Consider the following 72,089-nt stretch of genomic DNA (forward strand, 5'->3'; position numbering starts at 1 on the left):
GTTTTACATTTTCCAACACCATTCCAATATTTGTAGAAAATAGAAAAAAAAAGTACATGTTGAAAAGTGCTGGTAGGGGCAACAATATCAATGGCATCAAGGAAGAAATACAAAACCAACGTTATGTTGACATCCACTATTAATCACACACAACTCGGAAAACTGCAGAAGATGATATCCTCCCTTGTACCGAGCAAATCAGACAATGTTGCTCCTCCTTTTGCTTCAGACAGCAACTGCAGTTACAAAGATGGTGTATGTGCTGCTTACTGTATGTGTACTTCTTTGGTAGTTGTCCTTCTTAATTTTGCCTGCACGGTTGAAATCACAAAAGGGTGATAAAATTATGCAGGCATACACATTGGTAGACCAAGGTAGTAACCCTGCTTTCTGTGATGATAAATGGTTGAAGCAGTTGAACTTGACGGGAACCTGGAAGGGAATATCACTTCACACAATGGGCCAGACAAAATTGTGACTTGAAGTGCATTCAAAGGATTAGAACTCTGCATCTTGATGGTGATCAATTTATTCCACTCCCAGGAGTCAAACACAAAGGTCAATGCCTGTGTCTATGAGGACAATGCTCCTAAGCAGGAAACAATACAGATATGCACAAGTACTGTATACAGTTCAATCAGGAGAGACTCCATGAACAAAAGGTTTAAGAATGAACAATTAATGTATTTAAATTTGCTGAAGATATTAGAAGAGTCTTTGGCGATAAGACCCCATTGCAAAGTCATCTGAAGGGGGCAGCCAAATCCTGGGCTGAGCAGAATACCCCACTGATGGAGCCTAGACACTGGTGGCGGTGAAGAGCTGAAGTTCTGGATGATGCTGCGGATGATGTGATGAGGACTGGAGGTGAATGGGGTGGTGGAGGGTTGAATCATTCATTGAAATTGCATTGATCGCTGAAATGACAACTGACAACAAGTTGAGGATGGTTTTAAACATTTGATGGGAAGAAGGTGATTTTGCTCACTGATTTCACTAAGGTGAATGTGATATGTTTAAGCTAATAGAGAGAACCTCCCATAATCAGCTGATTTAGTTGAAGCAGCAACTAGGCGAGAGCGTTAATGAAACTAAAGGAGGAACCTGAAATAAAGAACACTGTGCAGATAGTCAGTCTTCCTATCTGAACTTTTCGCTAAGCTTCATTACTTGGACCAAAACCATATCATGTAAAGTGATCAGTTGCATTTCATGAATGGACATGGCTGTAGTGTTTGGAAGAGAGAACACATATTTAGTAATTAAATAACTATTTAAATGCCTTTTCTGTATTGTAGACAACAAGCTGATACGGTTGAGAGATAACTTTAATAAAACAAATAACCTAAAACAGGACAGCTATAACCTGGTGGCATTTGTTGGCCTTGCAGCAAAATCAGTTCCAATGTTCACCCAGGACTGTAAAGGTTAAGCCCACATGTTCTAACCTTGCAGCCAGAGTAATGCATTTAAGCCTTTTCATGGAGTGGAGAATTACTTTCTGAAAAAAAAGTCACTAATGTCACGGAAAACAAAATATAAAATCTCTTGCACATACATCTCCGCCCCTCCCGGGAGGGAACAAGTTGAGCACACTGAGTGCATTAATCGGATAAACCAATTAATCCGTCGACCTCTTTTAGGTACCAATGCTCCACATCTCATGGAACCTCAGGATGTTATGACGAGCCAAGACAATTGACAGTATGCAGTGCCAACCCAATTAGATGAGGCTGTTAATGGGCTTCTGAGAAGTGGAAATGACAAAACTGATATTGTCCCCAGCAAACAGAGTTTCTGTTGCCAAGATAGAAGAGCTCTTAGTGTCACAGTATAATCAAGACTTCAATGAAAAGGCTACAGAGGAAAAACTTGAAATGTCAGTAGATGACCTTAATTTCATGTGAAACTTTGGAAGGCCATCAAGATTTGGATCTACAATTCAGGAAAAAAAAATGTGTGTGATACCGTCCTTCATTATTTTTCCATTTTTAAAGATTGTTTGAAATCACTGCCATCAGCAGGACAGTCACAGTGAAAAATACAAGACCTGACTGCTATGCCTCAAAGAGGAGGATTTCATCTGTCAAAATGAATCACCAACAGTCAGACAGTAACAGTGTTGATCTATTCTGGATGAGAAAAGAGCTCAGACAACAACATACAGTATCTTGACTTATAGAGATGACCTACCCCTGTGGTCATGGCATATTCTCTGCGTTTAGCTATCTATGATCACTTAGGCCTTATATCTTCCTTTATTCTCCCAACTATTGCTGCAGGGGATGTGCAGAAGAAACATCAGCTAGGATGAAGAAGTACTTAAGAGTCTCTCTCATCAGTTACAAGAAGGGATTGCAGCTCCATGACAGAAATTAAAAGGTCATATTCAACGATGCATTCTGGGAAAACATCCTGGAAATACAGAAAATGCGGAATGGCAAAATTGTTTAGATGCAATTAAATATGGTTATGGTGCTGTATATCCCCCTTTGAATGACTTTAGAAAAAAGAGTATCTCCTTTGTGTTGGCAAACTTCAGAGTTGCCTCAAATGAAAAGAGTAGTATTCCCCGACTTGAACTCACAGCCTCTGACCTAGCAGTTCAAAGTTATTTAATTTTTTCATATAGAAAAACTCCTGCACACTCTCGTTTCTTGCTGATAATAATTCATTAGAAATGAAGCAACATTTGATCAGGCCTGATGAAGGTCTGTAAACAGAAAATACCTATAGTTTTGCTCCACTCAGGTGTGCACAGATCTTTTTGAACATCCTGAAGCAGTTGTTGGCAATGGAAGTAGGCTCTTCTCCAACAATGCTGTACTCAAGCACATCATAAAAGGAGCTATACAAGGTGTCACGCCTTTGTGGCAAACAAAGTAGCTTTCATAACGGAAGCAGCAGAGCTCTCACAGTGGAGATATTTAAATTCAAAGAACACACCTGCTGATGTTGCTTTCAGAGGATTGTGATCGGACTGCTTTAAAACTTGCTAAAAATTCAGGGTCAAGACTTTAATGTAAAGGCAGAAAAGAAAAAGGCTACAGACACAGACATTTTAATTAATTTGGAGTCATGTTTCTGGCCGTCTGATTATTGTAAATCCAATTTTCACTCACCTTTAGGCTCTTTTTTAGTTTTCTAAAACTCCTGATAGAAATGTGTCTCTTTATCTACTAAATGCTCCACTATGTTCACCAGCGTTTCACTATATTTGTGTGTCTGCATTTCGGTGCTGAGTTGGTAGTAAAGTTGGTGTATTTAAGCTTGTTCAGTGAAAGCAACTGCATTCTGAGAGTACCATTGATGAGAGTGATGAGACTGAACCAGGGCAGCACAGTTGCTGACTGTTGAAAGACGACAAAATGCTTTTCAAAGTTGTTGATTAATATCTGTGGGTTTGTCACCAGTGATCCCTTTAGTGTTACACACAGTCATTTTGAGTAACGATTTGTTCCCTTAAAGAAGGATGATTAGTGCAGTTGTAAAGCAGATAAAATGTATGGTTCCGTGCTCTTGCTTAAGTTTTGGAAATTATCCTTTGTTTAGTTAAATACTGGAAAAGGTCAATCATGACTTGTGTGTATGTATTGACTTTATTTGTAGTCAGATGTAGTGGGAATGCCTGTAAACACTTGTTAGCACCCATTAAATAATACACAGACCACGCATGGTGTAAGATAAATAAAGTGTGACAAAGTATGGAGGTTTTAACCTTTGAACACAATGGTCTAAGTTAAAGTGTCTCTAAGAAGGCTCACAATTGTTGCTTTCTGTGTGTATCCCAGAGTAGGTTAAACTTAATAGCAATGCACAACAACCAATGGGAAAAAGAATGAAGTGAAGGACAACTACTCTAGAGCTTAGATTGTGCCAAATAAATATGTTGCAGCCCGTTGAATTAACTGTATTTATGGGTCCAAGCCCCATTAAAACACAACATTTTTAAATAAGTTGGCTGTTATAATTAAAGTTTCAATAGATTTTGAGTTGGTTGATGACAGACATCTGTTCTAATGAATTATTAATTTGCTACACACAGAAGCATGTACTATAACAAAACAGCGTGCTTATTTAACAAAAAAAACAGACATTCTATCTGACCTCAAGACATACATGGCAGGGGCCTGAGGGGAGGACTGGTCTCAGGCCCGGGCAGAGAATCTTACAACATCAACATTGCCCTTTTAAAATGAAAAGTTGCATAAGCTGGTTTACAGATTTGGATAACAGTTTCCAAATAGCCATGAGCTATACTCATATTTGACTTAACTTCTTCTGAATCCCTTGAGGTACGTGAATAGATAAAAAGTGTGTTTCTTCCCTACAAACAACCCTGCATGGCCACAACAGAATCACAACACGGTATTATGATGACCTTCTGTGCAGTTTAAGGATGATACATCTGCTGGCTTGTAGAAATCATTGCAAGTGAATCTAATCCAGACATTAATTTTCCTCCTAAACTTATTTTGCAAAGCAAATTAGTAGCATATATTAACATGGTTGTTTTTCAAATTATAATTAAGATGGCAAATTAAGATGGAAAAATGTATACAAAAACAAGTAAGAGGGTCAAAATGGTTCATCAATGTGAATCGAACAAGTAATTCCGCTCAGGTCTATGCCACTGTCTTGTTGACCAGAGGAGCCCTTCCGCCTTGTGGAACAGGTTCTTATTAAACTTTAAGGATGGATTGTGGGCGTTTGTTTGAAAAAGAAGCAGAGGAGGGAGTTGAGGAGAGTGGGGTTATGCGCTTTGGATTAAAGCGAAGATGTAGAGAAAAAAGAGTGATGAAAAACAGAAAAGGGAATGGAGGAAGGAGGATCACAAGGAGGACAGGTATTATAATGAGACTGAGCCTGATGAAAGGCAAGGAATGACCACAGGGTGAAGTGTTTCTTTCCTGGCCAGGTGCCTACATTATATTGTGCTGAAACTCGACCAGAGGTCTATGACTGTTTAGGGTACCTTTTTAACTTGATTCATGAATTGATAATTGTATTTTTATGTAATGAATCAATTGGTTGATCATAATTAAACATAACAAAACAAACATTGTTTCCAGTAGCACGGTACTCCAGAATCCATATGATTTGAATTGGTAAATAAAGTTGAAATATGACACATAACTAAACGCCATCTAAAATAATCTCATAAAGCCATTTTCAGCCGACCACCTCAACTTTGATCTCAGCTCTAGCCAGGTGAGCCAGGGCTGATTCCGGAGCAAAAACAGAATGTTTTGATGGCGATTACTTCTGGCTGTTGGAGCTGATTACAGGCACATACCCTGACATACTGGAAATGCCACCAATGTGTCAGGAACATGCCACGGTAGAATACTTTTAGAACATGGAAGTAATGATGAAAATTGGCCCCAGGCTACCCTGTAGGCAGGAACATCAGAAAGCGCTTCTACAGTATTTCTCCCTTCTCGTTTATCTATTGAGATAGGTAAAAGGGCAGAATGGTGTCGGGAGAAGGGGTCAGAGGCTGTTATTGGATCTACAGTGATCGACAGACTCATGTGGCTGATTGCGATGGATGGTTTATTCATGAGTACATTGATTAATTGATTTCTAGAGTAATTGGTTCATACATTTATTAATCATTAGATTTTTTTCCCCCATAGAATCAAAGATGTTGGCAAAATTACTTGTCAAAATAATACAATGAAATACCAAAAACAAACAGCCTTTTAATCCGGTTTATTCCAAATGTGAAGGTCCTTATCGTTCTCATAGTTGAGAGTTGTATTGCTAAATGATTGTGAGGTTCACTCAGACATGGAGAAATAGTGTTGAAATAGCTCTACATTATGTGTGATTGTGGCTTATGACAAGATATGAAAGCAGGGCTTCTTGGCTGACAGGCGCATCACACCTCCACACTCAACACCTTTCAGAAATAGCTACCATCTGTAAACATTTTTTTTTCATCCTCCTCCCAACCCCTCTCCTCAATGTGTGATGAGCAATGCTAGATGATGACACATCACTTTGAAACCTCACAGAGTTTAAAGCCCGTACTTTTCACCAAGCGAGACTTTGCCACAATATGTAACCTGGCAGTGCGCCAGTTGTGCTGTGTATACAAATGTTCACAGTTTAGCTCCAGGCTGGTAATAAGCTAGTAAGCAGCGGAATCCTCAATGGAGAGCGAGACGGAGATGAATCCCCGGACTTCCAAGCGGCTGCTGGATAAAGCTGGCCTTGCTGAGACTGGGAACACCCACTCACATCTGCACCATCTGCTTTGTGGCTCTGTGGAAATCCCTCCACCATCACTGCTAGCCTTCACACACACACACACACACACACACACTCACACTCGCACGCCCTCTACCTACTCCCTACCCCCTCCTCGTCGTTCCTCGTGCACACACACACACACACACACAAATGCACGCGCGCGCGCGCACACACACACACACACACACACACACACACACACACACACACACACTCACTCACACACCACTGATAGTGTCAAACGCTTAAATGCCAGACCACCTTCAACCTACCCTGCTGCATGTACAGAGGGAGTGAGCGGGATACAGATATGACATCCCCCTTAACACACATACACACACAAACATGCACTTGTCCAGACAGACACGTATGGTATCCTGCTGTCATGGAGAAGGGTGTTGTTAATCTCTTTCTCCGTCTGCCTCAGACTATACTTCAGCTCGACTCCTTCCACTTCACAGAGGTCGAGGCAAGAGATGACCTTATAATCCCTATAACTTTCTGTTAGGTTACTCCTACATGCCACGGCTTAGGTATCCATTTTAGGACCGTTGTTAACATTTCACCGATGCTGGAATTCATTATTGCTTCTCAGGCATTGCTTTGGATTTTGCAAGGACGTCGGGTTTTAATTATTGAGCTATATCATTCATAGTTTAGGATTCGGTTTTGGGTTGTTAAAATCAATTTCAGTATGGCATAATATTTTATGGAAAAATAAGGTTTTCACTCCACTCGAACCATACATTGACATTCAAACCGAGCAGAACCCATTTACACTTAAGACCAACTATCTTGTGCCGGAGAGTTTTGAGTGCAAAAACACAAGCTTCACACATGATATGCACCACTTAAAAGAATGAACAATTATGCAATATACTGAATAAGACTCATATGAAAATAAAATGAGGACAAGTTTGTGACTTTACAGCATACTGTGTGTAGAATGTCTGTGCACTGTATAAGCATCAAGTCACACTTATGAACATAGCAACAAAAAAAAGCTCAAACTATTATGTGTGAGAGACTAGAATTGTCGAAGTAAGCAAACACTTTCTTGGGCATGTGTACTCAGTACTCAGTTTTCCTTCTTCAGGCTCTTTGCGTTGACGCCAACTTGGCGCCTTCTTCTGCACCAAATGTACCGACCACATGCCGTTTACTTCCCTCAAGAGGTACAGGTTGTCATAATAGAACGCTATGAAGAATGGAAAACATAAATTATAACGGCTACAAGCTACACTGCTGTCGCAAATAAGGCGAAAGAGAAAAGCTGGCAGAAAACTTCTAATGTTTATTAACTGAACCACTAACACTGCTGGAGGGCATTATACCGAACAACCGCATATAAGCTTTAAACTTGACACAGGATATTAAAACACTATAATCAGGAACTATTTCTTCAGGAAGTATATTTAGGTCTGCCACAGTCGCAATTAAATATATTGATGGAATAGGTTTGTGGCCAAATTTCATTGGTTGTATATTAACTTTGATGAATACCAATAGACTTTATGTGGATTTGGAGGACAATTGTGAAGTCTATACTGTGCATCAGTTCAGTGTATCTGTTTGCAATATGCATATCTGGCACCAATTAGGCTAATTATAAAAATGAGCACACCATAGTTTAAGTGAATGTCACTCTTTAAGTGAGTCTTTCACAGCATCAATTGCTGTGAAATACTTTCTATTTAGAACACCGCCCTCATGTTCCCCTGAGGCTCCAGTGATATGTGGGTGTAAAACATGTAATCTAATGCACCTATGGCCCTGGGGAATTCTACTGCATTTGAGATGCAAGTGAACGGCCTGCTGATAATAATTTTAAAAACTATAAATGTATGCTAGCTGTGATTTTATTGAAGGCTTATTTTTTTGCTAGTATGTGCAATTAGCCAGGGAATACTACACATATGCAGTAGTTCACTGAGAGCAACAACAACTTTCAAATAGCGCTGTATATGGTATTTCATATTTTCTGCATCAATAACTGAATAGGTCCCCATGGCAAAAAAAAAAAAACATTGCACAATGCTACAGTTCACACTGCTGTTATTTCAAGGCTACGCTAGGTTCCTTAACAAAGACTACGGCTAAACAAGTTTGAAGATACAACCCGCTTCCTCAGCCTGAGAATCTAAAATGTCGTCATGTCGAATGGATTCCCTAAGGAGTCGATTAGTAAAAGGGTGGCACAGGAAGACTTTTTGTAAATCAGTGAGAATATGTTTCAAATTTGACAGGCATTTTGATTTCATTTGGAAAAGTTAACTAGATATCCAAGTACAGCAGTTTCTTATGACAGGCCCCAGTTGTACAGGGCAGACAATAAAGCAGCTGTATTATATATAGGCTATAGACTGAAAACAGAGAGAGGCTAAATACATGTTCATTTATAATGGAGAATTGTATGTCTAATAGATTATGTTACATGTGGCAGCCAGTAATGCTAAGGAGGAACTCATTTCCGCTAGGTGTTAAGATTGATGAGATAAGTCTGGTGTGTGTGTATAAGTGTGTGTGACAGAAGGAGGGAGAGGGAGAGAAGGCATAAGAGGTGGACAGATTAGAGAACACATTGCATAGTTTTATACTGGACCGAGATACGATAGGGAAATTGAAAAGGTTAAGGAAGGCATGTGTGCATGAAAGAGAGAGAGAGAGATAGCGAGAGGGACCTTTGCCTAGAGAAACGGACAGGTTTATTTTATCTCCAAGAAACAACCTATTGGTTGGCTGAGACTGGAATCTGCATCAACCATTGACCAGCCAATATCTGCTTTCTCAATGTGTTTATTTGTTATTCCCCGTCTGTCAGCTCTTTGTCCCACAATCCTCTGCAGTGATTAAACAACAGAAAGGGAGTGTGAATTGGGATAACGGCACAGACAACAAGATAGGTTTATTTTGGAGTTTGCCTGTCAGTTCATTTCTTTTTTGGGCGGTGTGTGGAAAAAGAGACTGAGGTAGATCCACAGACAGAGACAATATGTGACCCTAATGGTGGTGAATGCCTCTGTTTACATTAAGAAATAGTCTCCAACACACTACATCGCTTCTGCAACTGGCACCAGCATGAAGAAAAAAATCCCAATAAAAGTGTATTTATTTTTTCTTTGAACTACAAAAAAACGGGGAAAATATATGCGCTTAGACACATTTTGGTTACTATTGTCTGTGTTTGCATTCTCAAATGAAATGAGATAATAACCATTGTTGCAGCATTGTATGTACCCTTTGGGTTCTTTTCCAGAACTTGTATCATACCATGCAGTAGAAAATCAGCATTCAAGGACCTAAGGAGACTTTTTTTTTTCCTTTTTGTTTTTCTGCTCTGAAAATGAGATGAGAGAAGCATCAGCTCCAAGGAATGATTCCCTGGAGCATGTGTTCCTATGCGTATGTTACTGAATGTGTGATTGAAGTTAATCCGTCAGATTTGGTGCCTTACAGCATAAGGATGTTTAAAAGTTGCATTGGCCATGCTATACAAAAACAGTATGTTTAACAGCTGGTATATTGAAAGTAAACGAAAAGCATTAGTAGTATACATATGTCTTGCTTGTGTGGGTTGGTGGATCTTATTATTCGCTGGGCTTGCAGCAAGATAATCATGACTTCAACTTTTTGAAATCTGATTTGTTGTCACTTATGAATAATAATAATATGGTTGTACTTTTAGAGGCTATATTTCACCTGCGAAAAGGGCTAGATGACAGCTTTCGGCTTTTCTAGATTACTTTTTGACAAATGGCGAAAAAAGTGGGGAAACAAGGTTTACTTTGTCGGTGTGACAACAGCTTTGCTTTGCTGCTGTGTGGCATATATTTCACAATTTCATAGTGCTTTACCGCTTCCATACTTCTGATTTGTAACGTTGTGTTGTACAAAACTGAGCCCACGTCTGCAGTGTGGTCCAAATAAAAATAGGAACCAGATCAAGACAGTGGCATTAGTCATACTGAAGATTGGAAGATGATATGTTTAATCTAGATCATGAACAGTATAGTCATGCTTTAATTCATTTGTGCGAAAATATCTTCATCTAAAATGTTGTCTTCAAACCTTTGAATCACTGTTGGGATGTTTCCACCACCACCTTGCAAGAAATATGGCAAAGCGAGAATAATTTTAGCTGAATTCACATCACCGTTTTTACAGTATACTGTACATGCGGTTCATCTAGCATATGCAGCATTTGCATCACAAAGCAATACATCTTCTCTGCAGTTTCCAACGGGGAACAATTCATTCCATGCAGAAAAGTGAGATCAAGGGGGTGAGCTGGCTGTAATGCCCATATGGGACTGACAAGACGGAGAACAATAGTTTTGAGGGAGGTCTGTGTGAAAGTGGAATCGCTTTCCAGAGACAGATTTGTAAACACTTGGAGCAGCTTTGTAAGCAGCTCCCACCAAAGCAATAGCGGTAATCGCCTGTTTTCAAGACGTGTGTTTTCACGGATGAATGTGTTTCACTTACGACTAATATTTTGTGTTGTCTCGCGTATTTCCTGATGGAAACAAAGCTCCCCCTGCTATAGCGAGCCTCATTTGGTGTACAGTATATGTGTCCTTGGCTGCTGGCTGCAGCCCACAGTGTCTCAGAGCAGTGTGGGCATTAGCAGTGAGTAACTGTTGGGAGGCAGAGGAGCCATGCGGGACAGGCAAGGCTGTAACGATGATCTTCACCATGAGTGATAATGAGTGCTATAGGTAATCCTCGCCTGGGAACACGCACAAACACACACTGTGCTCGCACACAATCCCTGAACAAAATGCCACCAAGAAGCACACATCCAGAAGTGCCCCCCTCACACACACACTTTGCCTGTGTCTTATCAGTGTGGGGACAGAGCGTGCAGGGAAATCAGAGGCGCACAATCTTGCCCCCAGGAGCCGAACTTGTGGTCGCCCTCAAGGCTGCTATGATGATACCTCCCCCTCCTTCTCCTTCTTTTCTTCCTCTCCTAACAGCTTTATTCTTTTTATCACACAGGCAATCAGACAGATAGCGCTGCTCTGAAACCCTTCCTACAGGCTCAGTGATGGGGACCATGGACCAAGGACCTCGCTAATGTAACCCCCGAGCCGCGGGCTTGTTAGCTGCAGCCATCTCTGAGAGGGGCAGAGAGGGAATATGAGTGTGGGAGGACTGTGTGTGTATGTGTGTGTGTGTGTGTGTGTGTGTGTGTGTGTGTGTGTGTGTGTGTGTGTGTGTGTGTGTGTGTGTGTGTGTGTGTGTGTGTGTGTGTGTGTGTGTGTGTGTGTGTCTGTGTCTGTGTCTGTGTCTGTGTCTGTGTGTGTGCATCTGTGTGTAGAGAGAGAGGGACAGCAAAGAGTGCGAGGGTGTTTTTACAACTCTGCGTGTGTATGTCTGGGTGGCGTGTGGTGCGTGTAGAAGAGACACTGTAGTATACTTCTATAGATAAAAGGAAGGAAAAAATTAATCTCTCTCCCATGTGTCATGAGTCTGTCCCTTTGAATAGGAGTTGAATCCATCAAGTCAAAGTGGAAGAGCTCTCTCTCCCTCTTCCCTCTGCCTATTCCCTCTCTCCCTCTCTCTTCCTCTCACTTTCTTTTCCTCTTTGATCTGATTGTTTCTCTCTCTCACTTCCGCTGGACCAAATCAATCTGCCACCCACAGATCATGTTGACACAGAAAGAAGGAACACCAAGACACGTGTGTTTTGAAGCGGCCTGGCATGGCATGACACGACACTCAGCGGTTATTTGGTCATGCCAGCATGTGCTTGTGTGTGTGTGAAGCTGGGATGTCCCTTCTCAAGCGCGACAGCAGTCTTCCTGCTATGCTTATGAATAAAGATGATATTAATCCTTGAAAAATGGAGGAGGGGATTACTGTGTTTACTTCGACGCATGCCTGCGGAAATGGAGTGCTCTCAGCCCAGCCATGGTGGCATGTTTGGACTTCCAAGGAGCTTTATGTAATGGTAGAAAAGAGTGTGGAAGAGAAGAAAGTCTTTCTTCGGGGGGGGGGGGGGGTGCACGCTGGACGTGTGTGTGTGGGGGTGCTCGGCAGCCATATGTTCTTTTTAGGAAATTTATGGAAAACGAGAATCTTATTTTGGATTATAGATCTATTTTTAGCACCAACGGTTTTTCAAAACTATTGCTGGGTGCTTTCATGTGTGAAAATCTGCCCCAGCAACTTGCCAATATTTCTTCTGTCTTCTCAAAATCCTCATCACGATAAAAGAGAAAGTAGTGTGTGGGTAGGGGGGTGTAAGAACATTTTAGAGAAGCCAAGCAACCAATCTCCTAAAATAGGTCAGAACGATGAATTTTCATACAGCCTTTTAAAAAGGCTTTTTAGGACAGAGGATTGTGGAGGGAGAAGATGCTGCCGAGGATCTCTTTCCCTCACACATAGACATGCACACAGCTGGCTGGGTCGAGGTTCATAGAAGGGCCTTGAAGAATACTACTGCCCCCTGGTGATTGCCACAGGGATTTTATTTTTTATTTTTTCACTCGAGGCTCTCGGGCCAAATACAGTTTTCTCAAATACACAATGCGAGCGCAGCTTCAATAAAGATGTGGGCGTCCAAAACGGAGAAAGAGAACAGATGAGAATTTCACTTTACCACCATCTGACGCCCTCTTACTGTAGCTCTCACAAGCCTACACAAGCACAAGGGAGAGGCAGGAATCAATGAAGATGTGCCAGACTTGGCTCTCTTATCCAGCACCATCAGTGTGCTCTCGTAGGCTGCTGCCGCCACACGTTCACCCTCGGGTTGTGTAAGAATAGGGGAAGTGTTCTCTGACTCATCATCCTGAAATAAAACAAGCAATTATTCATATCCTAAGTTTATACTGCTGACACGGCTCTCAGCTCACCTCCAATTGCTCTTCGTCCCAACTCTATTTTAGTGCATGTATCTTTTGTATACTCTCTATAGCATTCCCTCGTCCCAGAAACGGTTCACAATTGGGGAAACCAGACCTGTGATTAAAGTGTCCCTGTGTCCCATCAGTTCCCTTCATTCAACACAGCCAATTCATTCATTCATTCATGTATCGGGTTCTGAAAAGAACTACAATCTTATTGTATCGTTAAAAAAAAAGCTATTTTATTGAACAAGTCTTTCCAGTGAGGAATTTATATTTGTCCAGAGAAGGGGAATATGCAAGAAAATGTGGGTGAAGCAGTTCTGCAATTAGTGCTCATAAACTTTTTGATCATATTGTGTTATGATGTGATATTTATATATAAATATTACTGTTTTGTTTTGCATGGCCGGATATCTACCATTGGTAATATCGGTGAACCAACCCTTTAAAGACATTTAAAAGAATGGGAACTATCTAAAATAATTGCCAGTGAGAAAGAGAAAGGGGACTAATGATGTGATCCATGCTGGGTTAGTGGGTTAGAACAATAGGGTTCAGTTCCACATGCTTTACCCTTTAGCTCTGCCGCCTTCACAAAAGCCCCCCAGTAAAAATCTCCAACAAATCCAAGCAGCAATCCGGTCGATCGTTGTTTGTCTGCTCACCGCGGAGCAGCAAGGAAACCCGCCTGGTTGCTGCGCGCTCTCTGCTTTCATCTCAGCATCACTGGTTGGGTAAATGTTCCTCCTACTGTTCTGGCATGACAATTTGGAGCCCCAAACCACGAAGCAGCATGCTAGCAGGCTGCCTGCTAGCATATCTGCTTTCTCTAGGCTATACGCAAACATATCCAATAACACACACGCAAAGAAATGGACAGAAAACCACAGGAGCACGAGTAGACATAACCAGCGTGACAAATGCTTTCAATGTTTTCATGGTAGTGTTGGGGGGTGATAATGTGTGTATAGAAACAGTGGAACAAAAGGTTGATTGTACAGAGGCAAAGGTCATGACACATAAACTAGTGTTGAGTATTGCACTTTTTATTCTGCATTTGTTAGAAATATTTTCAGTAGTTTATAGATCAAAAACCAAGATTTTCATTTTACTCAAACATATACCTATTGTTAACGAAATTTAATCTGCCTTATGATTGTATAATATTTTAATGCTCAATACATGCTTTCTGCCTGTTGAACTTTGTCCCAGTAAACCTGACAACTCCAAAGGGTTTTTGCTACACTTGCATTTAGGACAAACTTGTTGTTTAGCCTTGAAGAAACTGCCTACTGGAGAGTCTGGCACATACAGAGGTATGACGCATATTCTGTTATAAGACATATGAAGAATAACACCAGCTGACTTTCTAGGAATATCTGCCTAATCTGCTTTCGCCAGCAAAACAAGGGCTGGACACACAAACTTGGTGTTTTCGCACACACCATTTCACTACATATAATCTCTGTACACTGTTCATTCGATGTATTCAATCATGTAAGCTACACTTGTGATACATGTTGTTTGACCCTTGCATTTGCTGTTTGCAAGTAAACTTCGCCTGCTTTTGAAAAAGCCTGACTCAGTTCTAATTATTACAAACACTTTGGGGTTTTAATAATTCTAATAACACCTATAAATAGTCAAACAAGAGACACTGAGCATTTGGAGTGGTCTCTTAGTTTTTTCCAGAGCTGTATATATCTACTGTGTGATCTTTGTCATCCAAAAAGATTTATGTTTCATTTGATCCAGCTCTATTGTGTATATCCAAAGACATAGAATATAGGCGGAACTGAATGCCCCTGTAGTAGGCAGGCACAAATAAACACTCAAGTGAGCTTGCACACAGACCAGCACGACTCTCCTCCCCAGGCATCAGCTAACCAATCCATCCTGTGATGGGGAACTGTTCTTTTTTTTCTTATTAAAAGAACAGGTGGCTATGAGATAGCGGCCTCATTTTTCACTGCTGCTGCACTCCATGAGTCCAAACTAATGATCAAAACATTGAGCCGCTCCAAATCATCTCTCACCCAAGACTGATATATATGAGAACTGATGGGAGGATGAGTGTGTGTGTGGGTGCGGGTGCGGGCAGGTTTGTGTGAGCTTACTGTCCAGTGTGAATGTGGGACTATGTAGCCTACGCACATGCGCTTTCACACCTACACGTTTTCTTGTGAGTTGTCATGTGTCATGGCGGGTGCCTTCATCTATTTGTGTAGGGGGGCAAAGGTTTCAAATCTAAGCCTTCAGGGTAAGTATTGAAACAGGGTTGGTTGGCCATTGCCTGTGACTGATAGCTTGCTCTACTTCTCTTCCACACTGGTGGCATTCTTTAAGCAGGTGCCTCTTCAAACCCCCACACGCAGGGAAACCTCCTGTCTTCTTTTTTCCCCCTATACATCCGTGCTCCATATAACGTTCAAAGGGAAAACAGCGTGCATCTCAAAGAGAACAGATCAAAGAGGTTTAATGATCCATAATACATGGCTGCCATGTATCGGCAGAGTACAAAAGGTTTAGGTGTTGGGGTGGGGGAGAAATGACCGACTTTGAGAGAAGAATGGTTTTCATCCATTTTTACTGGTGGCGACTTTGAGGATTGGGAGGCCGCTGTCATGGCCATTGTGTATTATTTTTCATTTTCCCTGGGCAGCTTTACTCGCCTCAAAACAAGATTACTCAAAACACAAACCAGTCCGTGATGATGACAGACTGGGCTGGGTGGAGGAAACAAATTCATTTCAGGGATGTGTGAGGCGTGTGAAATGATATTTGCATTTCTTCTTCAGCCCTCTCTCCCTGTCAAAAAAAAAAAAAACCTGCAAGAAGTGACAACGCTCTGCAAAACACACACCACATCCACTCAGGAGATTTGGCGGATGATGTCAGTGATTTGTGTTTGATGGCGCCACGGTGACTCCGACGGAAGTGGGAACAATGTGACGGCTTTGGTGCGTGAAATAAAAGTGTTTTCCTGTCATGCACACTTGACAGCGTGCGGGACGGAAACACACAAACTCTCCATCTCCCTCCCTCCCTCTCTCTCTCTCTCTCTCTCTCTTGCTGCTGCTGCTGCTATCCGTCAGCTTTTGATCGTATGCGCTCAGTTCTGCCACTCTATTCGGGCCGACGAGATTAGTCATCGCGTGTCCCATCTGTTGTGTTTACGACTCATTTGTTTACTCACTGGTTCTCATCAGGGGCTTACTGTGGCCAGGGGGATTCCTTCAGCGCAGGACTGCAGGGTGCAGGCGCTCTAGGTCAACTTAGCTCAATGATACATCACATTTCTCACTAAGTAGCTCTGATAAACATACACAGACTTCCCTTTCATAATGAAAGGCACATTTCTGGACAAATGCAATTGTGACGGAGCCAAAAGGACAATTGTAAGACGTAGGCCTATTGCAACTGTTTACGTTGTTGTTGGTTCAGGTCAACCAACTGTTTCCCCCTTGGTTTTCCATACATCGTTGACCTGGATTTACCATTGCTAATGTAGGCTATAGCAGGTACAGTTCAACAAGCCACGCCCTGTGCTTGTGGTTGGTTTCTAGCTGGGGACATCAACATGGCTTGACAGAATTTGGGGTGACATGAGCCAAGCCTGCAATAGTTGAAAAATGAAACCCAAAGTTGTCCATGATGACTAATGCTGTTTTCCCTGCATCCATTTCCTGCTGTAATACTGGATCACAGGAAACTTGTGGTAACCATTTATACTGTTATATGAGCTAAAGTATACGCAGTGATTGTTTTTACGAGTTGTTGGCCTATAGAGCCTGAAATATTACTAGCAAAGAGGTAATCCTATAGAGGTCAAACTTGTCATGTGCTAGGCAGTCAGAAGCTTTTTCAGCATTAGGCTAGAGTGCTGAATCTAATTTGGACAAAAACGCCCTAACAGACAAAAAAAGTGAAATCAACGTAACCCACAGCAAACAATGTTCACAACTTGTCTTTGTCTAGGTTCCTGCTTTGACTGGTGTGTAGGCCTAATAATAACAGACTTCCTGGAGAATTGTCAAGCTAACTGGCCACTGTCTGTAGCATGGTACTGATGGTACAAACATCAACGTGGTTTCAATCTCTTTGAACTATGCCTAACATTAAGACTAGTGTATTCACAATTATTCAGGAACTATTTTTTGTATATTCATTTTTGCTAATTACCAATGACTTTTCTGTGCACCTTATTTTGACATGTTGTCCTTTATTGTAGTGGGGAAATGTCAGTCTCTTGCAGAAAATGAGCAACCCTTTCTCCTTGTTAGACATTGGAGCAATGTTAGCCTCAGACGTTGTTATAAAATATTGACGGTGTGTCAGGCAGTATTTTCATTGATGCCAATATACTGAGTTCCTCTGTGCTTATCATTCTCACTGGACGTGTTGAAATCGTTAACGTGTTCATGTTGCAATGTCAGGAAATACAGTCTACTGTCTGTTGTTGAAGGTGTCTGCTCCGAAGCTGTTCTCCACTGGATTGAAGTTCTATCTGTACAGAGGAACTGAATGATTAAACATCTCAGACAAGCTGTTGTCTCGCAGAACCCTCCTTGTAACTGACTATGACTGTAAAAAAGCAGCCAAACTGGATTTTCCTGATGTGGTTGAAGTACAGTTAGTAGAAGTCAACAGACAGTGGGAACTCTATTGCTACAGTCATAGTAGGAGTGGACTGACACACTGATTACTCATGTGTTTCCAACTAAAATGTTGGAGGAGTGAGAATATCGAATCACTGATGTAAACGTTTAGGTGGGGTTACATAGTGAATATGGTGCTGACATGAAAATGATGCTAGATTTTTTTCTTTTCTTTTTATGAATCAACCCTTTATTATATATTGCAAAATGAGCCCTCTAACTTTTCCCAGGCCTCCTGGAGCGAAATACTATTTTCACATAATCTAATTACTGAGAGGGTTTGATTACAGCTCTTGAATTGGGCCCAATGTTTCTGTTTTGTGTGCTGTGTGAGCCAGTAATCTCTCAGTTTGCTGTCGAAAGATAAAAAAAACTGCACAATACTCCATGGGCCACACAAAGCCATTGTCCTCCTCACTGTCAGTTAATCTCTAATCAGCGTTTGTTTGCCAAAGGATGAAGTTCCTGCTGGAATGCAGCAAACGACCAATCCGTCCATTGTGCTGTAGGAAATAATCAACATATTTTTTTTAAAAATTGTAATAACTTTAGAAACAGAACTCGGAATGTTTTCAAATTGGAGTCCGGAGTACAGAATATGTAACTGTGCTTTTTTTTTTGAAAAATAGGAAGCAGACGGCTGTGTGGTCCCATTGAAAGCACAAAGCCAAGGGCACCGCCAGACGAACAATCAAAAGACATTCCGACCGTGTGGCCCCGATGGACAAAGAGCCCCGAGATAGTGGATGCCATCCTTCACGTCTTGCATAATGCAAAGTCAACATTCATTACGTAAAGTAAATTAGTCCCCGGCTGACTCTATTGCAAGCGTGTGCGTGTGTGCCTTAATGTCGTGAGAAGTGTTGATAAGTCTCTAAGAATAAGCTGAGGACTTGCTGTTATTTTTGTGATTCTGAACTTGGTTATCATTTTTCATACTATAATGCATCCTCTAAATCATCTTCACAACTAAAACTAACCTGGGAAACTCGAGCGCCCAAAAGTATACCCACAGGCACATCTTAGATTAGAAGTAGACTTGATCCTTAATTAAACCGATAGAATGGAGCAGCAGTGACAGCTCGGCGGTGCTTTGCCTCACTAAAAACTTAACAGCCACTAAAGTTTCTTCTGAGTAATGATTAATGCATCCAGTTGCAGTGATCTGTATTGAGCGAAGCATCATGGGTAATTAAATGATGGTCTACGGAGCACTGACTGCTCCCATAAAATGACAAGGCCCTAATTATCATGGAGCTTGTTTAGCCTTTGACTCCAATACTAATTGTCTATCAATGACCAAGCAGAAGGATTCAAATCTAAAACAACCCAAGCTGTACTAAATGAGCTCACAGGCACATGATCGCAGTCGACGCAATCCTGAAGTAGACTTTTGCTATTCATACAGAGAATATTTATTCATTGAGCAATTACACAGGTATAAAGACATATGAAATAAGACATATGAACAGTAAGACAAACCCAACCAATGGAATTACCTACACAGAACATATTTACATTTTCAAAGATAAAAACTGAGTGTTCATCCATCAAAAAAAGAGAATTCTGTAACGTATCATTCACTTGCATATTATTCTCAACCATGAAAAAAACAAACAGACTCACAGGCATGATTCACCCACTGAATACTGAACACTGTGTGTTCTCTGGTAACACCTCAGTAACCAAGACTATAGCTTCCTCCAGTAAATGCAATAACAAAAGCATTGCACTTCCGAGAAGAGGATGGATGTGCTGTGAGAAAACCGTTTACACTTTCTCACTGATTCATAAACAGGCATCGTTTTCAAAACCCCGGCAATACAAGCTTCAAACACAGCAACAAAAATATAAAGTACAGAGAAGCTTCCTCCGGGGACTGGGCGGCTGCCCCAGAGTCAAAAGGAGAAAAAAATATAATATAAGAGGGGGAATATTGATGTTTCCTTTACTACCATTTAAATCAAGCCAGTTATTTTTATTATTGTTGACCCCCACCCCCCCTTCAAAGATAAATAGGGCGATAAAAAGAGATGCCCTCCCCAGTCTCGTTGACATTTTAGGGAGTCCTTTTGGGGCAGTAAAGATGTCCACTTGATGGATACCTCGGCTCTATAGACGACGGGCCAAGACAAAATGAAGGATGCTTAAGGATGCAGGGGGGCAGATAAGGGAAAGAGAAACGGAGTGGACAAGGGCAGTGCGAGGGAGAAGAACGGATGGAGGTGAAGGTGAGTAACATGGGCACTGAACTGAACAGAGAGAAACAACAGTGGAGAGAGAGAGAGAGAGAGAGAGGAAAGGAAAGTGAGACGCCGAAAGAGTCCATAAACAAGAAATCCCCAAGAAAGGAGAGAGAGAGGAAGAGAACAGACAGCCACAGCAGTAGACATCAACCAGGGGAAGAAAAAAAAAAAAAAACTTGACACGTTCTTTTTTTCAGTACACCGGTCTGTAGAGGAAATCCCCAGAGGCCAGTCTGCGCTTCAGCTCTTGCCACAAGAGGCCCCTCTCCTTCTGGGCACCTTTCATGAAGCCTCGGTTCTCCTGGGCTCTGCGGGACAGGTAGGGCATCACCTCATTCACCGGCCCATAGGGGACGTACTTATAGACGGGGAAGCCGGCCTGGGCTATAGGGGGGTTGAAATGGATATACGATGGGAGAGAACAAAACAGAAAGGGGCTTTGAAGCATGATATGGATTGAAGATGATACAATATTGACAATGCAATTTTCATGAAGAGATTGTTCCAATATGATGATTTTTTCTTATGAACTAGCTAAAATTTTATTCAATTTTGGTTGTTATGATTTCAGTAGAACGTTGCTTGCGGCTGGTTGTTTTTTCCACAAACTCCAGAGAACACATCAAAACTGCTCGTCACCGAGTGTTTGCTAAATAAAATCCTTCTAATCAGGCGGTTGGGGTTTGACAGTGTTTGAATTAGAAGTGTTGCTGTTGTCTGCCAGTCAGGCTTACACACTGTCTTCAAATGGCTTGAAATAATTGTCCCTTTTAACTAATCCACAAGCAAAAAAAAAACATCAAAACATGAAACTTCAAAACAAAGTCATGAAAAAAGAACATCCACTGACAAAGCATTACAAACTAAATCATGAATGGCAGCTTAAAACAAAATAAAAAAATGTGTGGAGTCAATATCTCAACACAAATGTATTTTATCTAAAGAAAATAAAAAAAGGTAACGATTGGAATTCACAGCGCTGACTGCTCTTTTCCTTGAATAAACAGCAGTGTGTCTGTTTCTATCAGCGCCGGTCTGTTTTCAACCTTCAGCCTCACGTTGACAGACAACCTGCATGGCTGATGTTGTGTCTGTCTTTGACTGACAAACAAAGAGGTGAGAGCCAGCAGGAGCGCTTGTTAAGACAGCTCGTCAATACGGAGGTGTCTCGGTTCATATGTCAGGTTATTGCGCCACGGACTAGACTTGAGCATGTGCACTCAATGCAGTCCAAAAGGTCCACGGGGGTGTGTGTATGTATGTGTAGATGAAAGGTCTCCTGAGACAACACAGAGTAATAGGGGATGGCAGTGAATATGGATCCTGCAAAGGCTGAACTTTAAGTCTCAAGTCATCCTTTTGTAGGGCAGGAAAGGTCGCTGCCTTATGATTGTTAGTTGCGCGAGGGAGCGTGTGTGTGTGTGTTTGTGTGTTTGTGTCTTTTCCTCACCCAATGGGAAGCTGATCTGATCACACATGCCCAGGAGCTGACCGAAGTACACCATGTTGTCTGTGGGAAAGAGACCCAGCTCATTCATTCTAAATGAGAAACAGAGAGACAGAGAGACAGAGAGAGAGAGAGAGAGAGAGAGAGGGGCATAGTCTTGGATCAATAATAACAACTAAGTTTGTACTGATGCAATGCTGTGTTTTGAAGAAAAAAAATCAATCATAAGTGTGTTTTGAACCGTACCTCCTCAACGTGTGCTTCACCGTGTCCTCATTATGGGAAGCCACCATTACCTTGGCATTTCTGTTGAGTGCAATCTCATCCAGCACATAGTCCAGACACCTTGCAAAGTAGCACACAAACACAAACAAACAAGAATAAGGAAGGCAATGTAATTGCGCTATTGTCTTTGACAAAATTAGAAAGCTGTGTATGTGCAGTGGGAATTACCATAATTGTTTTTTACTCAACCATTCACTGTAATATATAACTAATGTAGTATATTGTATTGCTCACAGTGTTTAATAACTCATCCAAACAAAAAATTCTCATTAGCGCATAAGATTTATTGCATGGTGCAGCGCTGTTTTTTACACAATGAAATAGCAAAAATGTCCCGAAATACATATTTACTAGAAATCTAACCAAATCCATTCAGGTGGAACCTCTGCATTCTGCTTACTCAATGGCATAGCTTTGTAAATATAAATGCACTTTACCGGCATGTGCACATTTTGAAACCAATCAGCCAAATGCTGTGTGTCTCTCCTATGTGGATTGTTACCTAAACATCTAATCGAATGCTTGCGGGTGGCCTTTCCTCTTTTTGTGCAAAATACATTGATCTCCACAGGGTGATTTCTATAAGCTTGGCTTTAATCTAGAAATGTTAGAAAAGTGTGACAACAAAGGATCCCTAGAGCTGGATGGTAGTGTGTAACTTGCGTAGGTACGAGTCAGCAGGGTGAAAGCTTGCTGATGCAAGACTTTGAACCCAAAAACTCCAGTTGAAGGACCAATTCCCTCAAAATGAAATCTGTGTGATATCCAGCAGCGGAATTGTGCATCAAAAAAGCAGCCATTTTAAATCTGTGAACCACTTGGGAATATCAAAGTGGCAAGTGAAAAGTAAAAAAATTGTTAAGCCACGGTGTCCGTGTGCAATATGATGAAACTAGAAACTGCTACTACTATAGACTTTTGCTATTGGATAGTGAATGGCAATCATGTAAATATGAAGAAATTAGTATTTTCTTGGCTATACAATATTAAACTTTGCATGTGCAGATTTGGACGGTCTTCAACAGTCAATAAACAAAGAAACGAGCCTTGGTCTTACCTGTGGTACATTCTATTGGTAGAGTCATAGTCTGGGTTAATGGGGTCCTCATAACCAATCTCCTCTGCCCTCTCTCGCTCCTGATACATGTAGGCCCCACGCACCAGCTTGGCAGCGAAATGCCAACCCTCACGTCGAGACAATTCTACATCCATAGTGACGTTATCATAGGCCTCCTGCAGAGCACAGACAGGATGATTCATTTAAGATGTCAAAGATAATTCGATACAATCATTCTCTGATATTGAGCCAAGCAGAGTATTTCATTGCTACTAATTATCGTACAGTAGATCTACACAGTCAGCCATTACAAAGCCAAAAAAACTAAAATATGTTGTGCCACACATTTTATCAAAACTTTCTGCTTTGTTTCACTTCCACAATTAGTCAAGAAGGATTGTGCTGACTTTAATGTATGGCTTGTTTTTCCATGTAAATTACTCATAGATAATTAATCTGGAAAGAATCCAACATTGCAGCGTCAGCAGCATAGAATTGGTGTATCGTTACATACAGCAACTACAGTGAGTAAGTGGCACCCACAAAATGACATAATGGCAGGGCTGTACGCTTATTTTTTCAGGTGGTAGCACTGGTGCTAGCAAGCAAAAAAATTCAGTAGCACAAAAATAAATTTGGTAGCACACAAAGTAGGCTATGATTGAAAACTTGCATAACCTTAACCCTTGCATTTTGCTCTAATTACCTTTGAGCATGTCATCCTGGTCTCATTTGAGATTCACAATTAATATGATATCCTAGTGGGTGCAGTAATAATTGTAGAAAAATTAATAGGGGTGCACTGATTGCAATTTAGAAAAAAGAATCTAACCTGCCAATTGCAATTTTTTGCTGATTCAGAATTATTATTATAATGTCCTTCTGTTAATTAAAACCAAACTTTAAAACATTAAACATAGCCTATTAAATAAATAAGTATAAATATTGGTACAATTTAGGATAAATTAAATAGGTTGTTGTGAATGTGTTGGGAGTAGCTTTTCAGTGGCTTATTTAAAACTTTGTAAATAGACTAGGCTACTGTTGACTGCTCTCTGCAGCTGAATGAGTTGCCTTTCAAGCTAGAAAAAAGCGCTAACTTCCTGTTCTTACCGGCTTCAAAATAAAAGTCAACTCACGTTTGGCTAATAACAGGCTTTTAATGTGAAGGCGCACAGGAAATGTTCTGTTTGTACACGAGCTAACTTAACTGCGGTAATGTGCCGTCTCCTTCCGGTAATTGCCGTTGGTGAAGTTTTTATACCTAGAATCGCTGCACCCGCACAGATCCCGAGGACACATCTTTCACCAGCCAAAGTGGAGGGTGGATTCAATAACTTACTTGCCTAAGACTCATTTACCCGCAGTGTTAATGTAGAGCCCTCTAAGCAGTGTTGTGCATCTCTCCTCTGTGTTTCAAAGACAGCCTCTCCTCATTAGCAAGCTGTCGCACGAGTGCTAATGGGTTCGTATTCATCATCGCACGTGATCAATTTCAGTAGCAAATGCGATCAAAACTGTCGCACTGTACAGCCCTGCATAATGGTATGTGTTGTTTTGATTTTACAATATATCATGTTTAAGCTGTAACAAATGAATTAAACTGTACTGTGACTCAAACAGCTTCTCCTTAGAATTGGGGAATACATTGTGGATTCTGACCTTGAGATAGCATTGGTAAGTGTTGAAGATGACCGGCTTCTCTCTGTTGTACTTTCTCTGCATCTCTAACGTCAGCTTGCTGATAGCCGGCTGAAGGTAGGTCTGCTCCGCATCCACCATCAAGCGAACGCCATTCTCCATGGCATGCTGGAAGAAATAAAAAAATCCAATTAAATTAACAAAACCTTCAATAACTCAATGCATGTGAATACTGTTCTCTAACTACACATGCATTGTGACAAATGATCCTCTTGATTTGCTTACAGTGGTTAGCAGCACAACAGATTTCCCTTCATAATTTCAATGGCCCTTTCATACAGCTTTTACACAACAGCTAACCAAGCGTTTGTACCAACTGAAAAAATATATATATACAGTATATCTATCTATCTATCTATCTATCTATCTATCTATCTATCTATCTATCTATCTATCTATCTATCTATCTATCTATCTATCTATCTATCTATCTATCTATATTAGTAAATGTACAGTATGTGTACTGTATGAGCATATAAAAAGAGACAGTGTAAGATGGTAAAATAAAATCCCAGCTCACTTATAAATACTGTAATCACTGCATTGCTGTAGCTTGTCCAACCAAGACACTTCCCACTTTGTTGGAATACATACGTATATGCCACATTTTCTTTTTAAGAGTAAAAAAGCACTTTTCCAGCACTATCAAGATAACATGTCAACTTTTTCAAGGAAGACGAAGCTTTAAATATACAGTATATAAATAAATGCTTATGATTTCATACATTGCCTTATCTGTAAAATGGGAGTGTTCATATAATGTATATGGACAATCACCAATTTGCAGTATGGGCCTAAGGAGACCTTTATCAGTTTAGTTCATATGCCCAAAATGACCATCAATCAGGTTAATAACAACATGACTATACAGGTGATACTCATATTATTAGAATATCATGGAAAATGAATTGGAATTGAGGCCAGAATTCATTCAAAAGGGGCCCAAACCACGTACTGAGTACATATCGATGATTATACTTTATATAGGGCCGACATTTCTGTATTTAAAATCCCTTTTTTATTGATTTTTATGTAATATTAAAATGTTCAGAGATTTTGAACTTGGGGTTTTCATAAGCTGTAAACCATAATAAATACAAGTATAACAAATAAAGGCTTGAAATATCTCACTTTACATGTAATGAGTATATAATATTTTAGTTTCACCTTTTAAGTTGAATTACTGAAATAAATGAACTTTTGCACGATATTCTAATTTTTCGAGTTTCACCTGTAGGCCTACTTGAGCAATATCACATGAGATGGAGCATATTGTCACTATATCAGTGCTGCTGTGATTCAGTTGAAAATGCCATAATGATAATCAATAGGTCTAGATGTAGGAAATGGTTACTAATTAATAACTTATTTCACACACACACACACACACACACAGGCCCGCCGACACAAATGGCTGGGCCCCTGAAAACCTCCTGTCAATGGGCCCCCCTTACTCATACTTCACTTGTATCAATGTGTGTGTGTGTGTGTGTGTGCGCTCATCCCTAAATAAACACATACATGTATTTGTAGATAGACTAACTATCTTATCAACTAGGGACATGCAGCGAGAGTTTGGGGAACAGTAGCTCAAGTGAGAAAAAGGACTCTTTTGTGATTATTATACTGTAGGGCAGTGGTTTTCAAACTGTGGGGCGCGCCCCCCTTGGGGGGCGCGGGGTTATGGCAGGGGGGGCGCGAATGAATATGTAAAAAAAAAGAAAAACTAAAAAAAAAAAATTTTTTTTTTTTTTTTTTTTTTTTGAAGTTTTTCTTTTTTTTTGTTAAAGAAAAAGAGCACCAAGCCCAACCCAGAGGACCCTGCATACATTTTGTTTATTTTAAATTAATATTTTTATGGAAAATCCATGTGTCCTTCTTCAATAGCTTCTAATTCATCAGACCCAGTGTCTCCAAATTATTTGTTCACACAAAATTCCTCATATTTAGCCTCTTAATTGTCCTCTCAAAGTGCACCAGATTCATGCATTTCACTTTAAAAAGGTGAAAAAAAATCTCCCGGGGGGGCATACCCCCGGACCCCCCTAGGAGGGTCTGGTTCTCCACTGGCTGCTATTCTCCTCCAGCAGGACATTGGAGGCACTAGCGAAAAAACACTGGGTGTGTGAATGACATTTAACTAGTCAATCATTTGGGCAAGTCTGTCTGCCTATCTTTCTCACTCCGATGCACACTCAGTCAGTAGTATCCATGCTTAAAGGAAGCAGGATTAAAACACTGGATTAAGATGTTAAAATGTATTAAATGTGTTTAAAAACGCACAAAAATGTTTAGAATGTTTCAAAAACATGTTTAAATTTGTAAAATATATATTTTTTTTTTTGGGGGGGAGGGGGGGCTCCGCTGAAATTTGTTCTCTGAGGGGGGGCTCACTCTCTCACACTTTGAAAACCCCTGCTGTAGGGGAAGGTGGGGTGATTTGTGCAACTTTTTACTCAAAGTGATTTTAAAGTGAGGCCTTGACAGTTATGTCTCCAACTCAAATATGTACATATATTTCAGGATGTTGTGCATCCCTGGCAATAAAAACTTTGGATCTGGAATAAACTGTTTAAGAAATATAGCTTTCGGAAAAAAAGTTGTCTTGTCGCACAAATCACCCCACGTAGTGGGGTGATTTGTGCGTCATTTTGTCACAATGACAAAGTCACCATCATCATCTTTCTGGCCATCTGAACTCTCATCAGTGGTGTCGTTAAGTGGAATTGAGATGTCACTCTCTTCTGAGCTACTGTAGACAATCACTTTCTTTTGGTGACCAGCGTATACAGCCATGCCACTGGCACAACTCTCAGAAATGTACTTTGCACTAGTTGCTCCGTGCTTGTGGAACCAACTGCCACCTGACAAATGTGATTCCCCCTACATTTCTGCCTTTAAATCAAGGCTCAAAACCCATATGTACACCCTGGTGTTTCCTCCCCATTAACCTCTGCACTACTTACTTACCTCTGCACTACTATCTGTGTTTATGTGGATGTATGGGCTTTACGTCTTTTATTTTGGTTATTGTTATTTTACCTTCATTGTTTACCTACTGAATGCACTATGTACAGCACTTTGGACAGTGCAAACTGTCATAAATGTGCTTTTATAAATACATTTTACTTACTTACTTACTTATAACTCACCCAGGCCCTTGCGCACAAATCACCCCATCCCCAGAATTTTGGATAATAGGCATGATGCAGCAATTTAGGGTTGACATTGTGCTAACTATATAGACTCAAAGTGTAGCATACCAAAGCACTAAAACATGTGTCAAATGTTTTCAAACGTGTCTATAATTGTTCAGACACAATAATCAAAAAACCTTGATCATGGAAATTTTACTTTGAAAGGCAAAACACAGTTTTTTGAGCTTAAATGTGCTTATATCTTATTCCTTGTGTCTCCCTTCTTTACAGGATGAGTCAAATGGATGGCTCTTCTTAAATATGTTGTCACATTTCCAATTTCTTCCACGGTTTTCTAGAAACAAGGGGTTTTGCAACTTCCAAAATGCACAAATCACCCCACCTTCCCCTATATGTTTTTAAAAATAGTAGCACATTTCTGACTTACTTACCAATTTATTGTAATACCCTAAAACTCACGCAATTGCTTAATATTCAACAGATTTTTACAAAATAACATTGGTTTTCTTGAGTATTCACTAGGTTTATCACAGAAGCAGGCAACAACAAAGGACACTATTACAGACATTGCCTATGCTGCGGGCCGCCCCTGAGGTGCAGTAAAGAACTGGTCAGACATCCTTATGGTGTGACACCTGGGTCTGGTTGTCTATGCAGTATGTTCAGTATGTGACATGAAACTCATGGAACATTTTTCAAATTGTACCTGGCTGCTGGTGTCAACCTGAAGACATAGGTCAAAGACTTTGGACCTTATTTTCCCCAAAGGGAAATTCTTTAACACAAAAATGTACGTTAAGAAATTTAAACCTGTTTGTAGACTCAGAAAAACAACAGAGTAATTACCTTGTCAACTTTATAAGAATGTTTTCTGTTTTACCTGAGGGGTCCAAATACTTTTCACAATTCATAGAATAACACCCAGACACAAGTAGCAGGACGACTCAGGTAAAATAATCCAGCCAAAACTGTACAACAATATATCAAAACCAAATTTTGTAACCATATGGCACACAAAAGTAAAGGAAATGAATACATTAAAGAACTACATTTATCTGACATGGAGACACCTGAATTAATCAAGGAAATAATTTTACTGTAACTCAAACTTAAAAAAGCTCTTCAAGACTAGATTATTTTTTGAGAGTTTAAATTAAATGGATGCTGGGCTGAAAGATTCTACAATTCCTGGGAGAACAAATTGATATTTATTTTTTGATTAACACAGTACTACAACTAGGTGGGAAGCCAACAAGGCATACTGTATAAGGGGTCAAATTATAAGTTATACAAGTTCCCTGGCCAGTCTCCATTCCCCCTCAGCTCAGTTTTGTGGTACCCAGTCCACCTGCCCTGGGTAAGGGTGGGGGAGTATGTTATGATGTCTAAAAGGCATAGGTAATCTCTAGCGAACACTTGGCGAATGTTTGTTTATGTTTACTAACCACGTTAATATGTGTCTCTCAGAGCCAGTGCCCCGCCTAGCCTGTTCCCCGAAACGTCAAAATCGTAAATATAAACAGCTAATGGCTCTGAGCCAGGCTTTTTAAAATTGGTGTTAGCGACTTTTTTTCAGCGTGCCGTGCACACAGGACGGACATGAAGCAGAGGGTAGCAGAGGAATAGATATTGGCATTTTACCCAAGTTACAATATTTTAAATGTTTGTTTTGTTGTTATGGTTGTGCAAGTTTTAAATGGTTATAGTGAATATTTCTGTTAAAAATAATGTTAGGCTCAGTTAGGTTCTTGGCCTCTGAAGACCATGGGCCCCCCAAGGGCTGGGCCCTAGAAAGCTTTCCCACTTTCTACCCCTTATTGGCGGCCCTGCACACACACACACACACACACACACACACACACACACACACACACACACACACACACTACATACTCTTTGCAGCTCAACAACAATTGCAAATTTGCTACTAGGTGTGTGTATATTTGTATCCAGTGATCAGTCTTAGTTTAATGTGTGTTAACCTTGACTAGGACCTCCATGCGCTGTAATATCCTCTGCAGTTGCCCCTCCTCCTCTTCAGTGAACGTCCGTAGCAGAGACTCAAGCTCACCTATCTGTGCAAACAAGCCAAGGAGAGTTAGCACCACCTAATGAGTCAAATATCACACAGCATGACACCTACATCTTGTATTATTGATCTTTGCTTTATCCACCCTTCAGCTTTCTTTGGTCCTTAATCATTTTTAAATAAGTAACTTCATTTTAACAAGGCCTTATCTACAGCAAAGAATCGATTAGCTTCGAATTACCTCACATTTGGTTTAACTTTTATGTCTTGACACATTAATGAATGTAGTTATAACACTCAATACATGATGGATGTAATGTACTATTGCTGACGATATGAAAGGTGCTGTTGATGCTTAACATCTCCTCTACTGTATGTTGTTAATTGTTTCGTATTGCAAGCAAATAGCTACTCAGTTAATTTATTTCAGTGAGTTTGGGTCTTGAATTATATTAAAATATATGGATATCATTTAAACTGCATTTATTTACAGTGTTGTATGCTACTGACCTCTACATTTGGGACGACTAGCAGTTCTGATGTCTTCGTTCTGTCATCTAATAGGCTGTTCCAGTCGAGCAGGTCAATGGTTCTGTCAAGGGCCGTGGATGGAGAGATACAGTATTTAGGCAACTTCCTACTGCTTAGTTTAACACGTTGGCAGTACACACTGAAACTGTGTCCTTAGATATTAATTAAAAAAGGTGTGGTAACATAGTTTAAATATAAAAGTTGGTGTGACTTGAGTCTTATTCCACCTGTGCCTTCATTGGAAATTATGCAGCGAAAATTGAATTCTAAAAGAGGCATACATTTAGAGAATATATTGTGTTAAAAAATGTGATTTGCTTTGCATGTTGGGGATTGAGATTTAATGAGGTGACTAAATTATATTAAAAGCATATCAAGTATTACCAATGCAAAATGCATTGCAATCCACTATGAAACACTTAGTTCTTTTTCTCATACATTTTTTATTTAAATAATTTAACCAATGCAAATTAATTGGTCTTCTTAATTGCCATGACATTAATGAAATATTTCCCTGAGCGCAACAATGACATTGTTATTTTACAGGCATTTCGGAGATACTTCCTCTCTCTCTTTGGGTAGTTTGTGTTAATGCTTACCCTGAAGAATCTTCTCCCTTCCCGCTAAACCAACTGTGGAAGTCACCTTTTGCACCCAGTTTGTCCAGGAATTCCTTGATTGAAGTAAATATTAAAATTAAGTTACATGGTGTACTAAAGACATCGTCATTTTGTATATGAAATTGGAGTGTGAGGATGATCTATAACATTGAATGAACAGCAACAATGCAAAGGCTCCACCTGCAGTTGGTTTAGGTCAACCCTCTGCTGTAAGGCCTCCGTGCCATCTTTCCCTTGCTGTGATGCCAGGAAGGTGAAGAATCGACGCCATTTCAGAAGGACTTCTGAGAACTGGAGCTATTAAAAAAAACATGATGTCAGCTCAGCATACCCTCTGGTACATCTAACTTAGAACATTGAACTGTATTCGAACCCTTGCTACCTACCAGAAACTGAGGTCGTCCTAGAGCAGTCATTTTGATGGCAGAAAACCCTTCCATTGAACTTCCGCCTAGAAGTCAGTTACAATATACCGTCTATGGTTACAACATCAGTACAACATGCCAAAGGAGTATTACCGATTAAGTTTAATTCTACTTGACTGACCAGATGCTTTGATGCATTTGATGAACGTCTCCATATGCTGGTCACATTTGGCCTCGTCGGCGTAGACGTAGGTGCGGGCTCCATTCACTCCCCCACATTGCTCCCCGACGCCTTGGGATGAAAAGTAATTTGCATGCCTATTACTTTCAGTTACATCATACAGTGTGTCCACAAATGTGAGCAAAACCATGCAACTTACCTATGCTGTGTTTGTCTGCTGTGGACACAAATGAGCTAAATTGGAGGAAATAGAGAAGGATTTAGAAAAAATAAGTTTTCTCTGCATCTTAATTACAATGACACCAAATGTTTGGCATCTGTGGGTTCAATCTGGGTACTTGAACTCATTCTGTGAACATTTTAGCCTCGTGGAAATGGAGTGCCAGAAGGCTACAATTGTGTTTAGTGACCCTATGTATGCTGAACCGTCCTGCTGTCGGCCTGCCGTCCCTCCAGAGAGGCCAGTTGTAGCATCGCATCACACTTGACCTGCTCACCCCCTCATCACTGGGAGCTGGGGAGCAGAGATGTAACTAAACAGATGACTAAACACTGAGCATGCTAGACACCAGGGATGTCAATGGGATTCAAAGCCAAAAAAAAAGCTAAAGGGAGTCATCTGCTTCTAACTTTACATTCCCTTCGGCAGACTTTTTTTTTTGGAAATTGTGAAAGAATTTCTTACTCACATTTCACTTTGTCACTTAGACCACATGTTCAGTATTGTTTCCTTTTTTTATTCAATTTCAATTCATTTTAATATTTTGATGAACATCAGAAGATGTCAACTTTGCCTCAAGGAACTAGTGATGGCCATTCTTTTCAGTCTCTGACATTTTTGACATATCTGACATAACTAGGGCAAAGTAACCCTTTCGTCTTGACTCGTTCCAGCTGAGGATTAGCGTGCTTTGAATTCTGTTTCAAATGCTTACTGTGTTACACTGCCAGCAATTCTAATTATATTCAATTCACAGATTATTGGTATTTTGCAATGAAAAGGGACATTTTAATATAATTTGACTACTTACGCAATTAATCCACAGCTTCTTCATAATAATAACAGTGTCGGCCTTAGAAAGCACAAGTAATTAAATCCCCACGGTAAAATCAGGTGTAGACATTTTCAGTTTGAATGGACTACGCAACTGACAGCTAGCATTGTGAGTATCATGTTCTCGACACTAAGCCCGGAGATGCCTCTTTTCCTTATATATTCTTTCTGTTGCAAAGAACTGACGGATGTTGTTGTTGCTATCTAGACAGATCCGTGTGGTGCCTGTCAAACCCCGCTGTCTGAGATCAAGCTGGCTTAATGTTCCTTGTGCCTCCTGCTTTACGGTTTCAAGGTTTACATTCACCAAACAAAAGATTTTCCAGGGTCGAAGGTTTGATACTTCTTTTGATGTTTCGAAGTAAGCATCCGCACGACAAAGTCTATCAAAGCAGTGCATGCAGTGCTTTCTTGTTGCTAGTGATATGGTACATTTAATAAAAATAAACTGTTTAAGCAGAAAGGGAAAAGTCATCGCAAAGGGATTACCTCTGAGCTTTATCACCTTTATAGAATGGGATTACACAATAAAAAGGATAATAGAGGACATTTTGTCTGGCACACAGGCTTACATTGCATTAAGTCGTCAACAGACTTAAACAGAGGATAGTTAAATATACTGCCTCAGAGCGGGGCACTTTGTCTGACCTTTACAAATCTAGAGATGTGTGAGACAAAAAATAAAGGTCAATGTTTTTGGGGTAGTGTTATACTTAGAATCTGACATTTGCCTTTTCACTTTTTCACTTCAATAAAATCTCTATCAAAAATTGTTATTCCCCTAAGCGATTTCATTCACTGATTAAACTGTGAAGCAAACCCCTACACGGGCCAAAAAAGTTCATATTTTATTTTTGTACTAAGAGATTGTCCTAAGTACTCATTGTGCATGAATGCCCTGATCTACAACTTAAATAACACTGCATGCTGCCGTTGGCCACAGAGACAGCTTGCATAAGGGCCTGTACTGTCCGTTATGTAGTTCTCATCGGCTCACAGATCACATATCCACTGTCTTGCTCTGTCCATGTGACAGGATTCCCAACGTTCCTAACAACATATTTTCCATCCGTCCAATCCAGAAAAGGGGGAGGGGAGCTGTGACGGAGAGACACAACGAATCATGTTGTAAGAGGGTTCACTTTCAGGTTGCAAAGGCATATCAAAACTGAACTATTTTTGGCATCAAACAAGAGGAAGACACTCCGCAAGGTAGTGAACTGTGTCTGGAGGTCAGATAACATTAGAAAGTTAAAAGAGGACAAGATCGGCTGAGTGATATGGACGATTTCCACCTAGATACAATACAGTACAGTAGCTTATCTTAAAGGTGCAGTGTGTTTTCAGAACATAGTTGGTAGAAACAGAGTATAATAGTCATGTTTTAATTAGTGTATAAAATCACTTGAAAAAAAAAGGTTATTTACTTGTTCTATTACGTTAGGAGTGTTTTTATAACTACATATGAGAAGGGCGCGCAGCCATGTTGCATTGCCATGTTTCTTCAGTAGCACAAAACAGACATCGGCCTTACTTATTTTATACATAGTAGGTTTTCCCCCGGAAAAGCTCCTGTTGGAAGACGAAGAATAAGTATACTATAGAATAAATAACTAAATGCATCTTCACAGCATCACTTGATATTGTGGAAAGACTTGAGGCAGTGGTGGATGATGCCATTTTTGGTAGCTTCTTGCTCTTGAAGGCAATCGTGGCTTCTGTAAATGATCTGATTGGGGGGGGGTAGAGACGGGGCGCTACAATCCACTAGGTGATGCCAAACTACATCGATATTACACAATGCACCTTTAAAATATGATAATAAAATAATCTTTATATTGTAAGTCTTAAAAAACACAGACAGTGAAAACAAAACAATGTTAAGGTTATGTCTACTGAAATGTGTCCTACTCCATGTGGTTGTCCTGGCCCTCCTGGCTGATGTCTTCCTCCACACTGTAGTCCAGCACAGAGCCCACTCCAAAGGCCTGGTTCTTCTGGATCAGCGGCCTGATGGCCACGTGGTCTTCTCCGGCCACAAACTGTCCATAAAATGTGCTCTTCATAAACTGGTTGAAAGCTTTCTCGCCGAGCATCATCTTACCCAGGCCCATTATCTGAGCAGAGATGGAGAGAAAAATAAACGGTTGCTGATATTTGACAGGTACATAATGTGCTCATTAATTTATGATTAACAATCCTAATTTATTCAACATGTCATTTAGCCTGGTGTATTAATCATAACGCTCCAGAAAATTCAAGCTGTGGGAACATGACTATGGGGGTGAAAAAAGACAAACATTTGCAAGTTGGTCATGAGCAAAAAGTATTCAAAAAATGTTCTGACCCTCAGGCTATGAACAACGTGTCCCTGTAAAATCAGGGACAAAAGAAGGAACCGCTGCGGCTACGCTGAAACTCAGATTACCACTTTACATTTGGTGTGTATATCGCTTTCACAGCCCCAGCCAAGCTTTTCGATTGGTCCTACTGATTAAATGCAGACGTGATGAGTGTGGAAAGAATGAGCATGCAGTGCTGCAGGTCTATTAAAGAACCGTGCAGGCTGGAGTTAGGTAACATGACGGCAGAGGAGAAGTTCACTTGGAAAAACAGGTTGTAATATGAGAGGAGGGTGTAGCACATGGCTCAGGGGAGCAGACACTCGGGCCTGACTTTAGCTGACATTTGTTTACCTTGAACGCCACTTGAGACTTTTCGACGTACAGCTTGTTGTCAATACAATTTGGTATTGGTTTATTTGAGTGTATAAAGACAGGGTTTACAGTTTCAGTGTGCCCACACACACACACCACACATTGAATGTTATTCTTAATGTATGTGATAATAACTGTTAAGTGTCAAGTTTCCTGAAGTATTTCTTCAGTCGTATGTACAGTCTACCTGTTTCTCATAAAGCAGTGATGGAAAGATACAAAGTAGTTCATTTACTCAAGTGCTGAATTTAGATAACATTTTGAGATATTTGTACTACAGGCCTACTTGAGTATTTCCATGTTATGATACTTAAACTTGTATTCCACTACATTTTGGAATCCAATATTGTTACGTATACTTAAGTGACTAGTTCCTTTGCAGATGTGGCTACAACATAACTTGTGATGCATGTTCCTGGATGAACCTATAGCAGTAGTAGCCTATACAGTAAAGTATTGAAATGAGCCGCACTTTTACCATCTACTACAGTATTAGTGATGCAGATGCTGCTACAAATAATGCATCACTAATTATAATCCACTGGTTTACATTAGTCTGCATAATGAGTAGCCTACCTAAGTGTATTTTGATGACAATACTGTGTTGTACTTTTAGAAGGTAATACATTTGAATTGTAGGACTTTAACTTAACAGAGTAGGCTATTGTTACTCTGTAGTAAGCGATCAGCAGCCAACTGTTTCTTCAGTAAGATCTGACTGTCCTACATCTTCCACCACTGTCATAAAGTCACCTGAACATCTAAAATGACATCAACAAACACACTTCATAATTAATACCAGGGCTACATGGTTCAGACAAGCACCTCGTTACCTCTGTGTTCTTTTCAACCAGGAAGTCATAGGAGCAGAGTTTGAAAACCACCAAACTTCTGAGCAGCTCTAATGAGTCTTTGCTCTTATAAGCCTCCTGTGAATGTTCAAAGTCTACGAAGATCTCAGGAGCGCTGTTGTTGTTGTTGTTGTTATTGGTGGTTGTTCCGCCTCTCCCCGGACGCTCTGACCGTAGCGACTCATCGCCCTCCTGGGTCGCCGAGGTGGAGGTGACGGTGGACCGGAGTCTTCGGCTGGACAGTAGCCGTATATCCGCCCCTGCCCGTGCCAGGGCCGGCCCGGCTTTAACATAAAACATCAGTCTGGAGGTCACGCTGGATCGTTGTCGGAGCGGTGAAGTTACACAAAGACAAGCTGCGCACGCTGCAGTCCAAACAAGACAAAGGAGCCAAGCAGCGCAGCAGTCACATTACCATCGCCTGGTTGAGTAACCTGTGACGCTGCGGTTAGTTACTAACTCCGAAACTTTTTCTCTCTCTCTCTCTCTCTCTCTCTCTCTCTCTCTCTCTCTCTCTCTCTCTCTCTCTCTCTCTCTCTCTCTCTATTTTTTTAACGTCTCTCCAGACGAGTTGTATCCTGCTTTCAGACCTTCAGCCGTCTGCAGCCTTGGAAGAAGATATATAGTCTGTTGTTGTTATTGTTTAAACACGCTCCGGATGGCTACATCCAGCATAAAGGCTATGTAACCTAGACAGAAGGAAAACAGGTATTGGCTACATGCACTAGGCTACATTGCCAACTTTACAGAGTGGTTGTTGAACACCAGGTGGACAAGTGTCAACAAATGTATCAAAATATAGTTGATTAGACACTTTTTATTATAGAGAGATGGATTGATAAATATCATCAAAACTTTTACATGTGTTGATAAAATTGAAAATGAGACACTTAAAGCTATAATGCGTAACTTTTTCACATGAATAAATGTCGGCTACATTAAAGCCATTGCCAAATGAGTTGACACAAAGTTTATGGAGCTCTACAAAACTCCCTTTGTTTTTACCAGTATGGCAATGTTTACAAACTGGTGTCTCTGGCACAGGAGCTGAGAACAATCCCATGAACCGCCCAAGAAATGTTTCAGTTGTTAATTCTACTGCAAAGAAAAAAACCTGGATGTACTGCAGAACAAATAAAATCCATGAGCAATCACCTAATGGTGCGTTCCTTTGTACTCGGAACTCGGAAATTTCCGACTTCCGAGCTCAATGGAACGCACCATAAGGCTGACAGTGTTGTTGTAATAACTCATAATTCCTCATGGGAGCGACATAAATTACGCACTATAGCTTTCATTTGACGTCCCAGAATTGCAACAAGTTACTTTACCTTTAATCACTATATACGGAAAATAATCTCATGTAATATCTAAATTACTGTTGTAGGACTCAAAGTTCACCACTGGAACATTCCTGTCACTCAAACCAATGCAAATTAATTACGCAACATAATCTAAAGACCATACGCTGTATTTTCTTTCAATATGGACTGCCAAAACAAACAAAAAAACATTATTTATTGACCCAGCAGTTGGTTCATGTTAAGCCATAAAACACCTAATTGTGTAGATTAATATTGAACCCCTCTAAAGAATGTTATTGTGTGAGAAAACCAGAGACCCTATATAGGTCTATGCATGTGTTCAACCAATAGCCTATAGGCCTAAATGAATGTATCGGACTGGATGTTATAATGCTATCTGATGTTAAGGATATAACAACAGGAGATTTATTTTGTCTCAGCCCACATCTATCAGCGCTTAAGAGGCCTTGCACTTGCATCTATTTAGTGTAGGAGGTGCCAAATGCCAAAATGACTTTGTTCATGTTAACAGATGGGGGAGCCATTGTCTAAGATGTTAGTACACGGCTGCACCCACACACAGACACATTCACACTCAGCCATCAATTAAAAACTACATCTAATCAAGACGTTCTGTGTAGGTCACTGCTCTATAAATCAAATCTACAAATCTGTCATTTTAAATTTCGTTTGATTTTTGCTTGAAATATTCTGCCTTAAAATAATAATAATAACAACAATAATGGCAATTGTGGTCATTTATATGACGCAAAGGAGCAATACTTTTAAGCCCCAGTCGCCCACATTAACTTTTTGTTTTGTCAAAATGACAAATTATGTCACAATCATTGTTTCTGACCAAGGCCTCTATAAGACCAGACCCTGTTGCACACACTCAATCAGGCCTATGTAAATTTGGTAGCGCACGCATGGCGCACAGAGCCAAAGATAGAGTAACAAATCAGGAATTTCCCTCCTGCCACTCCTGAGTGCGCGAGAGAGGACAAAAGTTACGGATGGAGCACTTCTCCTCAGAGCAGAGGGAAAAAGCGAGAGGCAGCTAATTTGCCTTAATTTTTATGGCAAGATCACCATCGAACTACTCGTTTCCAGACGCACTAAAGGACTAAATGTTGGAAGAAGAAAAAAGTTTATTTTATTATGAGTCTGCAGCCATCTGCTTTGCATGATGGCCACTTTGAGTGTTGATGGAATAATCTTCGCGCTGCAGGAGAACAACGTTTATCAAGAATACTGTGATTTGCAAGTTTGGGTTTTATGACTTTTTTTTCAGCTGGTCGGTAGGGCTTGCTGTCGTCGCTGGCCACTTTTTTTTCGCTGCTGAGTTTCTCGATGGCGTAGGTGGTGGCAGGGGTTTTTAAATAACCTATTTTTGGACACGGAATTGATTTGTATCATGCAGATGCATCCGGATTATATGCGTAAAACAACCAGGAGTTTTTAAAAAGCCAGAGAAAAGCGACCATCATCACTTTTGGAGAGGGGGACTGCGGATTCAAAACGGCGTCTAGAAGGATGCTGCTGCTTGTACAATGGAAGTGAAGAACTCTTTTGCCGTTGTTGCGGTTGTTTGTCTTTTCTTTTGCTCCAGTTTCAGCCAAGAACTCAACTCCAAAGGCAGGAATGTGTGCAAGGATCCCGGGTAAGCATTAGTGCAGAGGAAAATGGGATTTAGTCCACTGCTTATTATCTCATTGGAAAATCAGCTTGTTTGTACATTTTCCTTGTGACACATTTTTCCTCGTTCTGCCAATTGCATTCAGGATACTACTTGCATTAAAATAGTCCACTCAGGGTCGAAATTTCGTGAAACAGATGGTATCAACTCATTCCTCATACATTTTTCCTTTTCTCGAAGTATTTTTTTTATAATTGAGTCTTTGACTTTATATGAATAGCTTTATACAACTTATTTGTGCAGTGTTGGCCTCACGCACGAATAGCGGTTCTCACTAAAGCGAACTCGCTGGTAATAGAATGGATTCAACCAGTGACTTCGTTCTCCAAACTTTTCTTTAACTTTTATATCAAGAATTCTTATCAACCATGTTCGTCATATTCGATAGGATTAGAGATGGGACTTATTTCTATTCTGTAACGTGTTCCCAGTCCGCTGTAGCAGCAGGAGGAGGAGTCCAATTGAAGAAAGCAGCTATACAGATGTGTGCATCTGGAACAGTGGCCCTCTCGCTGCTCTGTAGGGGGCGCTCTCAATGACCTTCACAGTATTCGTGGCAGTGTTTGATAAACGCAGTGTGGTTGATGCTTTTATACATTTGGTTTTTGAGAGTATACGGTGAAGTTCACTAAATATTTAAAGAAATATATTTTTTCAGAAGATCGTACAAAAATAGAATTATGTTCTTGGAATCCACATATTCAACTGACCACTCTCAAAGGTTAAGGTTTCCAAAAGGCAATCCCTCTAGGATTTAGGCTGAGCCAGTGGATGTGTGGTTGCTGGTGTAAAATAAACAAATCCAACCCCACAATTGCTGGATGCATCGACCAAGCTTGTCAGACAGTCGTCTATGAATTTTTAAAACAGCTGAAGGCGAGAAAACAGACAATGTAGTCCAGGGTTGAGAGAATATGATGTTGAAATCCTGTGCTTATAGTTTGGTCAAGTATCTTGTGTTTCTTGTAGCACAACATAACCTCCTTTGTAGACTTTCGGAAGGATGGACATGCAAACTAAAGAAGTGAAAATGAAAGTTCTTGGAGCAAACCTGAAAATGGCTGAAATATATCTTAGAAATGGCACACTGCATTAATTAAGAGCTGTACAGTCAATATTGTGCTTTTTCTTATTTCACTGAGCAAACATGTTTCATTTACCACCAAAGTATAGCCCACTTTATTGCTTTGTAAAGTGTCTAGTGATATAGCGCTGGCCTTCACTTCCCTTCAAGTTTGACATAGTGCCCTCCCTCCAGCGTTCACCATTCATAGCATTCAACTCACCGCTCGTTTGTTTTTCCATTATGTACATTATTTTTCATACTTGAATGCGCTGCTTTGAGCACTGAGAATTTTTTTTTTATCTAATATGTGAAAGAGCAGCTATTGAAGTACTTGGTAAAGCCAGTCGGTGAATTCTTCATGTTCTAATGAAAGGAAAACAGGAAGGTAGTTATGCTTTTAAAGACCAGATTAGTCCTTCACAAGAGTGAATGCAATCTTTCTGCTGGTGTGCTGACGTGGGATTGCCTGTGAAAGGTCAGCACGTGTCAACACCATATACATGTTTCAAAAAGTTGAATCCAGTGCCATATTGTGTGCGCTTTCCCTTCCATAACAAGTGAAAGCATACAGAGATTAGACCTGTGATCTCTACCACGCGTCAGGATAAAAAGCAGCGTTGCTCCGCGCTCATTGACAGAAAGCAAACTGCCGTCTTCAAACACTTGAGGGGAAGCTGACGTGTTGCAGGGGCCCCACAGAGGTCACAGGCGTGGGAGGAAGAGGAGACGCATCCTTCCTTGCCTGACAGGCTTAACACTTGGCTGCAAATGTTGTTTCTGAATATTCACTCGGTATTTCCCCAAAGGCTGCATGGGGAAACCTATACAGAATCTGATAAACTATTCCAGATTCATTAGGGGTTGAGGGCCTTTTGAGTGTACGTGCTGCATACAGATAGGAATGACCCCTAGTCCTTTAATTATACAAGCATGTGCCCTGTGTCATGTACAATGCCGTGCATACATTTGCAGAATATGGCTCCCAGCCACATCAATAAGAAGTGTGAGATCAAAGAGGCATGAGTTGGGTGTGTGGATGCAGCCACTTTGATATGGGTTTGGGTCACTGTAATTTATCCAGCTTCTTCATAGTCCCCCTCTCATTCTGAATCTCATAACTTTTTTTTCTCCAGATCACCAGGATTTGTGTGCTGCATTGGATGGGGGCAGCTAGGGGATGAATGCCCGACAGGTACGTAGCGTACAGAGTGCTAACATCTATCAGTACATGTCATGTAAGCTCATTGGGCAAGCCAGTTGACTAATGTGTCCTATTCTTGTTCACCCTAGCTCTCTGTGAAGGCAACTTCACCTGCAAGGAAAACGAGGTGTGTGTCAGGCCAAATGAATGTCGCTGTCGTCACGGATACTTTGGAGCCAGCTGCGACACCAGTAAGGGATTTTTTATCTTTTTTGTACCATTCAATCACCATTTTTACCTTTTGCTTTCTGGCTATGGAGTTTAAAGGTCAAAATGTTTTGGCTGTCATTAAAAATCTAAAACTACATCATACGTTAAATGTTCTGCTCTTAATCTTGTCTTCATATTAATGTGAACGTCGTGTCTCTGGGAAAGACAATGTTTGTTTTGTTGGTTGGTCTAGCACTTTGTTGCAGACTCAAATACCACAAAGACAACATAGATTGCTGTTATTTCATATTCCCCTTGGGATCATTTGTAATAACTTTAGCTAATCTTTTTTTTATCTAGCACCAGGCCAAATGTTTTTACTTCCCATTACCTACATTCCAATGTTCCAAAGCTATTTGTTGTGTTCAGTATGTTAGCTAAAACAAACAAAGATGGTGTCCACAGTAAACATTGTACTTGCAAAACATCAGCATGTTAGCATTGCCTTTGTGAATATGTCACAGCCTCACAGAGCCACTGTAGCTTCGCTGTAGACTCCTAGTCGAATAATAGTCAAATCAGAAGAATCTTTTCCCATTTCCTGATGACTTCATTGTCTTTCACAGAGTGCCCTGCCCAGTTCTTTGGACCTGACTGCAAGGGAAAATGTAACTGTTACCCCAATGGCCAGTGCGACGACTTGACCGGCGACTGTACGTGCAACCACAATCGCTGGGGTCCTAACTGCGAGAATGTTTGCATGTGCCAAAAGGGCAAGTGTGACCAAGACTCTGGCAAATGCACATGTCACCCGGGCGCCTGGGGTCCGCAGTGCAACAACAACTGTTACTGCAGCAGCACCTCTGTGTGCGACTCCATGACTGGGCGATGCATGTGCAGCCCCGGTTGGACGGGGAGGAACTGTGCCATCCAGTGTAACTGTAACAACTCACCGTGCGACCAGTTCACAGGACGCTGCCAGTGTCGGGACAGGCTGTGGGGCCCGCGCTGTGAACGATACTGCCAGTGTATCCACGGCAAGTGTAACCCGGCCGACGGCTCGTGTACCTGCACACCGGGCTACCGTGGGAAGTTCTGCAGGGAGCCGTGTCCCGCCGGCTTCTACGGTCAAAACTGCAGGAACAGGTGGGGAGAGAGAGAGAAAGAAAAAAGAAAACTTGGCAGAGAGCAAATTTCCGTTTCAAAAAAAGTAAAACACAGGAAACATGCAGTTTTACAGATGTCTAATGTTTAAGTTCCCTTGACTGATCTATATTGTGCGTTGCGGTTTTTGATAGGAAATAAGATTTGATATATGCCGCAGCTGATAACCCTTAAAATATCCGCACATTGCACTTAATGGAGCAATAAGAAAATGAGATTTGGGAGTTGGTATTCGCATTATCCTACGATCATCGGCCAACATGTAAAAGCAATTCAGGTTAAGTGTTTTTCCTTCCACGGACCGCGACGTTCTCACATGATACAGTTGCTATGAAGCAAAAAGAAACAGAGACGTTGACGTTGTTTATCTCCCTCTTTAAGTGATCGTTAGAACAACCGTTTAAAGCATGCAAGACGAATTTGATTTTGTCATGTTTTAGATATTTAAACAGTGTTTTTAGTATAAGATGCAAAAGAATGAATTTTGGTGCAAACTATTATTTTTCTGTTTTCCTTGGCTGACTACAGGTGTGGGCATTGCAAGGGCCAGCAACCCTGTAAAGTGACAGAGGGTCGCTGTATAACCTGTGACCGAGGCTGGAACGGGACACGGTGCGACCAGCCCTGCTCCAAAGGCTTCTTTGGCGAGAACTGTCAGGAGGTGTGTCCCGCCTGCAAAGATGGCCACCACTGTGACCCCATTCATGGCAAGTGCTCTCACTGTAACGCTGGCTGGATTGGGGACAGGTAAGAAAACACACACACAGTAACACACACATACAGTAACACATAAACACACAGTTTAACTTAGAAATGTGTAATTTAAAAAACATGTTCGGTCAGATCTATTTTCCTGTAGAGCTTAGTCATCTTTAAAGTGCCTTTAACTAGTAGCTACTGTAACCCCATTTCCCACACTTTGACAATGTGCGTGACTCATACGGCTGTGCCTGAAAATGACGGTAATCATGGCATTCCTTTTGTGTGTGTGTGTGTTAGGTGTGAGGTGCGCTGCCCCAACGGCACATATGGTGAGAACTGTGAGAACAACTGCAGCCACTGCTACAATGGCATCTGTGATGTAGTCACCGGAGAGTGCCTGTGTGACTCGGGCTTTTATGGCACCTAGTAAGTCATAAGACAACTACATAACACAAACAACTCCTGCTTATGCCTTCAGCAGCTTTACAGGCTGTCATATTACTTGTGTGACAACCTTAGGTATTATAGCATTGGAATTAAATGAACAAGCTTATATTTTGATGTAACCTGATAAGGAACACGTTAGCAATCTTTCTCTGTCTCTAAGTCTTATTGTATGCCTCTGTCACTTGGAATGAACATAAAACAGTTTTTGTTTTGTGTCTCCTCTCTGTACCTAAGCTGCAATATGACCTGCCAACCTGGCCAGTATGGAGTGAACTGCAACCAAACCTGCTCTTGCCACGACAAGAACTGTGATCCCAAGTCTGGTGCTTGCTATCTCCGTAAGAAAAACACCCATGTTTTTGAAGATCGTCATCCACATACTTTTGTGTTTACGCTGTTTGTTTTCAAAGGGTTTTCTTTGAAAAAGCTGCGATCAGAAACTAGTGTTTTTTTCTAAATGATGTGCCTTTTTGAAGACAGAAAAACATGTCATTATTACTTGTACATAAACAGAAGGAAAGAAGTATTTACCATGTGAGCGGTTTGTCAAAAGAGCAAGATGCCACTAGGGCTATCTATGTTTTAAATGTCTAATAGTTATATATACACACTGAGTACCAACAAGCAAATCTATTCAGGTCAGTGTGTGTGTAGTGGGAGGGTTCACGTAGCGAGGCCTTGATAGTGTTTCCAGACCCAGACCGGTATCCTTTTTATGGCTGTGTTTGTTGGCCCTGTTCCTGTCCAGCAGTCCACAGAGAGAGAGAGAGACAGAGAGAGAGAAAGAGAGAGAGAGAGAGAAAGAGAGAGAGAGAGAGAGAGGAAGGAAGAAGGGGAAAAGTGGGCTGTTTCGGGAAGAGGGATATCTTCCGAGTCAGGCGGGGAGAATAGCGTTGTACAGGACATGAAGGTATCAGGGATTTGATTTCGGTAGACATGATGGGCGGAGGCAGGTCGGTCGATGATATCATAAGCGCCCTTGTCACTTTTTACCTTACACCTCTCCCCAAACCTGCTTCATGCTTTATCCGTAATGACAACATGACACACCCAGACTGCCCAACCATCCATCTCAGCCTTATATGTGACAGTATAGAGACCCAAGGGCCACCGCTACTTAGCCCTAAACTGATGGCTTGCTCCTCTTCTGGTGTCATCTGTGCACGCAAGCTCCGAATGCCGTCCATACTTATGCAATACAGCAGTTATTATCAATGCGGTGTATCCCACTTTGGAGAGGGAGGGGTGCTAATAAATCATCAATGAGTTATGGATGAGGGCTGTGTAGTTAAGAGGGTGTTAGGGGAGTGAGTTGCTTGCAGGAGTGGTCCCATGTCTTGAGATAGATAAGATTGATAGTGAATCATTTGGAGTGCCTTGCCGCCTGTTGTAATCTCATTTTATCCGAGGTGCTTCACTGTCAAGCAGTGATTGGAAATTAATCGTTAGCATAACAACACGCTCTATTTGCATTACCGAAGCTAACCATCACAATAGTAATGTACTGTATGCCAAGGGATCTTAGTGTTTGTGATGACAGAGAGAGGGATTTGTTGAAACTGGCATTTTCACTGCACCAATGTGGCACACCCAGAATTCCCTGCGTCTCGTCTTTCAGAACCCAACCAGCGGATGGGTGTGATTGCGGCTGGAACCCTGGTCTCCTTCTTACTGATTGTCCTCCTCTCGCTGCTGTGCTGCTGCTGCCTCTGTCAACACAAAGACGACCACAAGTGAGTGACAGATAGGTGTCTATGTGGTGCCTCTATGGTCAAATAAACAGGGCTCCAGTTACTATAGTGGGAGAGGCTTACCCTGGTTATGAAAATAGAGGAAAAAATGTTTTCTTTTTACTTTCTCTCAAGTTGTTAAACGAATAAATGCATACATTTATATATTGACATTATAGTCTTGAGTAGCAATGTGAGCAGCCCCTGAGTCCTAAAAAAGAAAAGGGAACCCGGGCCAGGTTTAATATGCCTTATTTTCAGTGATTTATTTGGATTTCCATGCCGTCATCCCTTTTTTTTCTTCAATTCTAACCGAGACAACTCTACCAACAGCAAAAAAGCCAAGCGGATCCTGTGTGGACGGTTCAGCCGAATCAGCACTAAACTCCCCCGTATTCCACTGAGGCGACAGAAACTTCCCAAAGTAGTCGGTAAGCCCCAAAACTCTTTCTCCTATGCCACCGCATTGCTGCCAGGAGCTGCTGTTTTTGTTTAATGTAATCATCTTCTGTGGTGCGACTTTAGCAGACTACAATGTCTGCTGAGGCCGCCTTGTTCTTAGCTTCAGTGACAGCCAATGAGTAATTATCACAAACCATTCAGCTTTTGATGTACAGTGAAGGTGTTCAAAGAATAGGAAAACATTGATTTCTCTGTGTATCACTAGCTTTTATATGTTTTCAGCATAACACAGCAGATTCAACGACAGCAACACATGACAGCCAGAGTGAGCCTTTTCCCTCGGTGCTGCCTTACCTCTTTAGATGATGAATAGGATTGAAAAGTGTATGGTGGCTGCCAGGCGAGTATGGGGTTTCATTTGAAAGGAATGCTCTGGTTTTAGAGCCCCTTATTATTCTTGGCACCCTCAAATGCCATGTGTTCATATTATTACAACCCCTAAACTAGGGCTTTTTTCAATCCCATTTTCTTTACCCGTTTCCATCGTCTTCTTCCCCAAGAACCTTTTTTTTGGGGGGGCTGAGGAGGAGGCTGTGTTATTAAAAGAAGGCCAGTGGTTGGTTGTCGGGGGGCCCCGGGTGGTGGTGAGTGACGTTCTATCAAAGGCTGCACTGTTTGGGTGGACGCTGCAGCACGGCAGCTCCATGCGGAGGTCTCGTGGTCTGTGACAGATCTGTCTGTGACCCCCAGGCTTTTTTTTATGGTAGACAGGGGGAGATTTGCTGATCTTCTAAAGCCCACCACACACAGTTAAACATGGCTGTTTTTGTTCAGGTTACATGAACAGCTTTAATGGTTTTACAGCACACGTTATCTGTCAGTATATGAGGATGAATTTGCAGCAGTGCTAAAACAATATGTTAAAAAAGGATATGAGGAACTTTCAGTTTCTGTTGATTCTAGCGGCACCCTTGGACAAAAAAAGTAGTGTTTTTTAAAGACAGCAGCGCACACAAGCGTGTGCCACCGGTGCATGCATTTGTTTTGGAGGCGAGTGTAAGAGAGACCACAGTGTGTACTGCGATGAGGTAATATATGTGACTATGTGAGATTAATAATTGTAATATGACGATGATGAAGCAAAGGAAACTTTGAGTACTGAATACTGTTCAGGAAACACGGGATGTTCATTTAGTCAGATTTTGCAGGGAATCAGACCCGAGCAAATCCATTATAACAACTTTAAAATAATATATTATTTAACTGATGGTCTCATTGGCTGTTACATGCCATTTATAACTTTTCAAGCATTATGACATAACTCTATACGTTTTTTCTTTAAAAAGAGCCCCATTGAAGTCACGGTGCACGTGGAAGGAGTGAAAACATGATGACCATAATGTATTTTCCATGTCTGTGCAGCATGTGCTCTCTTAGTTATCCAGCTGATTATTTAAGCATGAATCAGTCTCCATTAGGCCTTAGTCAAAATGCAACACTGGGACAGAGTTGTCTTTGTCATCACAGTGTAAGACATTAATATGCTTGTTTGTAAAGAGCTTCACCATGTGGACAAAATGTGCCAGAGGCATGAAAAGCAACATCAGCATAGTCAAAGACAGTTTACATAAAGATACTAGGATGTGTTGAGGAAAAAGCAATACATTTTAAGTATAACACACTCAAGATGTCTTCATTGTCACATAACAAATAAGACTACCGTGTACCCATCAGAATTAAGAACGGACCTGAGACCTAGTAAAACCTGTTGGAAATTGGTACGTGTCTCTCTTGTCGTTCCCGGTTTGTCCTGTCCAAATTGTTGCTGCTCTGCTTTCTGTTGGGCTACCCACAGAAGCGTGGTCTGCCAGAAAGTCAAACTCTGACTGGGGTTACACAGGCCTGCACACACACATTCCAGAGGGGGCCCAATGGGGCTGGAAACAGGAAGTGGTCAAATTTACCCGTAGCCCGTGTCAGAACCGTGATTTATCCACACCAGGGTCAGCAGCAACAGATGTGGCAAGACAAAATGAAACTGGAGCAGGGGAAGAAGTATAGGGAAGGAATACAACATTTGCTCCTCCGTTAGCAAAAGGATAGCCTGAGAGGAGCCAACACGAACACATTGTCACCTCTTCGCCTCTTGGCAGGAGTAAAAGGATGTTTGCTTGTAGTTTGGCATTCGATTTGAGGCATATTTACTCCACGCCCCTCCAGATACTGTCTGGCATTCCTTGCATCCCCCTGTGTCCAAATGCTTCCCAATTGGTGAGGGCTGAGAGCAGCGCCACCTGCTTTTTTACATTGTGATTTATCCTGGGGAAGTTGGCTGCAGATTGCAAATGTGTTTGCACGCTCTGCTTCACAGACACGCAGGTGTGAGCTGCCTGCAGAAAGGTTTCTTACTTTATAATGTCACTCTAAAGTGCAATAAACAAAGGGGGAAGAAGGCTGTTTTAGTGATGTCCAATGTGCTTCTGCTACCATTTTATTTATCAGTTAATCTTACTTATATTTCTTAATACATTTGATCAGTAATTGGGTAGTGGGCTCTCTAAGGAATTGCCATTGTTGGAGGTCACTCAGTCTACTGTTATTGTTTTATACTCAGTGCATGCAAACCTGTAACCCTGACAAGGGCTATTTCAGGGTGAAACATATTCTTTCTTCTTATTATTGGCAAGCTATATCCCCATTCTATGCCCAGACTTCCACAGCTGGACCAGACGTCTGAACTAAAGCAACCTAACACTACGGGCTCTCTGGCCTTTAGACTACCTCTGCCTCAGGTCTGTTAACTCATCCCCCCACCACTGAGCAACTGTGGTGGGGCTGCGCAGCTGGGACGTGTCAGTAATAATGGCCCGTTGTGCCATGGCCCTCCATGTAGGGAGGAGGGATCACAGTGGCGTCCAGTCCATGCAGCAAATCTGCCCCACTTGACCCTCCGTCTGGAAGGGAGCAGCTTTCAAGGACAACAGTTGTTCAGCACTGCACACAAGCAATGTCGCAAAATGCCCCATGTGTTAAGCCTGTTGACTAACTTAACTGAAGTCTTCGCATAGGTTAGCTGCTCCACATTCCTCAGTCACTCAGTTTCTGCCTCTGTGCATGCCTGTCTGCTGCTGCTGCTGCTGCACAGAAGAGGACCCTGGGCACAAGGGCAGAAGTATACGCAGAAGCTGTCCTTTTCACTTATTTATGTATATCATTGAATTAGACCTTACCTTTTATAAGCATGCATATTTGGCAATATCTAACTAATTATTCTTAAATCTAGATGTTGGATAATGCCAAAGTTAAAATATATATATATTTTTTACAACATACAATTCCACAGTTTGTACAGAACAGATTTTGTTTACAGTCTTTTTTCATTGTATAAATCCAAAGATACTATGTGCAGGTCTTAACAATGTATTTTCGGCATGTTTTTAGAAGAAACTGTATCATAAATCAGACAATTTACAACATGAACACATCCTTCTGTAATAAACATCAGAATAGCCATGAATGATTATGAAAAGTTTAGTTGATGTAGGTGCTTTAGAAGTTGAGATTTCTGCTTAACAGTATTGAAAAAAAAAAACTTATTTTGAGATAGTGGCCGTTAAAGCTGGTTGTGTAGGAGAAATATTCAGACGAAAAGCTTTAGTCAATTAAACACCTAAATCTAAATTTTTTGAACTTTTATTTAGTATGGAAGAGGGAGAGGAGGTTAGAAGCAAAATAGCCAAAAATCGCAAAATTGACTAGTTCTGCCTTCCGTGTCTTGCCTTAATTTACCACATCCACACAAAGTTATTTGTTTTACACTTAATGCAATCAGATATTGCCATGTTAGACTTTTGTGTCATTTCTGTAGCTACAACAATCAAACATTCACTAAACACGTGTAGGTTGGCATTATCCTGCTAAACAGGATATCCCTAAATAATCACATAAATGGGTGCCCTTGGATGGAAGTCTCCAACGCATACGCTTGTTATTGTTGGCTTTTTTTAAACCATGTTATACACATTTGTATATGCTTATTGTAGACATGTTGCACCTGTGTTGACATTATCCTCCCTGCGACTAACACAAGGACATTACACTCCCCGACTTAAAGATGTTGCTCAGAGGTTTAGATGACTTAAATTGAGATACATGGGATAACTTATTTTATCAGATAAGTGTGGCAATAAAGATTGACCTAATGCATTTTATTTCTTAGCCAGTCAGTAAGATTTTAAACACACATATTGCCGGAGTAAGTAACTTACACTAAAGAAATGTATAATTAATCTTAAGGACAAAAACGAATATCAGGGGCCTTGATAATCGCTTTGTACAAACATGTCATTACACAAAACAAATGTGTTCTGTGGCACACACACACACACCCACTTCTGATCCGTCCATGACTAAATCTGGTTGTTGTCTGAGAAAATGTTGGAAGCTGTTGAAAGAAAGATAGGCACAACAGAAAGTCACTTTGTACGAGTTATAGACGGGTGGACACAGGAAGCAAGAGGATAAACATCAGACCGCTTTATTATGAAAAATAAACCAGACATGTTTAGTTTACACTCTGAAAGGCGAGAGGAACCTCTAAACAGATCATCTGCTAAACTTGTACTTTATTTGAATGTTATAACACTTTCCACATTTTTTGTACTTTTACAAAATGCATGAATAACAAACAATACCGTGGGGAGATGCACTGAGAATGGAAACAAAGCTGTTTAAAATCTGAGTGGCGTAAGCTTCTAATACCCTGGTATTACAATTCGAATACAAATTAAATGCAATTTCTTTATTTAGTGCTTCTACAAGTCACCATGTCTGCAAAGATCCATCCGTAAATCTCTTAAAGTCATTACAGTCAAACAACAATGAGCTAGGGAGTTAGGATTTGTTCCTGGCCAGGGTCCTGGTACCGTTTTGGGGATTTCTTTCACAGAAGGGTTTATCTGATGGTCTAAACAAACGGACAGACCCATGTGTCATCGGGCATGTAAACAGGACCATCTGATGTGGTCGTTCATGTCGAGTTAACGCCCAGTGAAATTAAGGCCAAAACTGCATCGTTCACGCCAGATGGGAAGATCAACCACAAAGTATCCCCCAGAAACCACAGCTGTAGGGTCAGCAGAACGCTGACGGGAAGGAAGGAACAGGGAGATTGAGAGGCAGACAGGGAGAGAAACTGGACCCGACCTACATATGAGTGAGGGATAGGATTCGGTGGAATATGAGCAAAGAACCCGATTGGCTCATTTTGCTCAGCACCTTATTACTAAAAAAGACAAGACATGACACCACCATGGCACAAGTTTAATTTAGTATGTACTGTTGTGCCCTGATGCTCCTCCACATATGAAGTTCCTAACGGAAGAATAAAGTTCTCTGAATTTGAATTAGTATCAATATTTTGTCATTTTACCAGATAGTGCACAGGACATTTTGCTGTAATGATGGATTTTCAATTGAGACCGCTCGGATTTAAAGGAATAGTTCACATTCACACACATGCTAATTTCCCCTTGTTTCTAGTCTTTATGCTAAGCTAGGTAAAGCATGTCCGTATCAGCGTTGTAATTCATGAGATGTCAATCTTCAAATATCCTCCTCAGAAAGGGAGGCTCACTGTATGTACAAAAAGGTTTCTGGTTTTAAAATATAAAAATACCATATATCTTATGCATTAAAATATCCTCATTTTCTCTCCATAATGTTTTAGCCTCATTTAAATCACATATGTAAAACCAATTAAGCCCCTTTTTTTCCGCAGAGTCACTTAAACCAACACTTTTCTAGATACTCTGCAGCACTTTTGAGAGTGAGTGAGAACAGACTGTTGTTCTTGTAACGTGGTATAATGCCCTCTGGCTGACCTTTTGGCTTCTGTGTTTGTTTTCTGTTCTCAGTAGCCCACCACGACCCCGAGAACACCTTCAACTGCAGCTTCATCGAGCCCCCGTCGGTGGCAGAGCAGCCCTCCCCCTCTGAATGGTCATCCCAGGAGTCTTTCTCTTCCTTTGAGAGCGGAGACGAGGGGCCAGTTTACTGTGTGCCCCATGAAGGTGAGTCATCGTTTGCATAAATAAACAGTTTAGTTATCTTGAATGACGCACATAAATCTATAATTTGTCTTTGGCATGAAGGAGCCCTTTCTCATACACACACACACACACACACACACACACACACACACACACACACACACACACACACACAAACACACACACACATATAATGACAGAAGCAGGGTTCAAGATCCCCCAGTCAGATCGTGCAGTGACTCACCCACTTCTGTAAATCCTGTTATGGAGATAGTTTCTTTATCATGTGCCATCTAGCTCCAGGTTTTGCTCCACGAACAAGAAGAGTGTAAACAGGAAATGGAATGGTCAAAGTCAGCATATGGCACAAGTCCAAACAATGACTAACTCCTTGAAGTCTGGTGGAAAACGCCCGTTTCATCAGTTTCTATTCTGGAAGCCTGTGCAAATCAAGTTCTGTTTTTGGGGGGGACGTTAGTGTGATTGATGACTTTTAAAGCTCACATATTATGCACTTTGCTGTCAATTTTATATGGTCTAAGTAGTCCCTAATACTTATTTTTTTAAATGTTTGCTGAAAAACCCGTTCAGATCATTTATTGTAGCAAGCCTCTATACCCTGATGTTCCTCTGGTCTCCGGATGACCTATATTGGTGTCTGCAGCCTGCAATCTGGCTGGCCCCTCCCACCTCTCTGCCGGGCCCTCCCACCGTCTCTGCCGTGCTCTCGTGATACTAGAGAGACACTGCGTGACTGCGAACACAGTGTTTACCCGGAGCAAAGCCATACTTTGACATAACAGTTTGACATGACCTGACATGATTAAAACCAGTGAAAACAGTAGCTTCAAAGTTTGATTTCTACAGGAATAACTTCCCACCCTTTGTGGTGTTAAAAACGAGGCATTATTAAACTGCAGTGGGAAAGCTAAGTTATAGAAGCAAACGTTGGGTGCTACATCCGAAGCTACATGTGCACTAACGGCTAAAAGTAACACTCAGACGATTTAAAACCAGTGAAAACAGTAGCCTCACATTTGGTTTCTAGAGGAATAATTTCCCACCCTTTGTGGTGTTAAAAACGAGGCATTATTAAACTGCAGTGGGAAAGCTAAGTTAGTGTAATAGAAGCAAACGTTGGGAGTCTCCCAGAAAGGGGGAGAGTGAGAAAAGGAGAGATTGTTATTTATATGTTGGCAGTCTCTAGGCACACCGTGGACCCATGGATATGTTAGAACACATTTAAAAAGTGCATTTAGCATAATATGTGACCTTTAAGTGTTTTCTTACACATGTGTATTAGTTCTCTTTCACCCCATGAATGGTTCAAGGGCTTTGAAATGTCTCATTCTGAGAATAAAAATAATTGCTGTAAACACCATTAGAGGGGTTTCAAGAAGAGGTGGACGTATGTATGTATGTATGTTGGTGCTTTTCTGGTGGGAAGAAAACAATGCCTTCTAACTCACTAAAACAATGTACTGTATTGCTGTTGCTATTTATCAAGGTAACACATTGTTACACATTGTTTTAAGTTTTGCAAGTAGTGCAAAACTCACAACCCTAAGGACGCAGGGTTTGGTATGCGATACAAATAGTGAAATAAAAGAAATGTCTCTTTTCTACTTTATTGACAACGCTAAAGGCATTCATTGTCTTGAACAGCAGAGTCAATTTGACCAATTATACTCAAAATGAAAAACAAAACATTTGCCTGAAAGGGCTTTACTATTTGTATCGCATACCAAACCCTGCGTCCTTAGGTTTGTGAGTTGGCGAAATGACTCAGTAATGTTAGGGACCTAAGCAATTTATACTGTGTCTTACCTTGGTTTACATTAGCAAACATTAACCACTATGTACTTTCAGTCATATGAGATCAAGTGTGAGAATGTGTTACTTCTTCTCTCACAATCTTTCCTGATGCTTTGTATGGACATTTTTATTAACTCTGTCAAATGTTTTACTAAAATATAATTGACCAATTATAATATTAACTATTGAATAATCTTACACTAATACTATCCTCCAATGATCCGCAGAATCTGTGACTGAAAGTAAAGAGAAACACAGCCTCAGCCCTGCCACTGAGAAGACAGAAGTGGATGAGGACGATGCGGGGGAGTACACGTCCCTGAAAGACACCAGTGTCACAAAACCAGAAGGCAGCGAGCAGCCCCTGCTCAAATCCTCTGACAGTGAAGGCTCCACCAGTGGCTCTGAGTCCACCACTGCTGCTCTCTACGCCCGGATCGCCCGCCTTTCCAAGCAGTCCAAGGAGGACGATGGCAGCTCCAAGGATGGGGACGGTTCCACGCCTACACCAGACACAAAGCGCAATGGGAAGCCACCACCTTCACCTGGCAAGCCCAAACCTCGCCCACCGGACCCTTCCACTAAGCCCAAGGTATCGTGGATACATGGAAATACTATGGGGTCTCCACAGCTAGAGCAGCAGGGGCAGGGGGGAATGAAGTCGCTCGCGGTGCCGAAGGAGAAAAAGAGGAGCTCCAGCGACGGCTCTTCCAAGAGCATGGAGCGGCAGAAAATGAAGGAAATGAGCCGTGAGCAACAGAAGAAACAGGAAGGGAAGGAGGCAGAAGACAATGGCTCCCCCAATAAAAACAAACCAAACAGAGGTAAAAAGTCTGGGGACGAACAAAGCAGTCCCAGTCACATGGAGCACATCAATGGCGTGGTTCAGAACGCCCTCAAGAAGATAAGTGGCTTCCACAGCTCCTCGTCTGAGAAGAAGAGTGTTGACACTCCAAAGGAGCCGCCCAAGAGCCCAAAGGTCATCCATCCCCATATGAACTCTGAGGCTGCCACGCTATTGGCCGCTCAGCTCAAGGAGAAGACCCAAAGCATCAACAGGAACGAGGGGACAGGGCTGACGAAGACCAATGGTCTCTCCACGCCCAAGGGACACCGGGAGAAGCCCACACCTCCACAGAAAGCCAAAAGGACCCCATCCGGAATGAGCCAGCAGGGCTCCACCAAGCCTCTGCTGCCAACCTCCAGCAACCTCCAGAAGATGGTGTCATCACCGGTCACCACCGACCTGGGGACCCCTGAAGCCAAGAGCCCGGAGAAGCAGGACTTGAACGGCTCGAGGACAGGGGACCCAACGTTGGATGCTACGCCGAAGAAGACTCCCATGAAAAAGCCGCCCAGGAAGAAAGGCAGGGATACGTCGGAGAGTAAAACCCCCCAGCAAAAGACAGCCATTATGCCCCCACAGGTAGTGAAATAAAAGTTCTCAAAGACAAATGGTCAAAGTAAGTGATGGATTTTCAAAGAGACTAAAATGGATTTGTTGAAAAGTGAACCAAATATTTTTTCAAACAAGGAATTTAAAACGTTTTTTTTTTTTTGTGAGTGTGCCGTGACTCCAGGACCAGTCAAGAGTGAGAAATGCTTTTAAATCGAAGGTGAAGTTGATTCGTATTGGTGAGTTGTATTGTATTATAATGACCTCTTATACACCATTGTATTTCATTTCAAGAATCCTTTTATTGTATCAATCTCAGAACACAACCTGTGGCTAAGCCGGACTCAACTGTGGGAACAGTGGTGCACAGACATAATCCTTGGTTCATTCATCTCTATTCCTTTGCAGTATGTCCACCACTATATTTATGTATGGATTGCTTTTGAGGGTTGCTAAATTTAATTTCCTATACAGGTGATGGAAAAAATTGCTTTTTTTAATGTACGCTCTACACAGGGACTAAAGGTACTAACAATATCACGAAAATGTGATTCTCTGAGGATTGCAAGCTATCTTTTGTTTGGTTTGTTATTTTCTCATTTCTATGGACCAACATGCGCAAATACAATTCTAGCTTAAGCCACCCTAAATGAGATATGCTCCTCATGCTTAATGTCAAGTATATTCTCTGTAGACGAGGATCTACTTTATCATTGTCAATTAAGTGCAAAACTTTTTTGCAGTTTCAGTGAGAACTTTGTTTTTTAGCACACTCAAAAGCACCTTTTTATTTCCGTCCATATTTTACACAAGTTATGCTACATTTTGGATTTAATTGTCTTATGTGATGGTGCGTCACATTTAATTCCCCTATGAGCTTTAGGATTGGTTTCAAGGCTCTTCCTTGAAGAATTGTTAATTTTTTTGGATATAAGGTCTTAGAGTTGAACCAAAGAAAGCTGTCCGACATGGTTTGTTGAAACCCACACAAGCCCTTTGATCTTTCTGCGAAAAAGGGCTGTTTTAAACCTCTTTCATACTTTGCTCATACCGAGACACCAGAATGTGCTGTTGCAGTGCCTTTTATTCAGTCAGCTTAACCACTTAACCAAAAATGAAATCCCAAACTGTCCTATGCCCTCACTTTATGCCATGCTTGTAAATCAAAGACTTTCCCTGTAACATAGCAACATCTACAGTTTTCCCATGCTGTTTTTAAGAAAACATACCACAGGATCATATCCTCCCTGTAAATCAGATGCAATAGATAGTTCAGTTAAACTCAAGCTATTAGTAGCATTCTCAAAAGATTAGACTGCAGAAGGATACGGGCATGTGTCTTTCTTTGCTCTTTCAGTTTAGTCGATAAACTAAGTCATTATTACCATTTAAACTATTCTCCTTACAGATCCATTTGTTTATGCCATTGGGGACATTGTGTGAAGAGAAAAAGATCCTGTCAAATATGTTTGATCCTCATAAGGATCATTTGATGTTAAGCTAGTAGACCGATGCTGAAGTAATAGGGTGCTTTATTTAAGTTTTTAGGGTTAGACTGTAAGGTTAAATGGTACCGTGCCTCAAGTGTTAAAATGTGCCTCAACTGTGGATCAGTTAAAGCAAAAGAAGCTATGCCTGCCTAAATGTTGTTGCCCAGTTTTGATCATAAAATAAGTAAACCAAAGAATCTGGAGGGGCGCGATACTGAAACTGGACTTATTCAGTTTGTCAAGAGGACTTATTCGTTATTTCTGATAGTGGTGGGTCGCTATTTTGAATGTAGCACTCAAAACATGAGCTTTGACCAATAGATGATAGTATGCGATTCAACTGTTTTGGGCTACAGAATATTTTACATACAGATCTAATTTGAAAAAGTGTCTTGGTTGTATGTGTTTTTTTCAAGGTACAACACATTTCTATGGTTATTTTTTCACAATGTTCTACTTGTATACTTTGTGTACTTTTTATTATCGTTTGTAAGCTGTGCTTATATGAACTTTCTAGTTCTTCTGTTTTCCTTGGTGTCAATGAACTGGCTTTCATGTTGTATTAGCTTTTTTTTTTGGTATGTTGCTTATTTTTGGCTCTGAAGCAAAGCTACAGTATGAGTACTTTCCTCCTGTAAGGTTTACGTTGGCTTTGTAATTGTTCTCTGTTGATGTTATTGTTTGTGTAACACTTAACTGCATGACGCAGAGTGTAATTATATGGCATTAATACCTAGAACCTTCTTGTTCTCCCCAGTTGTTATTATTGTCTCCCATACAAATTAACTCATACAGAAAGGATTGTACAATACTACTATGATACCACTGTTGAAACAATTGCATTTACTTAAAACCATAACATTGTGTAATTATGAAGTGGTGATTTTTTTTTTATCTGACTGGCCCATGCCTGTTTTCATAGGCTTACAGTGCATTTTTGTAAAGAAGGGTCTGAAAAGCTGCAAAACGTTACCAACTGTAAGGTATATTTTGTATTTTGTGGTTTGTTTGAGAAAATCTGATTTCCATGTGTGTATGTTTCCTCATTTACTTCTTTGGAATAAAAAAAGCAATACATGTAGCTCTAGTCAAACCAGAACAATCCTATTGTTACTGATTTACAATGACAGTCATCATATGCTAAGACCCCATTGGTTATCATAGGGGCATGACTTCTCCTTGACATACACTCCCAGTGTTTTGCACAGCATACAATCAACAAGAACCGCAACAAGGTAAAAAAAAAAAGTGGTGTATTGGCTGATACATCTCATAAATCACTCATTGTATTCTTCAAACACATTCATTCCAATGCTCATTGATATCCGAGCCTTTCCGGTGACTCTTGGCTACCGGGCTGCCCAGTCTCAGGGAAGAGGCAGGAGAGCTCCAGAGTCATTCGGTCACAGCGGCTCTTCAAAGAGCCCCAGGGAAACCAGGAAACTGTGCATTTGGCTCCTTTGGGATAGTGGGACAAGAGCTCCTTTCATGGTGGAAAAACAGTGGAAACTTTGTGCTAAGGAGTTAATCACGCGCTGCATATGTGTGTCCTCTTTTTGGAGAGGGATACATTGCAAGACTGGGCAACAAGGCAATGAAGGTGGATGACTGGATGGATATTAGGATAGATGATAGGTCATGTGAAGGATAATTGGAAACACAAGGCGAAGCATCTTAGTTTTTGGATAGTACATTTTTGATGGGCTGTTCTTCACTTTGAGGTGTTGAGCTGTGTTAATATTTCTCAGTTCTTTAGACTTGAGTCTAAACTACAATCGACTTTTGGACTTGTCAGGGACCTATGTTGATTGTCTTGTCTCGATGTTGCCAACAAAGGATATTAATTGGACCTTAAAACTGGGAAAGGGTTGCTCAACATGGACTGCCTTTGCTTTTCTGTACAGAAGATCAAATAATTATTCCCTCCCAAAAACTATTTTTTTATTAAATATGCACTTTGTTTTGCCTTTTATAGCACTTAGGATGAAAATGTTGGTCAGTCCACCACTTTGGTCTACACTGACAACTTTCAAGAAGGTTTTGATGGATTGCCTTTATATTTTCTAAGGGCATCCATAATCCTTAGACATTGTATCCGTTACGTATGACATTTGCAATGCGCTGACTTTTCCTCTTTGACCACCCTGAAGTTGATATTTGTGGTTTTGAAAGAAATGTCTTGATGACTATTTAATGGATTGCTATGAAATCTGGTACTGACATCCATGATCCCCATAGCCCCATATCATGTAACAACTCATTACTGTTGATCTGACAACTTTTCATCTAGTGCAATCATTAAGTCAAACCTAAAAACTAACTTGTACTTAGGTTAATGATCAAATACCTTCCTAACGCATGACATGCCAGTAACCACTGTGTGCCTCACATGAGTGGCTAGATTGGTCTTGCTCTTATGCTCAATAGTTAACAACTTCATCTGGTTTAAGACTTTCATTTTTTTTGGCCCTGTTTTGAACACAGTTTTCAATCTCACACAACTAGCACAACCTTGATGTCTCTGAATCAATCTTCCCTTTTATGACTTCCTTGATGGCCTGTCAGCCAAACCCCATACTGGAATCTCCCCTTGGAATCGTCCCATTTTTCATGTGACAATGGCTTGAAGTGTGATTTACTGCCAGGATGGGGAGGAATGTTGAAACAACTGCCACCATCTGCCTGTCCTCAACTCGCAGATGGAGAAGATTCTCAGCTGAGCATACCAGCACATGTTCTGCGGGGCTTCATCTTTAACATGTTGTGGGAAAGTCACAGCTTGGAAAAGTGTGTTTCGAGTTGACGCTCTTGGGGATAACCTTTGTTGATTAAGCATGTGTACAACTTCAGTGATGGATTTTGGGTGCCTTCTGTTGTTGAATGGACCTAAATTGGAAAGGCTTGTGCATGATTGTGGAATTTGGCCCCTTTCATATCCCTTCTGCAGTTAGCTAGGAGTAACATTTTGCTGTCTTTTATTGACTTGGTAGTGAAGGATGATGCATGAAACAAAAAATTCCATTTGGCGCTTGCAACATAAAAGAACACAAAGGAGCAACTATAGAGGATAACGCAAAGCTTGGTCAAAGAGTCAGGGTGAGGAGTGTGGGAAGGGGGTTCAGTGACATGTCGGCTGCCAGTCTAAACATGACTTGGAGCTCGCGCGCCCTCAACGTGCCAAGTCTATAGCAACAGCGAGGCTTTAAAACTCAGGCCCTATGAGTCAGCCAAAAGCCCTGGACTCAGAAAACCTATTCCAGTCCCTGTGTTTCCACGGCAACGGGAACAGATTGGAACCACATCTGGTAGCCATTTCAGTCCCTGCAAGGAGAGGAAGAAAGAAATTTATGAGTGAGGGGAAAAAAGACAAATATTTTCTGCAATGCAAAGCAGAAAGTAAGCGGAGTCGAGTTGCACTTAAAAGGGGTTGGAAATATTCATTCTACAGTGGACTTTTTTCGGTGCCCATGTAAAATTGGCCTAATGGCTTAGGCCTTACTGCATTTGAGTTGAAATCTTGTAAGAGGCAATCAGTGGAAAGCTACCTCCATCAGCATTCTGCATAGACGAAGAAACAAAGGCACAGGATGCAATGTGGTCGTAGAAAAGGCTTTTATGTGCAAATCACTTAATGTGATTTGAAAACCTATTGTTTGTGAATTTAACATGTAATTTCTTGAATAAACATCACTCTCTGAGTCCTTGACGTTTACAATTGGAAAGTAGCATTTTGTTCTAGGCTCCAAATGGCTGAGTTTGTCTGCAATAGACATGCAAATGTGTGGACATAAATGTTCGTCTGACACACATAAATGTATTTCAGTTGCAATGCAATTTCCCAAAGCGCCATAATTTCCCTGGCTGATCCATTGCGGACAGGGCCAGGGGAGGATTTTAAAATGCTGTTTTCGTCTCTTATCCCTGTCGACGTGCTGTCTGCGAGAAACTCTGTCTAATTGCAGTTCTCCTTACACGTTAAATGTTGTTTCTCAGCCCTGTGGAAATGCAGTAACTATGAAATGAAATGACATTTACTGGAAATGGAGCTGGTGCTTTTCTTGAGCCAAAACCACTGAGAACTGAGGTCAGCGAGCAACCAGAAATGGGGGAGCGAAACAGCGCCAGCATCAAATGTGTGTTTATAGATTCCCAGTGACATCTACTCACTCTGCGATTTAAGACTGTCATTATAATAGAGCCGAAACTCCCTTTGCAGTGGCAGGGCTAGAAAAAATAAGGCAGCTCTTAATGCGCAAATTAACAGGAACCACACAACAAGCCGACCTCCCAAATAGATAGCTCAGTCAAGCTGGTGAAGTGCTGAAACTGAAGGTGGCCACGGTTCAGGAATGGCTAAATACATCGGCGTTATCAATGTGTATGCTGATCAAATCTGTGACTTCTCAAACTGCTTTGAGCGAGACCGATGCATCATTATTGTAGCAGTGTTAGGACATGGAGCTTCTGGAAGACACATAAACAGTTTTGAGTAGTTCTGTAAATGTGCAAACACCAGTGAATATGAGAGGCCCAAAATGTAATTAGGCCACAGTTGCTCTCTATCCAGATGGAGATTTTGCTTTTCTCTTTTTTCTCTTCCCTTTCTTTCACATGGAGGGGTGTGCAAACAGTTGTCTGGGACTTCAAATTGCCCTGGATTTTTCCCCCTTTGTCAGCATAACTCTGTGGAACGAGTGTATCGGGAGAGAAGATGTGGATGGCTAATATGAAGCAGATCAGATCAGATGCTTTCTTTCTCCTCCTTCATTCTCTCTCTCTCTCTCTCTTTTTAATCCTCTCTTCTTCTTCTCTCATGTTTTTTCCTTCTCCCACATTCACTCCTTCCTCCCTCCCTCCCTCTCTCCCCCTGTCCTTTATTCACTCACACACCCATCCATCCGCTATCTGTGCAGCAAAGTGGGACTTCAGACTTCATAATGTGGCTTGAGGTTTCAGCTTTCACATAATTCCACAGGCTGACCCAAAGTTCTTTTTTCTTCCCTTTTCCTTACTGCTTCTCACTCACTCCAGTAGTGAAGAAAGAGAGAGAGAGAGAGAGAGAGAGAGAGAGAGAGAGAGAGAGAGAGAGAGAGAGAGAGAGAGAGAGAGAGTGTGAGAGAGAGAGAGAGAGAGAGAGCTGCTGCCTTGTACCAGATACTGGGATGGAAAATGATCACAAGACCAAATGTGTCTGCCCAAAAACCCAAGGAAAATAAGCAGATGGCTTGTGTTTTTATGCACTGAACCCCAACTGTCCCGACAATCAGTCCTGTCTGCAGCTTACAACAGCTTTGTTGTTCGAGACGCAAACTTTCCCTCCAAGTTATTTTTTTTCTCCTTCCAAAGGCAGTCACAGAAACACATTTTGATGCAGCGTTGCTCGCCCTTTAGCCTGCGGGAACCATTCCAAAGCTTTCCAACACACCGCATCAGATTTGCTTTATCACGTCTTTTATGACTCAAAGGGCCAGCTCAGGATTATTCACACCCTTCTTATCCACGGCCTATTTAGTTAGATACACTTTGATAAAAGAGGATGCCTTTACTTGCATTCGGGTGCCAGGATGTATTTACTGCATGTGGTTGCAGTGCACTGGCACGTGAAGGGGGAAGTGTTTGCTGTATACTTACCGTCACTGTGGCTGGGTGCTGGTGTGTATACGCCACTCTCACAGCCCCTGGTCTACTTCACAGGACAACACTGGAGCCATTATGGGGAGCCATGTGTTTCTGATTAGACAGGCACAGATTAGAGGGAGGGGAGCAGTGGTTGCTGTCTGCTCGCCCCCCCGGCTCCTCTGATGTGGCCAGCAACTGGACATCCATCGGTGCAAATCCCTCCGCCGCCCTCGCCTCCTTTCCACCTCTACGCCAAAACCCTCACATCCGCCTTGATGTTCCTACCAGGCCCGTTCTATCACCTTATCCTGTTCCCCCATTTTAAATATGTAAACACTGGAATATTCGTCAGGGAAATTACTCCTACTTGACCTACATACCATGCCAAAAGCGGCAGGCTGTCGCTGCTGTATTCTTGAAAAAGTGCTCTCTCTGCTAAACCAAAAAACACAGGCTCTGGTGTGTGACCACAGACGACAAGCGTGTGGTGTTTGTTGTTGATTCAGCAATTTGATATGAATATGACCTCCACGAGGAAATTCTCTTTTGATTTGCCTCCCTCGAGAGAGGTCAGGGTTTAGCGTTTAAAGTATATACATTTTAAAAGTGTGAGTTGAATACTTTTCACAAACGATCATTATCATTACTAGTGCTGACAGTTTTTTCTTTATCCTTTCTAATGAGCCAGATGGCGCTTAAACAACAATGTAAAAGCTTTATGCTTCAGCCATGTGGTGGATGCTAACTGTATTGAAATACTTTCATCATGAGGGTCTCTTGAGACTTGCAGCATACTGTATAGGACAGCTCATATGCCAACCTGTCCTGTAAGTACATAGAAGAAAGAAGTGAAAGTCAAGAAAAAAACGTGCTTCTGGTTCAAAAGATCAGAAGGGGTAAAGTTGAATACAGTGTTATTTAAATGAACTATAGAAGGTTTAAGGATGATTGGGGTAGTGAATTGATACAAACCGCTGCATCATGATGTAAAATGCACTTCTGTATAGACTAGATGGAACTCGTATGCTGATCCGTTACTAAAAGGAGAAGTGGTACATTGTAGGGGAAATGCTGGTCTGCTTTCTAGCTAAGGGTTACAGAATGGGACCACTCTCATTAAGGTGTGTTAGCTTAAAGCTATCTTGCCTAAATGCTGTTGCCCCCATGAGGAACTCTGTGGAATAACAACAACACTGTAGTGGTACGCCTTCATGATCGCGCATGAATCTTAAACCTTCTGCTGTCCGTCCAGGTCTAGAATCAACAACTGAAAAAAAATTTGGGGGCTTTTTGAGCTCCTGCACCAATGTCGGGGATGACACCAGTTCGTAAACGCTACCATACCTCAAGATCGTACAAAGAGAGTTTTGTGCAGCTCAGCTGATTGGCCTAATCGACTTTGTTTCAACTCATTTGGGCGATGGCTTGACATAAAGGCTGAAAACCAGTGGGAACCATGCTAGCAAGGCTCACTGGAGTGAAATCCACCTATCAGCACCGCTACCTCAAGATCGTACTTCAGTATAGTGTTGAACAAATGCACATTCTAAAAGCTACACAAGGTTAAAATGTTGAATTGCATACTGTACAACAGTATATGTCTAAATGGGCCTTAATCTTAGAGAGAAGAGACAAAATCTAAAGAGCAGCAGCTTTTTGTCACCTTCAGCAGCCACAAACCATCCTCTTCCTCCACGCCTGTTCAACACTGTTCCTCTGCCAAGGCCTGCAGCGTCTCTCAGCCTTCTGCGGCCTCCCCGTGTGGGGAGAGTTGGAGCCACTTATTTTAGGGTCGTAGGTTCAAGTCGACCACAAGCTAAATCAAAGTCAGTGACGTTCTCGTTTATTCCGTGTGCTGTAGATTTGCTTACAGCCTCTGTCACGCATGGACGTCTCCCACCATTTTTAACGGCTTAATTTACCGATCATTTTACTATTCGACCATTAGGTTATCGCTGTTTTAAAGAGAGTCATGGCCAAGAGAGCATCATCATGGTAATCTAATGCTGCATGGAAAAAAAGTTCTTCTTTCTGTGTGTGTATCTCAAACTGCAGGGATTTATTTTTTTGTTTTCTTAACCAGATGTTATTTTACGTATCGTGCTGGACCAACACATTTTTCCCAAGTAGAAAAAATATTGTTTTGCACTTTCAACTTGAATCTCTATGAGGTCATGTCCACTTTACTGTACAGAATACAGTGGATTGTAATCTTTTTGAATGAAGCCCTCCACATGGCCTTTACTTCTTTCAACACTGCCTTTCTTCTTTATGAGCAGACTGGAGCGCAGCAGGCAGACAGGCACTAGGCTTCCCCCCAGTTGCCCCGAGGCTCCAGACAGATAAGCACATCACACACACACACACACACACACACACACACACGACACACACACACTCAGATAACTGTTTATATTGAACTTCAAAAAACAAAACTCATCTCTTTTCTTCAATCTTAAACATACAAATACATTTCCACACATGAAAATTGTGAAAATTGCACATTGAAAACAAACATTTCTCAGAACTCACCATCATAAGAGAGCAGACACCCAAACTAATGTCCCGCTGGCTGGTAGGCAGCATCCGGTGCTTTGGAGAAACAGGAAGTGTGTGTGTATGTGTGTGTGTGTGTGTGTGTGTGTGTGTGTGTGTGTGTGTGTGTGTGTGTGTGTGTGTGTCTTTATAACAAGCTCTCTGAGGGGGGCAGGATTACAGTGAGGTGTTTTGGCTTTTGATCTCTTGCCAGCCGCGAGTGTTGCAATTTGCAAAAAGCCCACTGGAAAAAGTTACTCAGAGCGCGTTTTGTCAACGTTTGCGTCGGGTACTTCTCTGTTCCATAACCCACTGGTTATAAATGACTGCCTTTTCCCCTTTGTCAGCAGATTAATAATAAAAACACCCACTTTTTTTTGTTTTGGCATGCGCCGCGTGATGTAAGCCGAAACACGCTGATCGCGAACACATATGGTATGCATCCACACATATAGACAGAGGAGTCGGCACACAGGGAGATCACCCCAACCCCCACCGCTCATTGTGTTTTCTCCCGTCTCTCATCAACTCTTTCTTTTGGCCGAATCGACCGTTTAAGTTATTTCAGGCCGAACGTGCATTGTGAGAATCAGGAATGGAACCGGACCGGAAAATACAAAGATCCAAACGTAATACTCCTGCAAAGTGTACAGGCCTAGCGGATTTATGACGGCTGCCAAGGGGAGTAAACCCTGTAAAAAAAAGGGGGGAGACTGTTTTACTGCCATTTGACACATAATCTCAAGCAGTAGGCTATACATGCAGAGTTTGAGGACTCAGAGCTGCAGAGCTGTGTGTCTGGAAAAGATAGAGACAGTGAGATGGTTTTGCTTCAGCATTCCAGGCAGGAATGGTTTATTTTTGTTGGAAACATAATTGTCTGTGGCTAGGATTTTGGAAGTGCATTTTACCCGCCAAACTGCTAGAGAGTGAATGTGCGGGTGTTACCGCCCTCTTGTGGTGACCTAGCGTACTTGCTTTTCTCACAACACAGGCCTTTGAGTAAACTTGGAAGTAGGGAGAGATGTTTTCCCTCGTCCAGGGTGTTAACACAATGTGCTGTGCTGTCATGAGGTCTGATTTCATACATGAGTGCACAATGGAATTACTCCTTCCGGAACCTACTACACAGTTACAAAGAAGTGAATAAGATGAAAGGAGAGAAGCAGGCAGACAGTCAAAGTTAGCAACTATATAGCTGCTGAACACAGTGGAAATGTAGCAGCAGAAGAGCCAGATATTTCCCTAAGGAGTTGGTGGAGGAAAGAACATTTGAAAAGTAGGAGTGAATTTTAGACTTACGTTTGCAAGTTGGCCGGAAAAACTATTTCAAATAAATGTCAAGCAATCACAAATAACAAATGTGCCACAAGGGGCTTTTCAATATGTACAGCATCTTCTGTCATTTGAGGTTAAATTCCGTGAAGGAAAAACTCCCCCAATAAAAACTTTTAACTGAAAAATATGAATAATATGAAGAAACCTGTTGAACAGAGGAGGGACCAGGAATAGATGTTATAAGCACACACACACACACACACACACACACACACGCACACACACACACACACACACACACACACACACACACACACACACACACACACAGCTTCGACACTTGTGGGAGTCAAGCAAACACAGGGTTGCCCCATATCTGCTGGATGTGTAAATAGGCAGCTGTTTGCCATATCAAGTTAAAAGGTGCTAATATGTCTATGTTGTGGTTACTCCTTGTCTCTGCTGTCTCAATTAGACAAAAACACAAGTTAATGCACCCTGAAAATGTCTCTCAACAGTTTAATCAATAGTGGAATTATCCCTTAATGAACAACAGTTTGTTCATCCACCATACATTTCTGTGCAGCCTCTCTGCCAGTTGCCTGACACATGTTCACACAACAAGTCTCAGGGGAGTCAATGAGCCTGGCCATTTGCAAGAAATAGCCACAGCATGTGCCCGTGGGAAAAATAAATGTCAATTACTGGTTGTGTATATATTTACATGGTAATTGTTGAGCTTTAGAGGTGTTGCTATGGCCATGTTTTTGACCTTTGGACAGAGCCAGAAAAGCTGTCTTTATGTTTAGCTAACAAACTCTGACGAGAGGAGACTAGTATCGATCTTCTCATAACACTGAGTAGCATTTTTCCTAAAATCTTGAATTTTAATATACGTCAAAAATCAACTCATAACGTTCAATGGGCATCACAAGACTTTGAATGGCAGATCATGCTATTTGCTTCAACACAATCAGACAAGTCTGATGAAAACATTTTTGAATAATACATACGAATAAATAATCCCAACATATACATGTTACAGGGCTGTTGGCGTCACCATTAGGTTATAACAAATGTACAGGTTTAAGTTGGAGTGGGTAGAAAATGTTCCTGGTAAATAAGGATCCTCTCCTGCCAGAAGCTATCTCCTGAGATTTGAAATAACTTTATTTTTAGTTGATAATGATCAAGTCTTCCGCGGACAAGTGCAAGTCAATTATTTCTTCCTTGAAAGACACCTGTATAAATCCAATTTAGCTGAAATACCATTCAGCAGCTATGTGAGTGTGGCTGTCTCTCAGTGGCCATCAACCACCTGCAAGTTGCAACTGCATGGGAAAATGTGATAAGAGCACAGATGTTATGTTGTTTCCTTGAGCCTCCAATGCCACCTGATGTGGACTAAACTATTAACTCTAAATACAGGGGCCTCTGGGTTGCCTTTAAAAAAATCAAAAACAGCCTTATAACTAAGATGACAGCAAAATGAAAACATGCATGTTGTCCAGTTGGCTAGACAGTGGCCTTCTTCTCAGATCATAAATCATTTTTGATAGAAAAACGATAGGAATCAGTACAAACCCTCCAACACAGGAGGGCACTGCTCCCCTATAGGAATGTGTTATGGTCTTGTCCACTCTGAGATACCATCAGCACAGGGGAAAAGGGTACCATGTTGTCGTTAATAACTTAGAGAAAGCACTGAAGATACTAGTGAGTCGTTTAAAAAAAAATGTGGGCCTTCTTGGTGCTCACTCTTGCCCTGGCTGTTGGGGCTTCTGACACCAACAATGACACAGCCGTTGAAGAAAAGGTTGTAATAGCCAGAGCTAAAATGATGGTGAGTACAACTTGCTAAGACAAAAACCCATACAACTTTACAACAGAATGTTATATTGTCATGACCATATGATGTTTATTATGTTGTGATATTGGTGAAGAGATGAGAAACAAACTTTTAAATGCTGCGACATTAATAGAGGACAAGTGACTTTATTCAACAAGCAAAATGGGGAAATGAGTAGGATGAGGGATAAGCCATATGCTGTCATGTCAATGTTTACTCCCCTTAGATAAGAAACCTATTTCTGGCACCTTTGATACCACATAGAACGAAGCGCACTCAATACCAATTGTCAAGTTGTTTTAACAAATGTCCGTTGTCGTCACTGCAGGCTCCCAGTGTGGTCGGGTGAGGCATAAAGAAACTGCCGGAGCTCCATCATTTCCTCATGGAGCGCTTGGCTTTATAGTATCCTTGTCATTTTTTCTGTTCCTCAAGCCTTTTTAGTAAGGCTATACCAGGGATTTTCTCATGACCTCTTTCATAGACAAAAAAAAGTTCCTAGCAAGTTGCCAAGGCCAGTGCCAGCACAGTGAGCCTTTCCAAAAACTCTGCTCTGCCAAGTTGAAATCACATCGAGTGAGTAAAAAAAAAATGCAAAAAACAGATAGATATGCCTTTATTCTTCACTGCCTACCTGTTGTTTCTCCCTTGATCACTTCTTTCCTGCGTAGCCACAACTTGGAGTACGATTCATCGGAGGAGAAGAAACCCCATCTGATATTCTATAACGACAAAGATGAGGTTGTAAAGGTGAGACGTGGGTTCGGGGATCTTGTCTTGTGACGGGGCCTTATCTATGGAACGCCATAATGTCAGTGCGGTTTCATGCAGGGATAGTTTGAACACTGCTGCATCTGATATCAGATCAGCTGTCAGATACCAAGTCAGGATTGAGTGGCTTTGAAAGAGTGAGACAGAGCTGGAAAAAAATGGCAAGAAAGAATAAAAAAGCATATCTGTGTTGGTCCTGGTATGAATGCTGATGTGATTTTGAACATTTTGGTGCCATGAAATTACAGCATTTCCGTGTTTCCCACGCGCTTTTATTTTGTGTCTGTTTGACAAAAGCCCCTCAATACAAATTTAGGCACACATAAAACGCCACTGAAACCAAATGAATGTATATGCGTGAGCCTCTTCCGAAAGCACACAAAGCCATTGCTGTGATTTAAAAGTCAACAGCTCATATTCGTTACTGCTTCCTTCTCTTATTTCCCTTCGTAAAAAGCTTATGTAGGAGTTATTTCCTTTGTCACATTCAGGGTCTTGTGTTTGTTGTTTGGAATATATTGTTTCATAATGTGGGGGCGTCCTTTGAGATTGTCTGTAATTTGCCTTAAATGAAGATTTATTTCAGAAACTGAATTATTGAAGAAATACATTAAAACAAATGTGCCAGAGGAACCTCGTCATCGGCAGTGACGGAAGTTCTTTTAATAAAAATCCAATTTTGCCAAACCAAATGAATGCATCTGTATAAATAGACCAAGCAATGTGAATCATGACAAACTTTAAGTCTGCAAAGAACCCCATCTGAAGACATTTTATTTACATGCACTTCAGTATGCTTTTTTAAGCTTTTAACCCTTTGTGTGTGTGTGTGTGTGTGTGTGTGTGTGTGTGTGTGAGTGTGTTTCTACCCCTTGTGTGTTTCCCTGTCGACACATCAGACTGTTCCAGTGAAGAAAATGAAGGCGGACGAGATCAGCAGCCTGTTAGAATCGCTGGGTTTCTACAAGAGGTCCCAGAAAGGGGAAGAGGTGCCAGAGGAGTTCCAGCATTACCCCCTGCGCGCCCCCCGGGACGAGCTGTGACGACACCTTGTGGTCAAACTTTGCCGCTGCATCCCCCGGCCACATTAATGATGAGTGGGGCCCCAAGGCCAAAACCATAGGCCAGGCGCCATTCTGAGGACTCGTTGGCCCGGTGCAGCGTGCATTGTGATAGTTATTGATGTGTCACTGTGTTTTACGTGCTGAATTGAAATAAAAACCAGGTGTAAAGCACCATATTAATTGATTGTTATATTTGAGTTGATCAATGCCTTTAATGTGCACGGTTAATGATCTACTGGTCACCTGATAAGTCATTTTCTCGAGAACTCTTTCATAAAGAAAATTATTTAAAAAAAACTACTGGACTTGGCCATAAGTCACCAAGTCCAGTGCCAGCTCTGTGGGGGGGAAAGCACAGCACATATGTAGTTTCAGCAAACACTGAAAGTTATACCTCTTTTGGATAACTATGAATACATTTCTGTGTAAACGTGAACAAGCAGTGTTACGGTCTTCATTTTGGTACCTTAATTGCCAATGCAAAGCCTAAAGAACTGTTAAATTATCTAATTATACAAACAAATTGACTGAGCATCTAAAATGGCCCCTAAATCCCTAACAAACTGCCATGCCGCTGTTTGAGCTTAATCCTCAGGCCGCCTCCTTGGCTGTAATCTGATTAGCAGTGGAGTCTGCCAGCATGCGTCTCTGTGTGTGTCCATTTGTATCTGTGCCTTCCTGCATTTGTGTACTTGTGTGATTTAGCGCGAACAAGGATTAGCAGCAGACATACAAAAATAGTTTTGCACTGTGACACTCCCTGACTCCTTGGCTCCTTGATGCACCAAGCGGCTACTACCCACAATGCCTGTGTTTTATTCCCCTGTTCCCGAGAACCTGCAGATGGGTCTGGCCTACATGGGAGGCTCTGTGTTCACCAACAACCGGACAGGAGACAGCGACTGTCCCAGAGAAGAGGAGGACGCCTCAGGTCGGTTACTGGTTTCACAGACTGTTCGTTACGAAAGTGTAGTTTGGTTTGCCTGCTGTAAAATGTTAGATAACAATAATACATTAGAATATAGTATCATAATGACATACAGGGGGGAAAATATCTCAATTATGCTTCATTGAAAGGAATGCTGATAAAACTCACAGTGGGGGTTGACAAAATAATGAGGGAGAACTAGCTTCAACTCTAAATCTCCCTTGGAAACAGATGGCTTTGAAGAGATGCTGAGTTGGCGGAGATGTTTCTGGACACATTGGTTGTATTTGAATTGAATTATCGATTCAATTATTATTGTATGCCAAAATTACTGTACATCTATTTCTGCAATTTTTTTAATCCTGTCTACAATAAACAGACAAAGCAGATTGTGTAAAATGTTTCTACAATTGCGCAAAGAAAAGGTTACTTTTAGATTTTCAATATGTTCATAATTGCGAATTGTGAATGTTCTAATTGTGAGTGTGTGTGCATAACCTTTGTATTTTATTCTCGCAGTTGCCAATGAGCTGGTGTCTCACCTTCCCCTGCAGATGCTGCTGTACTTCAACATCTTTTATTTTCCCTGTTGGTGGTTTTCTGCTGTTTTCATGTTGGAAGTAAAGGTACATTGGTCATCTTCAGTTTCACAGACTAGATTTCCATAAAACGGATTAAAAAAATCTTTGCACCATTAGAGTCATATGGAAATGCATATAGTAAAATCAATAGGTTTATTCTGGCAACCGAGAGCGTTATATGCTGTACTAAAGGCTGTCCCGCATGTAAAAGGAAAAAGCAAGTTCAAGCCTAGGCAAAATAATATTATGAAATATACTTTTAATGTTCAGAAATAGCAGAAGCTGTGTAAAATTCAATTCACTTAATGCCTCTGACACCGTCTAGTGGTGACAACAAAAAAGCACCTTATGAAAACCCCCTCCTATCTAACCAGTAAATACATTGAGGGAAAGCAGCTCGTTCAGTGGAATGCACCACTTTCTGTATAGCCATCAGAATCATTTTGAAAGATGTTAAGAATCACATTTATCTGTGTGTTTAGGTATGGTTGCCCACTAGATAGTACATAGTTTCAAAAGTGTTATTCATTCCTCCTCCTGACATCTTGTCCGCTTTATTTCCAGTTCTGGTATCTTCCCGGGTACTACCAGTCACTGTTGGTAACTGGTATGATCCTCCTCACAGGCGTTGAAGTGGTCCGACTTTTTCTGGGCTACATTGGCAACCTCAAAGAAAAGGTAATTCAAACATCCTCTCTCAAGCAGAGCTCTTTTATGGACTTTTATGGTTGTCTGGATAACACAGCAGAGGAAGAGGCGGCTTAAGTATTCTCTCCGGCATGTGTAAAGAATCAGCTCACGGTTACATTTGTCTGAGTTTTTGTGCATTC

At 41.3% G+C, this 72,089-nt stretch overlaps 4 protein-coding genes across 4 annotated transcripts in view; 3 read left to right on the forward strand and 1 right to left on the reverse strand.

Moving 5' to 3' along the window:
* Positions 1–19,173: 19,173 nt before the first annotated feature.
* Positions 19,174–36,484, reverse strand: prodhb (proline dehydrogenase (oxidase) 1b). Its single transcript, XM_080043899.1, has 14 exons — positions 36,001–36,484; positions 34,362–34,567; positions 31,596–31,630; positions 31,397–31,507; positions 31,237–31,301; positions 31,031–31,147; positions 30,830–30,903; positions 30,210–30,291; positions 29,653–29,745; positions 24,474–24,620; positions 22,812–22,987; positions 21,716–21,814; positions 21,473–21,561; positions 19,174–20,406 (listed from the first exon to the last, which is right to left on the reverse strand). The coding sequence occupies exons 1-14, from the start codon at positions 36,316–36,318 to the stop codon at positions 20,216–20,218; spliced, it is 1,803 nt and encodes a 600-aa protein (XP_079900025.1). The 5' UTR covers positions 36,319–36,484; the 3' UTR covers positions 19,174–20,215.
* A 1,754-nt stretch (positions 36,485–38,238) lies between these two features.
* scarf2 (scavenger receptor class F, member 2) lies at positions 38,239–57,715 on the forward strand. The gene is made up of 11 exons (XM_080045706.1): positions 38,239–38,985; positions 41,221–41,279; positions 41,378–41,479; positions 42,065–42,584; positions 43,131–43,349; positions 43,602–43,730; positions 43,986–44,089; positions 45,370–45,484; positions 45,815–45,912; positions 51,799–51,954; positions 53,976–57,715. The coding sequence occupies exons 1-11, from the start codon at positions 38,876–38,878 to the stop codon at positions 55,184–55,186; spliced, it is 2,823 nt and encodes a 940-aa protein (XP_079901832.1). The 5' UTR covers positions 38,239–38,875; the 3' UTR covers positions 55,187–57,715.
* Positions 57,716–67,801: 10,086 nt separating this feature from the next.
* selenoe (selenoprotein e) lies at positions 67,802–69,729 on the forward strand (the record flags this gene model as incomplete). Its single annotated transcript, XM_080041971.1, has 4 exons — positions 67,802–67,909; positions 68,244–68,320; positions 68,587–68,665; positions 69,586–69,729. 4 exons carry the CDS (start codon positions 67,802–67,804, stop codon positions 69,727–69,729), a joined length of 408 nt encoding a protein of 135 aa, XP_079898097.1.
* An 825-nt stretch (positions 69,730–70,554) lies between these two features.
* LOC307259229 (transmembrane protein 17A) overlaps positions 70,555–72,089 on the forward strand; it is a gene marked incomplete at both ends in the record, with an annotated part of 2,325 nt that continues 790 nt past the window's right edge. The window contains 3 exons of the mRNA XM_080038997.1: positions 70,555–70,681; positions 71,198–71,304; positions 71,824–71,937. Coding sequence (XP_079895123.1) covers positions 70,555–70,681; positions 71,198–71,304; positions 71,824–71,937 — 348 coding nt within the window. The remainder of the gene's footprint in view (positions 70,682–71,197; positions 71,305–71,823; positions 71,938–72,089) is intronic.

Source organism: Ammodytes marinus, assembly GCF_949987685.1.
Source record: "Ammodytes marinus genome assembly, chromosome: 2".
Lineage (NCBI taxonomy): Eukaryota > Metazoa > Chordata > Actinopteri > Uranoscopiformes > Ammodytidae > Ammodytes > Ammodytes marinus.

Excerpts from the sequence above, each read along its gene's own strand:
- prodhb (XM_080043899.1), bottom strand. The coding sequence starts at position 36,318 with ATGTTTTATGTTAAAGCCGGGCCGGCCCTGGCACGGGCAGGGGCGGAT. Across the intron at positions 30,904-31,030 it reads TTGACCTAAACCAACTGCAG|GAATTCCTGGACAAACTGGG; the intron begins GTGGAGCCTTTG and ends ACTTCAATCAAG. Across the intron at positions 30,292-30,829 it reads AAGGGAGAAGATTCTTCAGG|AACCATTGACCTGCTCGACT; the intron begins GTAAGCATTAAC and ends GGCCCTTGACAG.
- scarf2 (XM_080045706.1), top strand. The coding sequence starts at position 38,876 with ATGGAAGTGAAGAACTCTTTTGCCGTTGTTGCGGTTGTTTGTCTTTTC. Across the intron at positions 43,350-43,601 it reads GCTGGCTGGATTGGGGACAG|GTGTGAGGTGCGCTGCCCCA; the intron begins GTAAGAAAACAC and ends TGTGTGTGTTAG. Across the intron at positions 45,485-45,814 it reads CAACACAAAGACGACCACAA|CAAAAAAGCCAAGCGGATCC; the intron begins GTGAGTGACAGA and ends CTCTACCAACAG.